General features: G+C 33.6%; 1 protein-coding gene, 1 long non-coding RNA gene and 1 pseudogene across 14 annotated transcripts; 2 read left to right on the top strand and 1 right to left on the bottom strand.

Annotated features, from left to right (window-relative positions):
• The first annotated feature begins 48796 nt into the window (after window positions 1-48796).
• On the top strand, window positions 48797-60727 carry LOC110654745 (pentatricopeptide repeat-containing protein At2g26790, mitochondrial). Of its 13 annotated transcripts, none has more exons than XR_009143692.1 (7): window positions 48797-48951; window positions 51543-51685; window positions 51982-53924; window positions 54040-54107; window positions 54219-54438; window positions 59076-59131; window positions 60374-60727. XR_009143692.1 is itself a non-coding variant. In XM_058135712.1 (7 exons), the coding sequence occupies exon 1, from the start codon at window positions 49030-49032 to the stop codon at window positions 51472-51474; it is 2445 nt and encodes an 814-aa protein (XP_057991695.1). In that variant the 5' UTR covers window positions 48812-49029; the 3' UTR covers window positions 51475-51685; window positions 51982-52057; window positions 53856-53924; window positions 54040-54107; window positions 54219-54438; window positions 59076-59131; window positions 60374-60727. The 13 variants fall into 13 exon arrangements, 12 of the variants coding, with proteins under 12 accessions (XP_057991695.1, XP_057991693.1, XP_057991701.1 ...); XM_058135712.1 differs by having other exon boundaries at window positions 48812-51685; window positions 51982-52057; window positions 53856-53924; XM_058135710.1 differs by having other exon boundaries at window positions 48812-51685; window positions 53856-53924.
• On the bottom strand, window positions 59562-60573 carry LOC131173392 (uncharacterized). Its single transcript, XR_009143693.1, has 2 exons — window positions 60437-60573; window positions 59562-59880 (listed from the first exon to the last, which is right to left on the bottom strand). It is a non-coding gene; the product is annotated as an uncharacterized LOC131173392 (long non-coding RNA).
• A 2966-nt stretch (window positions 60728-63693) lies between the features above and the next one.
• LOC110654741 (dnaJ protein homolog) lies at window positions 63694-64926 on the top strand (annotated as a pseudogene).
• The last annotated feature ends 7163 nt before the right edge of the window (window positions 64927-72089 follow it).

Below are 72089 nucleotides of genomic sequence, written 5' to 3'. Positions count from 1 at the left end.
AAACCCGTCTCAAATCTCTTGCATCTTGCCTTGCTGGTAGTAAGGAGACTCCCTGCATAGTGACTTAAGTGGGAGAACTCCCTCTCATACTCTGCTACTGATCGGTTCCCTTGTTTCAAACTTAAAAATTCTTGCATCTGGGATGTATTTCTGTCTGAACATATGCATCTGGGATGTATTTCTGTCTGAACTCTCTGATGAAGTCATGCCAGGTCAGCACTGGTGGTTCAGCCAAGCTGTGGGGGATGGTCTTCCACCAATCATACGCATCCCCTTGCAGTAGCGACACAGAATACTCAAACTTTAGTTCATCTTGGCAGTGCAGCTTCTTAAATACTCTATCCATTCTTTTAAGCCATTGCTCTGCCTCTAAAGGGTCCACTGTACCCTTAAATTCTGCAGTCCCATACTTCAGTAATTTATCATACTGTCTGGCTAGAGGCAGTGGTTGTGCCACAGGTGTCTAGGGTGGAGTTTGAGCAGGCATACCTCCAGCCATTTGTTGAAACATCGTAGCCATCTGCTGTGCGAACTGTGCAAGAAACTGCGGCATTTGCGGGGCTGGTGCTACAGATCCGCTAACATTCTGCAAAGCTGGGGCTTCCCCTTGTGCCTCAGCTTCATCAGACTGCTCAACTGAACGATCCCTTTTTTCCATCTCAGTCTGAAATTAGGGTATCTCCTGAACAAGTAACACAAGGAGATTTCCCTTCCTTAGTTCATATTCATGATATAATGCACTGTATGTAACAAATATGGACATTGAGCAGTTGTACTTAACAAAGAAAAGACACAAATTCACAAGTTAAAACATACATCAAAAATTTGCTCTGATACCACTAAAACATATCACACCTTATCCCTCTGTAAGGCATAATATGATCCCGTAGAATACCTAATTGTTAGTAGTATACCCTAGAGCATATCATTTAGTATGTATCTTGTACATAATTTTATTAATAAAAGGCATTTCCACTTTTCCGTTTACATAATATATTTATGTGTAATAGAAAAGGTCCATTGATATTTTGTCAGAAATATTATTCTTAAGTTGTTAAGAATATGAGTGACAATATTTCTAGCACAAAGTATCATAAATAGGTTCACAATCGAGGATACTTCATAATAAGGACATGACTTATCCAGAAAGATTGTATTCATGTTTGTTCCCAAGTTATTTATATGAGATACAAATAAGATGGAATGGTGAGTCTCATGCCATATAACAAACATGATAGGCACTTATAAATGATAAGTAGGCCGAACCAGTGACACTTATGACAAGCACATGGAGTTTACTCTTGTCAATGTTTTGTCATAAATCATATCAGTGCATATAATCTTTAGACCTGAGATAGCACAGTTATCTTGTATATAGGTAGTTTGAGTTTGATCTGCTTTCATACTTGTACTATGTATGGGTATATGGGCATGTGTTGGCTCACACTAGTTATATATAGAGGTAGGTGTTGATCAAGATGGAATCTGTTCCTCTAAGTAAATAGAGATAAAATCCTATGTTCATTTAATTGTTCTTGATATTTCAAGTTCACTGCCATGACAGATAGATTTATTGAGAAAGAGTTTACGATGAGAAAAATCTTTTAATCAAGAACTGGAATTAAAAGAGAACATAATATTCATAGCAAATGGAGTTTGACATAAACCATGACTCGGCTTGAGTTGGGATTTTGTAACAGAGAGATTCTAGTGCATGGTAACATATGATTATAGGTTCATTTAAGGTAAACCTTATTACTAATTGGGTGGCCATGGCATGCTATGCTAGGTGTTAACCATGGTCTATGAGGTTCATAAAATGATTTAGAGAAATCATTTATGGTAAGAAATAGTTCTGATGATATTAAGAGTTGATATCATGTCTCATTGCCAATTAGTGATGAGCGTAGTAAGTCACACACATACACAAGTTATCACCTTTTTAAATATGATTTAATTAATTAATTAAAGAGTTTAATTGATTAATTAAGTAGGTTTGGTTTGCAATTAAATTGCAAAGTCCCTAGCATGACTTGAAACCAAATCTAGATTATTGGATGTGTAGTATAAATTAAATTTATATTTAAAGTGTTTAAATATGAATTTAATTGATAAGAAATTAATTAATAGAGATTAATTAATTAATTTATATTTGATATAAATTAATTAGAAGAAGAAAATAATTATTTTGGGTTAAGAACTCAAAATTAAGACACATGGGCATTTTGGTCATTTCACAGTGTGACACGTGGTACCATGAGATGGTGACACATGGGATTACACATAAGCTTGCCAAATGTTTTTTAATCATGTAAGATGATTAAAATCAAGATTAAATATAGGTTTGACACTTGGCACAATGTGATTGGGTCACTTAAACCAAGAGCTAATCAAAAGGTGACATGTGGCTAAGGTTTAATGTGTTAACCTAGCTATTTAAGTGTGGTTATGAAAAGAAAAAATAACCAGCAGCCTCTCCTCTCATTTGTCACGCCACTTTGAGCCTCTCCAGCTATTTCTCTTCATCTCTCATCAATTCAAAGAGATTAGCCATCAATCTCTTGAATTAAGAACACTAGAAATTGTTTCTAGTGTCCTGTTTACATCTCTAATCTCTTAAAAGGCAGAACTTGAATTTCTAATTAATAGAAAAAGCTTTAGAGGCTATTCAAGGGCTGCCATAGGTGTTCTTGGTGTGGACAAGCTAGAGGGACAACATTTGGTGTCCTGAAGACGAATCTCAAAGAGTTTTAATATGTTGTTTATCATTGAAATCAAATAGATAAAAATAAATCTTGCATGGTGCATGTGACCCTAGGTGAAAATTTTTGAATTCAATGGTATAATCTTGTGTTTTTCACGCTTCCGTTCCTTCAATTGGTATCAGAGCCACTATATTTGCCATTTAGATTGTTGATTATATGATTTAATTGTGTGATTTGATCATGAGATGATTGATTCATTACTGGTTGGATCAAGAGGTGTGGCAGCACACGTGGTGAAGCCACCATTGGTGGCGGCAACATTGGTTCCATGGGTGGTTCAAGGTTTGGCTTTTAATTCTGCAATTGTTGTATGATCTAAGGCCTATTCTTTGACTAATTAAAGTGTTTAATTAGTAGTTTTAATCACACAATTAAATTATGATTCAAATCAGAATTTTAAAAATTGTTTGAACGTGATTGAAATCTGAATTTTAAAAGTTGTTTGAATGTGATTCAAATCTGATTTTTTAAAGTTGTTTGAATCATATTTAAATCTGATTTTTTAAAATTGATTCAATAAAATTCAGATCTAATTTTTTAAAAAATATTTGAATGTGATTCAAATATGATTTTTTAAAAAATGTTTGAATGTGATTCAAATCTGAATTTTTGAAGTTGTTTGAATGTGATTCAAATCTGAATTTTTAAATTTATTTGAATGAGATTCAAATCTGAATTTTTAAATTTATTTGAATCATATTCAAATCTGCATTTTTAAGTTGAATATGAGATATTCAATTTAATTTAAGTATGTATGTTTTATTTAATTGTTAAATAGTGATATGCATGATGGATGATCATGGACTATAAAAGACCAATGTGATTGGATTTATTTCTTTTATGTTTCTTTGGGATTGTAAATTAATTAATTTATTTTAATTTATTTTGGGCATGTATTATTAAGTTTGTAATATTTTTGGGTTGTAATTTCATTTATTTAAGTTCTTGTAAATTCGCCTTGGTATGCCAAGGATTACTATGTAATATTGGATTGCAAGAAGTTCAAGGAGGTCAAGAGCATTGGTGGGACCAGTGGGAGGAATTCAATATCAAGTGTTGATTATGTACTCCTTCAGCAACTCTTGTAAAATGAATGAATGAAATGCACCTAGGAATGCCCTGATTCAATTCTTGGTGGCTCGAATTGAATCCCTTAGAAAGTCCATGATCATACCATATTTCTCGCTTATCCATGAATGCATGAGATGTATGGGAATGTATGCAATTATATGATATATGCATGCTAAATGGATAATGTGCAAAGTGAGACCTTAATAGTAATAAGGATGGCTATAAAATCTTCCAAACAAATGATTAAGTTGGAAATGCTATAATTAAAGTAATTATAACATAAGCCCTCCATTGGGGCAATTATTTTAAGAAATTTTAAATAGTTGCATGAGACGCAATTAATTTAAGAGATTTTCTTAAGAATAATTGTTAAGCATGAGATATTGTAAATATGTAAATGGTTTGGTGGCCAATATTGGATGTACCTGAGGACATTAAAATTATTTGCATAATTACTGACTCAATGGGATCAACTTAACTAATGCAAGATAAGTCAATAATGGATGTACACGAGATTTTGAGCATTAGGGGCTAGGTAAAGGATTGAACCTCACATGAGATGTGATGGGCAAGGAGTTGCTCACTTATAGTTTATTGTAATTCCAATAATGGATGTACGAGGATGATCAATAGAATTATAAGAATTCAATCACCCACTAGAAATCCATCCAACTAGGATTTAGTTTTCTACTCTGGAAGTGTAGGATTCGCTAAGTTAGTGGGAGGACCAACTTGATTAAAAGACCATAATCATTTTGGTTAATTACATGATACATTTACTAATTAATCTGGTTATTTTCTGCTTAATTTTACGATAAAAATGAGCACAAAACAACCACCACCATCCAATATCCTTGCAAGCATACTTGATCACAACAGTTGACGGGACCTAATCATGCGATTGGCTAAGAAATTTGAAACTTGTCTGAACCTTGAACATATAGGATATGTTCTAGATTCAAATGTTCTGGTCCCTTACCTCCGGAGGCCACACAAGAGGAACATGAAACTTTGGACAAGTGGAAGGAGCATGATATGAGAGCTAAGTGTTACATGCTTGCTTCCATGAGTAATGAGTTCTGAAGCAACATGAGAACATGCAGTGCGAGTGAGATCCTCCTTCACCTACAAGAGTTGTATGGTGAGCACAAAGAGAATGCTAGGTATGAGATATCTAGACAATTATTCCATATGAGGATGTCTGAGGACAAAATGTTGGGGATCATGTCCACAAGATGATTCGGTGATTGAGCGGTTGGAACATCTTGACTTCAACATGGATTTCCAACTACAAGCGGATTTGATCCTTGATCCTTCACGAGTCTTTTGGGAATTTTGTGACAAATTTCCATATGACTAAACAGAATGCACCTTAGCTAGTTTACTCAACATCTTTGGTTATTGCCCAAAAGAATATGCGGGCAATAAAGGAAAAGAGGTAGCTTTGGTTGCATCTTCTTACTGTGGAAAGTCCAACAAGAAGAAGGGCAATAAGAAAAAGAAACCTCAGTTCTGGTCCTTCAAGAAAATAGCTAAGCAGAAAAGGAAGACTAAAGTGATAAAGGCAAAGGAAAGTGTCTCCACTTAGCGAGAAAGTGTTTCCATTACCAACAGAAAGTGTTTCCATTGCCGAAGAAAGTGTTTCCATTGGCCAGAGTATAGCAATCTAAATGAATGCAATGCCATGGTGAAAACCAACTCAAGTTCAAAATATATTTGGCACTTAAGGTTATGTCATGTTGCAGAAGATAGGATTGCAAAACTGGAGAAAATGGGGATTTTATCCTCATTGGGCTCTGAGCCTACTCCAACTTGTGAATCTTGCCTTCAAGGCAAAATGACTAGATCACCCTTTGTTGGACAAGGGCTAAGAGCTGAAAAATATTTTGGAATTAATACATAGTGATGTATGTGGTCCGTTTAAAGAAATGGCTAGAGGGGGCTTTCATTATTTTATTACCTTTACTGATGATAAATCAAGGTTTGGGTATTTGTATTTGATGAAATACAAACATGAATCTTTTGAAAAGTTCAAAGAATTTAAATCTGAAGTAGAAAATCAAACAGGAAAAAGTATTAAAGCTCTTCGATCAGATCGTGGAGGTGAATATTTGAGTACTGAATTTGATGAATACTTGAGAGAGCATGGCATTGTTTCTCAACTGACTCCTCCAGAACGCATACAACTTAATGGTGTATCTGAAAGGAGAAATCTTACCCTATTGGATATGGTACGTAGTATGATGAGCTATACTGATATGCCAATCTTCTTTTGGGGATTTGCATTAGAATCAGCTTTGTATATTCTGAATAGGATTCCATCAAAATCAGTTTCTTCCACACCTTATGAGATATGGCATGGAAGAAAACCAAGTCTAAAGCATGTTAAGATTTGGGGTTGTCCAGCTTATATCAAAAAGCTGAACACTGATAAATTGGAGACGGATCGAGAAAAGGTCGATTTGTTGGATATCCAAAAGATAGTTTTGGATATTATTTTTATTTGCCTACTTCACAAAAGGTTGTGATAAGTAGAGATGCCACATTTCTTGAACAACAGTTTGTTCAAGAAGGAGGCAAAGGAAGGCAAATAGAGTTAGAATTGGAGAATTCTGACCAACCAACAGATCAGATGGATATAAATCCATCTAGTCAACCTATACCCATTGATGAAACATCTACAGCTGTTCCTCGTAGAACAACCAGGGTATCTCACCCACCAGTGAGATATGGTTTTCTTCATGAAGAAGAACAAGAGTTGTCTACTCATGAAGAAGTAGATCATGGAGATGATCCACTTACCTATGAAGAAGCTATATCAAATATAGACTCTTCAAAATGGATTGATGCTATGAAATCTGAGATTGATTCCATGTATAAGAATCAAGTTTGGGATCTTGTTGACCCACCTGAAGGTATTATACCTATAGGGAACAAATGGGTTTTCAAGAAGAAAATTGGTTCTGATGGAAAGGTAGTGACCTATAAGGCAAGGCTAGTAGCGAAAGGGTTTCGCCAAAGGCAAGGAATCGACTATAAGGAGACTTTCTCACCTTTTGCCATGCTTAAATCAATTAGGATTTTATTAGCAATAGCTGCATACTATGATTATGAGATTTGGCAGATGGATGTCAAAACAGCTTTTCTCAATGGATACATTGAAGAAAACATTTTCATGGAACAACCTAGGGGATTTGAATCCCAAGATGGTTCCAAGGTATGCAAGCTAAAGCGATCCATTTATGGGTTAAAACAAGCTTCGAGGAGTTGGAACATCCGTTTTGATGAAGCCATTAAATCCTTTGGTTTTATCAAAAATGAGGATGAGCCATGTGTATATAAGAAGGTTAGTGACAGAGCTATCACTTTCCTTGTCTTATATGTGGATGACATACTGTTGATAGGTAATGACACATGTATGTTGACAACTATAAAGGTATGATTGTCAAATACATTCTCCATGAAAGACTTAGGGGAGGCAACCTATATTCTTGGGATTCGCATCTATAGAGATAGAGCGAAAAGAATAATAGGTTTATCCCAAAGTCTATACTTGGAAAAGGTGTTAAAGAGGTTTAACATGCTTGATTCCAAGAGAGGATTGTTACCAATAAGACATGGTATCCATCTTTCTAAAGAGATGTCTCCAAAGACACCCGAAGAAAGAGATAAGATGGCCAGGATTCCATATGCTTCGGCTATTGGAAGTTTAATGTATGCAATGTTGTGTACTAGGCCAGATATCACATATGCTGTTAGTTTGACTAGCAGGTATCAATCCAATCCAGGTTTAGAACACTGGATAGCAGTCAAGAATATCCTTAAGTACTTGAGAAGAACTAAGGATTTATTCTTGATTTATGGAGGTGGAGACTTGCAATTAGATGGTTATCGATTCGACTTCCAATCGGATATCGATGATAGAAAGTCTACCTCTGGATATGTGTTCATTTGTAATGGAGGTGCGATCGGTTGGAAGAGTTCCAAAGCGAGCACGATTGCAGATTCCACTCACGAGGTGAGTATATTCTTTGCATCGAATCTTTCAAAGAAGTCGTTTGGATAAAGAAGTTCGTGACAGAACTTACAGTAGTTCCTTCCATTGAGTCAGCAGTTCCACTAAACTGTGACAATAATGGAACAGTCATACAGACTAAGGAACCAAGGTCTCACCAGAAATCCAAACACATAGAAAGGCGCTACCACATTATCGGAGAAATAGTTGGGCGAGGCGATGTAGCCATGCAGAAAATAACATCAGCTGAAAATCCAGTTGATCCATTCACTAAGCCTATGTCACGGACTCGATTAGGACCGACATCTTGAGAAGATAGGTCTAAGATATTGTAATGAATGGCTCTAGTGCTAATGGGAGATTGTTAGTAGTATGCCCTATAGCATATCATTTAGTATGTATCTTGTACATAATTTTATTAATAAAAGGCATTTCCACTTTTCCGTTTACATAATATATTTATGTGTAATAGAAAAGGTCCATTGATATTTTGTTAGAAATATTATTCTTAAGTTGTTAAGAATATGAGTGACAATATTTCTAGCACAAAGTATCATAAATAGGTTCACAATCGAGGATACTTCATAATAAGGACATGACTTATCCAGAAAGATTGTATTCATGTTTGTTCCCAAGTTATTTATATGAGATATAAATAAGATGGAATGGTGAGTCTCATGCCATATAACAAACATGATAGGCACTTATAAATGATAAGTAGTAGAACTGGTGACACTTATGACAAGCACATGGAGTTTACTCTTGTCAATGTTTTGTCATAAATCATATCGATGCATATAATCTTTAGACCTGAGATAGCACAGTTATCTTGTATATAGGTAGTTTGAGTTTGATACTGCTTTCATACTTATACTATGTATGGGTATATGGGCATGTGTTGGCTCCTGCTAGTTATATATGGAGGTAGGTGTTGATCAAGATGGAATCTGTACCTCTAAGTAAATAGAGATAAAATCCTATGTTCATTTAATTGTTCTTGATGTTTCAAGTTCCTGGCTAGGACAGATAGATTTATTCAGAAAAGAGTTTCTGATGAGAAAAATCTTTTTAATCAAGAACTGGAATTAAAAGAGAACATAATATTCATAGCAAATGGAGTTTGACATAAACCATGACTCCAGTTTGAGTTGGGATTTTGTAACAGAGAGATTCTAGTGCATGGTAACATATGATTATAGGTTCATTTAAGGTAAACCTTACTACTAATTAGGTGGCCATGGCATGCTATGCTAGGTGTTAACCATGGTCTATGAGGTTTATAAAATGATTTAGAGAAATCATTTATGGTAAGAAAGAGTTCTGATGATATTAAGAGTTGATATCATGTCTCATTGCCAATTAGTGATGAGCATAGTAAGTCACACACATACACAAGTTATCACCTTTTTAAATATGATTTAATTAATTAATTAAAGAGTTTAATTGATTAATTAAGTAGGTTTGGTTTGCAATTAAAATGCAAAGTCCCTAGCATGACTTGAAACCAAATCTAGATTATTGGATGTGTAGTATAAATTAAATTTATATTTAAAGTGTTTAAATATGAATTTAATTGATGAGAAATTAATTAATAGAGATTAATTAATTAATTTATATTTGATATAAATTAATTAGAAGAAGAAAATAATTATTTTGGGTTAAGAACTCAAAATTAAGACACATGGTCATTTTGGTCATTTCATAGTGTGACACGTGGTACCATGAGATGGTGACACATGTGATTACACATAAGCTTGCCAAATGTTTTTTAATCATGTAAGATGATTAAAATCAAGATTAAATATAGGTTTGACACTTGGCACAATGTGATTGGGTCACTTAAACCTAGAGCTAATCAAAAGGTAACATGTGGCTAGGGTTTAATGTGTTAACCTAGCTATTTAAGTGTGGTTATGAAAAGAAAAAATAACCAGCAGCCTCTCCTCTCATTTGTCACGCCACTTTGAGCCTCTCCAGCTATTTCTCTTCATCTCTCATCAATTCAAAGAGATTAGCCATCAATCTCTTGAATTAAGAACACTAGAAATTGTTTCTAGTGTCCTGTTTACATCTCTAATCTCTTAAAAGTCAGAACTTGAATTTCTAATTAATATAAAAAGATTTAGAGGCTGTTCAATTGCTGCCATAGGTGTTCTTGGTGTGGAAAAGCTAGAGGATAACATTTGGTGTCTGAAGACGAATCTCAAAGGCGCACATGCGCAGATTGCATCAATAGGTTAGTGTAATCGTTCTTGATTTAATCTAGGGTTCTAAAATTAATCTAATTAATTTTAAAATCTTAAATGGCAAATACAGATCCAAAAACATATTAAAAGAGTTTTAATATGTTGTTTATCATTGAAATCAAATAGATAAAAATAAATCTTGCATGGTGCATGTGACCCTAGGTGAAAATTTTTGAATTCAATGGTATAATCTTGTGTTTTCCACGCCTTCCTTCAATTGGTATCAGAGCCACTATATTTGCCATTTAGATTGTTGATTATATGATTTAATTGTGTGATTTGATCATGAGATGATTGATTCATTACTGGTTGGATCAAGAGGTGTGGCAGCACACGTGGTGAAGCCACCATTGGTGGCGGCAACATTGGTTCCATGGGTGGTTCAAGGTTTGGCTTTTAATTCTGCAATTGTTGTATGATCTAAGGCCTATTCTTTGACTAATTAAAGTATTTAATTAGTAGTTTTAATCACACAATTAAATTATGATTCAAATCAGAATTTTAAAAATTGTTTGAATGTGATTGAAATCTGAATTTTAAAAGTTGTTTGAATGTGATTCAAATCTGAATTTTTAAAGTTGTTTGAATCATATTTAAATATGATTTTTTAAAATTGATTCAATAAAATTCAGATCTGATTTTTTAAAAAATATTTGAATGTGATTCAAATCTGATTTTTTAAAAAATGTTTGAATGTGATTCAAATCTGAATTTTTGAAGTTGTTTGAATGTGATTCAAATCTGAATTTTTAAATTTGTTTGAATGAGATTCAAATCTGAATTTTTAAATTTATTTGAATCATATTCAAATCTGCATTTTTAAGTTGAATATGAGATATTCAATTTAATTTAAGTATGTATGTTTTATTTAATTGTTAAATAGTGATATGCATGATGGATGATCATGGACTATAAAAGACCAATGTGATTGGATTTATTTCTTTTATGTTTCTTTGGGATTGTAAATTAATTAATTTATTTTAATTTATTTTGGGCATGTATTATTAAGTTTGTAATATTTTTGGGTTGTAATTTCATTTATTTAAGTTCTTGTAAATTCGCCTTGGTATGCCAAGGATTACTATGTAATATTGGATTGCAAGAAGTTCAAGGAGGTCAAGAGCATTGGTGGGACCAGTGGGAGGAATTCAATATCAAGTGTTGATTATGTACTCCTTCAGCAACTCTTGTAAAATGAATGAATGAAATGCACCTAGGAATGCCCTGATTCAATTCTTGGTGGCTCAGAATTGAATCCCTTAGAAAGTCAATGATCATACCATATTTACTGCTTATCCATGAATGCATGAGATGTATGGGAATGTATGCAATTATATGATATATGCATGCTAAATGGATAATGTGCAAAGTGAGACCTTAATAGTAATAAGGATGGCTATAAAATCTTCCAAACAAATGATTAAGTTGGAAATGCTATAATTAAAGTAATTATAACATAAGCCCTCCATTGGGGCAATTATTTTAAGAAATTTTAAATAGTTGCATGAGACGCAATTAATTTAAGAGATTTTCTTAAGAATAATTGTTAAGCATGAGATATTGTAAATATGTAAATGGTTTGGTGGCCAATATTGGATGTACCTGAGGACATTAAAATTATTTGCATAATTACTGACTCAATGGGATCAACTTAACTAATGCAAGATAAGTCAATAATGGATGTACCTGAGATTTTGAGCATTAGGGGCTAGGTAAAGGATTGAACCTCACATGAGATGTGATGGGCAAGGAGTTGCTCACTTATAGTTTATTGTAATTCCAATAATGGATGTACCTGAGGATGATCAATAGAATTATAAGAATTCAATCACCCACTAGAAATCCATCCAACTAGGATTTCCGTTTTCTACTCTGGAAGTGTAGGATTCGCTAAGTTAGTGGGAGGACCAACTTGATTAAAAGACCATAATCATTTTGGTTAATTACATGATACATTTACTAATTAATCTGGTTATTTTCTGCAGATTAATTTTCGATAAAAATGAGCACAAAACAACCACCACCATCCAATATCCTTGCAAGCATACTTGATCACAACAGTTGTGAGGACCTAATCATGCGATTGGCTAAGAAATTTGAAACGTGTCCTGCACCGTGTACCTAGAGGATATGTTCTAGATGCAACTGTGTCTGGTCCTGTACCTCCCGAGGCCACACTCGAGGACTATGAAACTTTAGACCAGTGGAAGGAGCAAGATATGAGTGCTAAGTGTTACATGCTTGCTTCCATGAGTAATGAGTTCTGAAGCAACATGAGAACATGCAGTGCGAGTGAGATCCTCCTTCACCTACAAGAGTTGTATGGTGAGCACAGCAGGAATGCTCGGTATGAGATATCTAGACAGCTATTCCGTATGAGGATGTCTGAGGAACAAAATGTTAGGGATCATGTCCATAAGATGATTGGTGATTGAGCGGTTGGAACATCTTGACTTCAACATGGATTTCCATCTACAAACGGATTTGATCCTTGATCCCTTCTGAGTCTTTTGGGAATTTTGTGACAAATTTCCATATGACTAAACAGAATGCACCTTAGCCGGTTTACTCAACATCTGGTTATTGCCCAAAAGAATATGCGAGCAATAAAGGAAAAGAGGTAGCTTTGGTTGCATCTTCTTCTGTGGAAAGTCCAACAAGAAGAAGGGCAATAAGAAAAAGAAACCTCAGATTCTGGTCCTTCAAGAAAATAGCTAAACGAAACGGAAGACTAAAGGCGATAAAGGCAAAGGAAAGTGTCTCCACCGCCAACAGAAAGTGTTTCCATTACCAACAGAAAGTGTTTCCATTGCCGAAGAAAGTGTTTCCATTGGCGAGTATAGCAATCTCAAAGAATGCAATGCCATGGTGAAAACCAACTCAAGTTCAAAATATATTTGGCACTTAAGGTTATGTCATGTTGCGAGAAGATAGGATTGCAAAGCGGAGAAAATGGGGATTCTATCCTCATTGGGCTCTGAGCCTACTCCAACTTGTGAATCTTGCCTTCAAGGCAAAATGACTAGATCACCCTTTGTTGGACAAGGGCTAAGAGCTGAAAAATATTTTGGAATTAATACATAGTGATGTATGTGGTCCGTTTAAAGAAATGGCTAGAGGGGGCTTTCATTATTTTATTACCTTTACTGATGATAAATCAAGGTTTGGGTATTTGTATTTGATGAAATACAAACATGAATCTTTTGAAAAGTTCAAAGAATTTAAATCTGAAGTAGAAAATCAAACAGGAAAAAGTATTAAAGCTCTTCGATCAGATCGTGGAGGTGAATATTTGAGTACTGAATTTGATGAATACTTGAGAGAGCATGGCATTGTTTCTCAGCTGACTCCTCCAGGAACGCCACAACTGAATGGTGTATCTGAAAGGAGAAATCGTACCCTATTGGATATGGTACGTAGTATGATGAGCTATACTGATATGCCAATCTTCTTTTGGGGATTTGCATTAGAATCAGCTTTGTATATTCTGAATAGGATTCCATCAAAATCAGTTTCTTCCACACCTTATGAGATATGGCATGGAAGAAAACCAAGTCTAAAGCATGTTAAGATTTGGGGTTGTCCAGTTTATATCAAAAAGCTGAACACTGATAAATTGGAGACCAGATCAGAAAAAGGTCGATTTGTTGGATATCCAAAAGATAGTTTTGGATATTATTTTTATTTGCCTACTTCACAAAAGGTTGTGATAAGTAGAGATGCCACATTTCTTGAACAACAGTTTGTTCAAGAAGGAGGCAAAGGAAGGCAAATAGAGTTAGAATTGGAGAATTCTGACCAACCAACAGATCAGATGGATATAAATCCATCTAGTCAACCTATACCCATTGATGAAACATCTACATCTGTTCCTCGTAGAACAACCAGGGTATCTCACCCACCAGTGAGATATGGTTTTCTTCATGAAGAAGAACAAGAGTTGTCTACTCATGAAGAAGTAGATCATGGAGATGATCCACTTACCTATGAAGAAGCTATATCAAATATAGACTCTTCAAAATGGATTGATGCTATGAAATCTGAGATTGATTCCATGTATAAGAATCAAGTTTGGGATCTTGTTGACCCACCTGAAGGTATTATACCTATAGGGAACAAATGGGTTTTCAAGAAGAAAATTGGTTCTGATGGAAAGGTAGTGACCTATAAGGCAAGGCTAGTAGCGAAAGGGTTTCGCCAAAGGCAAGGAATCGACTATAAGGAGACTTTCTCACCTTTTGCCATGCTTAAATCAATTAGGATTTTATTAGCAATAGCTGCATACTATGATTATGAGATTTGGCAGATGGATGTCAAAACAGCTTTTCTCAATGGATACATTGAAGAAAACATTTTCATGGAATAACCTAGGGGATTTGAATCCCAAGATGGTTCCAAGGTATGCAAGCTAAAGCGATCCATTTATGGGTTAAAACAAGCTTCGAGGAGTTGGAACATCCGTTTTGATGAAGCCATTAAATCTTTTGGTTTTATCAAAAATGAGGATGAGCCATGTGTATATAAGAAGGTTAGTGACAGAGCTATCACTTTCCTTGTCTTATATGTGGATGACATACTGTTGATAGGTAATGACACATGTATGTTGACAACTATAAAGGTATGGTTGTCAAATACATTCTCCATGAAAGACTTAGGGGAGGCAACCTATATTCTTGGGATTCGCATCTATAGAGATAGAGCGAAAAGAATAATAGGTTTATCCCAAAGTCTATACTTGGAAAAGGTGTTAAAGAGGTTTAACATGCTTGATTCCAAGAGAGGATTGTTACCAATAAGACATGGTATCCATCTTTCTAAAGAGATGTCTCCAAAGACACCCGAAGAAAGAGATAAGATGGCCAGGATTCCATATGCTTGGCTATTGGAAGTTTAATGTATGCAATGTTGTGTACTAGGCGGATATCGCATATCTTTGTTAGTTTGACTAGCGGATATCAATCCAATCGGTTTAGAACATGGATAGCGATCAAGAATATCCTTAAGTACTTGAGAAGAACTAAGGATTTATTCTTGATTTATGGAGTGGAGACTTGCAATTAGATGGTTATACCGATTCGACTTCCAATCGGATATCGATGATAGAAAGTCTACCTCTGGATATGTGTTCATTTGTAATGGAGGTGCGATCGGTTGGAAGAGTTCCAAAGCGAGCACGATTGCAGATTCCACTCGAGGTGAGTATATTCTTTGCATCGAATCTTTGCAAAAGAAGTGTTTGGATAAAGAAGTTCGTGATGAACTTACAGTAGTTCCTTCCATTGAGTCAGCGGTTCCACTACACTGTGACAATAATGGAGCGATCATACTGAGCTAAGGAACCAAGGTCTCACGTAAATCAAACACATAGAAAGGCGCTACCACATTATCGGAGAAATAGTTGGGCGGCGATGTAGCCATGCAGAAAATAACATCGGTGAAAATCCGGTGATCCATTCACTAAGCCTATGTCACAGACTCGATTAGACCGACATCTTGAGAAGATAGGTCTAAGATATTGTAATGAATGGCTCTAGTGCTAGTGGGAGATTGTTAGTAGTATGCCCTAGAGCATATCATTTAGTATGTATCTTGTACATAATTTTATTAATAAAAGGCATTTCCACTTTTCCGTTTACATAATATATTTATGTGTAATAGAAAAGGTCCATTGATATTTTGTTAGAAATATTATTCTTAAGTTGTTAAAAATATGAGTGACAATATTTCTAGCACAAAGTATCATAAATAGGTTCACAATCGAGGATACTTCATAATAAGGACATGACTTATCCAGAAAGATTGTATTCATGTTTGTTCCCAAGTTATTTATATGAGATATAAATAAGATGGAATGGTGAGTCTCATGCCATATAACAAACATGATAGGCACTTATAAATGATAAGTAGGCCGAACCAGTGACACTTATGACAAGCACATGGAGTTTACTCTTGTCAATGTTTTGTCATAAATCATATCAGTGCATATAATCTTTAGACCTGAGATAGCACAGTTATCTTGTATATAGGTAGTTTGAGTTTGATACTGCTTTCATACTTATACTATGTATGGGTATATGGGCATGTGTTGGCTCCTGCTAGTTATATATGGAGGTAGGTGTTGATCAAGATGGAATCTGTACCTCTAAGTAAATAGAGATAAAATCCTATGTTCATTTAATTGTTCTTGATGTTTCAAGTTCCTGGCTAGGACAGATAGATTTATTCAGAAAAAAGTTTCTGATGAGAAAAATCTTTTTAATCAAGAACTGGAATTAAAAGAGAACATAATATTCATAGCAAATGGAGTTTGACATAAACCATGACTCCAGCTTGAGTTGGGATTTTGTAACAGAGAGATTCTAGTGCATGGTAACATATGATTATAGGTTCATTTAAGGTAAACCTTATTACTAATTGGGTGGCCATGGCATGCTATGCTAGGTGTTAACCATGGTCTATGAGGTTTATAAAATGATTTAGAGAAATCATTTATGGTAAGAAAGAGTTCTGATGATATTAAGAGTTGATATCATGTCTCATTGCCAATTAGTGATGAGCATAGTAAGTCACACACATACACAAGTTATCACCTTTTTAAATATGATTTAATTAATTAATTAAAGAGTTTAATTGATTAATTAAGTAGGTTTGGTTTGCAATTAAAATGCAAAGTCCCTAGCATGACTTGAAACCAAATCTAGATTATTGGATGTGTAGTATAAATTAAATTTATATTTAAAGTGTTTAAATATGAAATTAATTGATGAGAAATTAATTAATAGAGATTAATTAATTAATTTATATTTGATATAAATTAATTAGAAGAAGAAAATAATTATTTTGGGTTAAGAACTCAAAATTAAGACACATGGTCATTTTGGTCATTTCATAGTGTGACACGTGGTACCATGAGATGGTGACACATGTGATTACACATAAGCTTGCCAAATGTTTTTTAATCATGTAAGATGATTAAAATCAAGATTAAATATAGGTTTGACACTTGGCACAATGTGATTGGGTCACTTAAACCTAGAGCTAATCAAAAGGTAACATGTGGCTAGGGTTTAATGTGTTAACCTAGCTATTTAAGTGTGGTTATGAAAAGAAAAAATAACCAGCAGCCTCTCCTCTCATTTGTCACGCCACTTTGAGCCTCTCCAGCTATTTCTCTTCATCTCTCATCAATTCAAAGAGATTAGCCATCAATCTCTTGAATTAAGAACACTAGAAATTGTTTCTAGTGTCCTGTTTACATCTCTAATCTCTTAAAAGGCAGAACTTGAATTTCTAATTAATAGAAAAAGCTTTAGAGGCTGTTCAAGGGCTGCCATAGGTGTTCTTGGTGTGGACAAGCTAGAGGGATAACATTTGGTGTCCTGAAGACGAATCTCAAAGGCGCAGACATGCTGCAGTGCATCAATAGGTTAGTGTAATCGTTCTTGATTTAATCTAGGGTTCTAAAATTAATCTAATTAATTTTAAAATCTTAAATAGCAAATACAGATCCAAAAACATATTAAAAGAGTTTTAATATGTTGTTTATCATTGAAATCAAATAGATAAAAATAAATCTTGCATGGTGCATGTGACCCTAGGTGAAAATTTTTGAATTCAATGGTATAATCTTGTGTTTTCCACGCTTCCGTTCCTTCAATTGGTATCAGAGCCACTATATTTGCCATTTAGATTGTTGATTATATGATTTAATTGTGTGATTTTATCATGAGATGATTGATTCATTGCTGGTTGGATCAAGAGGTGTGGCAGCACACGTGGTGAAGCCACCATTGGTGGCGGCAACATTGGTTCCATGGGTGGTTCAAGGTTTGGCTTTTAATTCTGCAATTGTTGTATGATCTAAGACCTATTCTTTGACTAATTAAAGTGTTTAATTAGTAGTTTTAATCACACAATTAAATTATGATTCAAATCAGAATTTTAAAAATTGTTTGAATGTGATTGAAATCTGAATTTTAAAAGTTGTTTGAATGTGATTCAAATCTGAATTTTTAAAGTTGTTTGAATCATATTTAAATATGATTTTTTAAAATTGATTCAATAAAATTCAGATCTGATTTTTTAAAAAATATTTGAATGTGATTCAAATCTGATTTTTTTAAAAATGTTTGAATGTGATTCAAATCTGAATTTTTGAAGTTGTTTGAATGTGATTCAAATCTGAATTTTTAAATTTGTTTGAATGAGATTCAAATCTGAATTTTTAAATTTATTTGAATCATATTCAAATCTGCATTTTTAAGTTGAATATGAGATATTCAATTTAATTTAAGTATGTATGTTTTATTTAATTGTTAAATAGTGATATGCATGATGGATGATCATGGACTATAAAAGACCAATGTGATTGGATTTATTTCTTTTATGTTTCTTTGGGATTGTAAATTAATTAATTTATTTTAATTTATTTTGGGCATGTATTATTAAGTTTGTAATATTTTTGGGTTGTAATTTCATTTATTTAAGTTCTTGTAAATTCGCTTGGTATGCCAAGGATTACTATGTAATATTGGATTGCAAGAAGTTCAAGGAGGTCAAGAGCATTGGTGGGACCAGTGGGAGGAATTCAATATCAAGTGTTGATTATGTACTCCTTCAGCAACTCTTGTAAAATGAATGAATGAAATGCACCTAGGAATGCCCTGATTCAATTCTTGGTGGCTCAGAATTGAATCCCTTAGAAAGTCCATGATCATACCATATTTATCGCTTATCCATGAATGCATGAGATGTATGGGAATGTATGCAATTATATGATATATGCATGCTAAATGGATAATGTGCAAAGTGAGACCTTAATAGTAATAAGGATGGCTATAAAATCTTCCAAACAAATGATTAAGTTGGAAATGCTATAATTAAAGTAATTATAACATAAGCCCTCCATTGGGGCAATTATTTTAAGAAATTTTAAATAGTTGCATGAGACGCAATTAATTTAAGAGATTTTCTTAAGAATAATTGTTAAGCATGAGATATTGTAAATATGTAAATGGTTTGGTGGCCAATATTGGATGTACCTGAGGACATTAAAATTATTTGCATAATTACTGACTCAATGGGATCAACTTAACTAATGCAAGATAAGTCAATAATGGATGTACCTGAGATTTTGAGCATTAGGGGCTAGGTAAAGGATTGAACCTCACATGAGATGTGATGGGCAAGGAGTTGCTCACTTATAGTTTATTGTAATTCCAATAATGGATGTACCTGAGGATGATCAATAGAATTATAAGAATTCAATCACCCACTAGAAATCCATCCAACTAGGATTTCCGTTTTCTACTCTGGAAGTGTAGGATTCGCTAAGTTAGTGGGAGGACCAACTTGATTAAAAGACCATAATCATTTTGGTTAATTACATGATACATTTACTAATTAATCTGGTTATTTTCTGCAGTTAATTTTCTGATAAAAATGAGCACAAAACAACCACCACCATCCAATATCCTTGCAAGCATACTTGATCACAACAGGTTGACGGGACCTAATCATGCGATTGGCTAAGAAATTTGAAACTTGTCCTGAACCTTGAACATATAGGATATGTTCTAGATTCAAATGTTCCTGGTCCCTTACCTCCAGAGGCCACACAAAAGGAACATGAAACTTTGGACAAGTGGAAGGAGCATGATATGAGAGCTAAGTGTTACATGCTTGCTTCCATGAGTAATGAGTTACAGAAGCAACATGAGAACATGCAGAGTGCGAGTGAGATCCTCCTTCACCTACAAGAGTTGTATGGTGAGCACAGCAGGAATGCTAGGTATGAGATATCTAGACAGCCTATTCCGTATGAGGATGTCCGAGGACAAAATGTTGGGGATTATGTCCACAAGATGATTCGGCTGATTGAGAAGTTGGAACATCTTGACTTCAACATGGATTTCCAACTACAAACGGATTTAATCCTTCAGTCCCTTCCTGAGTTTTTTGGAATTTTGTGACAAATATCCATATGACTAAACAGAATGCACCTTAGTGGTTTACTCAACATCTTTGGTTATTGCCCAAAAGAATATGCTGTGCAATAAAGGAAAAGAGGTAGCTTTGTTGCATCTTCTTACTGGAAAGTCCAACAAGAAGAAGGGCAATAAGAAAAAGAAACCTCGATTCTGGTCCTTCCAAGAAAATAGCTAAACAGAAAAGGAAGACTAAAGCTGATAAAGGCAAAGGAAAGTGTCTCCACTGCCAACAGGAAAGTGTTTCCATTACCAACAGGAAAGTGTTTCCATTGCCAGTAAGAAAGTGTTTCCATTGGCCAGAGTATAGCAATCTAAATGAATGCAATGCCATGGTGAAAACCAACTCAAGTTCAAAATATATTTGGCACTTAAGGTTATGTCATGTTGCAGAAGATAGGATTGCAAACCGAGAAAATGGGGATTTTATCCTCATTGGGCTCTGAGCCTACTCCAACTTGTGAATCTTGCCTTCAAGGCAAAATGACTAGATCACCCTTTGTTGGACAAGGGCTAAGAGCTGAAAAATATTTTGGAATTAATACATAGTGATGTATGTGGTCCGTTTAAAGAAATGGCTAGAGGGGGCTTTCATTATTTTATTACCTTTACTGATGATAAATCAAGGTTTGGGTATTTGTATTTGATGAAATACAAACATGAATCTTTTGAAAAGTTCAAAGAATTTAAATCTGAAGTAGAAAATCAAACAGGAAAAAGTATTAAAGCTCTTCGATCAGATCGTGGAGGTGAATATTTGAGTACTGAATTTGATGAATACTTGAGAGAGCATGGCATTGTTTCTCAGTTGACTCCTCCAGGAACGCCACAACTGAATGGTGTATCTGAAAGGAGAAATCGTACCCTATTGGATATGGTACGTAGTATGATGAGCTATACCGATATGCCAATCTTCTTTTGGGGATTTGCATTAGAATTAGCTTTGTATATTCTGAATAGGATTCCATCAAAATCAGTTTCTTCCACACCTTATGAGATATGGCATGGAAGAAAACCAAGTCTAAAGCATGTTAAGATTTGGGGTTGTCCAGCTTATATCAAAAGTCAACACCGATAAATTGGAGACCGGATCGAGAAAAAGGTCGATTTGTTGGATATCCAAAAGATAGTTTTGGATATTATTTTTATTTGCCTACTTCACAAAAGGTTGTGATAAGTAGAGATGCCACATTTCTTGAACAACAGTTTGTTCAAGAAGGAGGCAAAGGAAGGCAAATAGAGTTAGAATTGGAGAATTCTGACCAACCAACAGATCAGATGGATATAAATCCATCTAGTCAACCTATACCCATTGATGAAACATCTACAGCTGTTCCTCGTAGAACAACCAGGGTATCTCACCCACCAGTGAGATATGGTTTTCTTCATGAAGAAGAACAAGAGTTGTCTACTCATGAAGAAGTAGATCATGGAGATGATCCACTTACCTATGAAGAAGCTATATCTCAGCTTATTGCTGGTAAAATTTCAGATCAATTGGACCTTTCTACGCTGATTTATGGCCAAATGACCAAACACTGTTCATTTGGTCATTTTGCCCAGGTAGACTGTAGGTCACTCGGATTAGGGCAAGCTTTTGGTCTACTTGGTTTGGTTTTATGGGCATGTTTCTTCACCAAAGTTGTGCCATTATGTGTCTAGTTTCATGTACAATTGGCCTTGCTCCAATTGAACCTCTACAATTCAAGTTATTGCTGCCCAAACCTGCTGGAGTCATGCCCAGCCCTGCAGGTCACCAAGGGCAGCTTGCCTAACCTCAATTTCATTATCCTAAATCACTTCAATTCCTCCTCACATATAGTCAAATGGTCACTAATTGACCATTACAATTTTCATATACCATTATATGAGCAAAACCTAATTTTGTTCAAGTCTCCAATTTTTCTAGTTCCATATATACATTTCACTTGCACTTAAATGTTTAAACACTCATCTCATGTCAAGGCAGCTCACATACCATTTTGTTTCAAGGAAATTCATGAAAACATTAACATCCCTAACCTGCAGAAATTGTATAGATAAATACACATAAATTATATTATGTTTTTATGACAATTTCCACTTGACTTATGCCCTTAAACATGAATTAAGCAAGAAAAGGAGGAGATTGGACACTAACTTTGTGAGCAGAATTTTTCCACTCAAAATTCCTTCACTTTCTTTGGCTTTCTTGGCAGCCAAACACTTGCTCAAGATGTGGAGACAAATTTTATTGAAGTGGACTTAGGGTTTTAAGTGAGATTTGGGTGGGTTATAAAGCTTTGGTAAGCTTTCAATGGTGGAATGGGTATTGAGTTTGAGGGATATGGCTGAATTTTTGTGAAGGTGATGGCTGCTGAGTTTTTCGAGTTTTTGCTGTATTCTTATCCACACTTTATTAGTTAATTTAAGTGTTGATTAAATATGATTGGTGGGTAAGTGTTTAATGACATCATATGATGTCGTAATTGGTATTTTCTTCCATTTTCTTTTCTTCTCTTCTCTACTCATTTTCAATTTAATTTTTAGCATTATTTATTCACATTTTATATCATAATAATTATTTACTTAACTGGACAAGTCGGCCAAAAATCACCTCTGAAGGCGAAATGACCAAAATGCCCTCCATTTGGCTTAACAGACCAAAATTATCTGTACCGATTGAAAAATTTTCCTAAGCATTTTCTTGGCATTCTAATGCCATAAGAACCTCAATGACTCTTCTCTGGAGTCCTAAAAATTATTTTATGAATTTTCCCCTGGGTCTAGGGCTCCTAGTTGCGAGAACCGCAACTTCCCACTGGGTTACCCATCGCTAGGGCACCGGCTCATTCAACTTAGTTGTATTTTATTTCTAAAATTTTTCCTAAATTTTTCTTATTAATATTTGAGTTAATTATGGTTCCTCACTTTAGTTTAAATATTTTTTCGAACGTTCTAGCTGTCCGGACCGACACTGGTCACTGGAACAGTAGAATGTACGGAGTTGCTACAGGGAAGGTGTTACATAATTTATTTCAATTGAAAATTCAAAAGAAATGACTGTTGTGCACAAACCTCTGAAGAGTAACCTCTTGGCCCTGACTCAGTGTTTCCTTCCCCTTCCCTGAGTCTTTACTAACTGAAACACAAAATTTAAAGTGTTTCAGTACTCATTTAAACTGTCTCTAACAATATGGTTTAATAATTAATTTATTTAATACTATTGCTTTCCTTAGTCAACCTATAATGTTGACCTTTAATGCACTCTAGCGGAATAAATTTTAATGTTACCAATATGTCACATTTTATAGTCCTTTAGTGTTGATACATGTTACCAAATTCATTTTTAAGTGTATTGCATTTTATTGCAATTTATCGGATTTTGGTATGCTATTTTGACCTAACCGGATGACCTAGTTCCCTCGATTTTCGATTTCTAGTCTGACTTACAAACTTGTAGGTCTATGTCATAGTGAACTTTTGCCACAAATTTTAGGTCATTTGGAGTTCACTAGACTAAGTTATGGTCATTTTACTATTGCTGGTCAGATTGCACTAAAATGGTAAACTTATGTCATTTTTAGGTCATTTCCGGTTCTGGCAGTTTTTATACACGAATTTGTGCAAGCATTTTGACTTGCTTATGATCATTTCTGGGTTTTGTTGTCTTCATAAGAATTGTAGCTCTATGTTTAAACTATCCATGGCATATATTTCAGGCCAATTGGACCTATTTTGAGTGAGTTATTGCCAAAATACTGACTGCTGTCCAAATGGTCAATTTTCAGGTTTTCAAAGTCACTAATCCGGATTTGGTCAATTCTCAAGTCACTTTCTGGACAGAATTTAGGTAGGCTTTCTTCATGAAAGTTGGCACATTTTGTGCCTAGTTTCACTTCCAATTGGCCTCATACCAATTGGAGTCACACACTTAGGGCTATAGGCTCATTTGCACATTGCCCTCTACATGCCTCTCAAACACCAAATCAAACACATATTTACCAACTACATCTTCACTTCCCAAACCATTCTGCATTTTGCACTAACTATAACCATTCATTACTTTACATTATAAGTTAACTTGGGCAGAATATAATAATTTCATACACCAAATGCAGTCATAATTCACAAAGTCCAAACCCAACAATATATACACATAAACATTCCTAACCATAACATATAATTTCACTAATAAATTACATACATACTTAGCAACTTTAAAATCACATTGCATCAAATAATCTTCATGAATTCAAGCATTCCTCATGACCTTCTCAAGGCTGCCTAAATGCTCCAATTTACCAAAGTTTCCCATACTTTCTTCAACTTCAAGATCAATTGCTCAATCACCACATACACTTAATACACATTGGCTACAACATCTTATAACATTAATCAACATACTTTTCCATCATTTATATGTAAAAACAAGCTAAAAATTTTAACTTTCATGGCTGCCGAAATGGTACACCACTAATAATTCATCAAACCTCAAAACTTCTTCCATAAATCAACTCACCACAACATCAACTCAAAGTTTAACAAGGAAAGGTTGGAGAAATGGCCACTTACCTCTTATGGACTTCCTTAAAACTCCACCAAATTTCTTCTTTCTTGTTCCCTAAGTGTTGCCCAAGGTGTGATGGTTAAGTTTAATGAAGGCACTTGAGGTTTTTATGGTTTAATCATGGTGGATTAAAGCTTGGTGTGTGGACGGCAATGGAGGTTTTCATGTGACATGAGATTCGGCCAAAGTGAAGGTGATGAGGAAGAAGAAGAGAAATGGTTCTACACCTGTCCACTTTAGTTTTTAGGTGTCCCAAATGCAATTTTAGTGGAGCACTAATTAAATTATAATAGTTGTTTATTCAAAGTTTCCAAATTTTGCAAGTTTGCCTCATTATTTCTACTATTTACATTATGTACTATATTTTTATTTTTCATGATATTTTCAAAGTGTAATACTACTTATTTTTAATGGACATGGAGGTCAAAAGTCAACTCGAGGTGTCAATTGACCACAATGCCTCTATTCGGATTGTATTCCCAATTTTTCGGTAACACTGAGTTTTGTCAGTTTCTCGATTTCTCATTTTTCTTTGTACTAATTAATTAATTTTTCTTTGACATTTCCTATATCATTTATACTTTAATAGATGTTTATTTAAGTCTTAAAAATATTTTTTAGGGTTCCCCGCAGTCCAGAGCTAGTCAACGGTCCACGCCGCAACTTCCTGGTGCGGTCACTCATCGCTACGGTTTTCAACTCGTTTAACTTGGTCACATTTCATTGCTATTTTTTTTCCTTTGTTTTTCTTGTACTTTCCTCTATTGCATTTTAATATTTTATATCTTCTCACTAATATTTAAGTATAATTCCAGGTATCCTAGCTGTCCATACAGACACTGGTCACCAAAACAGTAGAACGCACCACCGAATATAGGGGTGTTACAGTGGTGCTCCATAATAAGGGTGTCTACAAACGGCCTCTGTTTTTGTATAGTTATGCTAGAACAAAGTTCTATTTCTAAAAAGGAGTTGGAAACTCCTAGTTAAGGGTCTAAACACCAGAGCTAGAATATTAAAAGGTCTCAGTTAAGCGGTAACTAGAGTTAGTGGCTCGATTACCCTAGCAAGAGCTAGAGTACATCAGGAGTTGTCATAATAGTAAAGGTTTCAATATAGTCATAAAGTAAAGGTAGCACCTACAGAGGAGACTATTTGGTCTCTGATATGGTATTTTGGATAGTTTTGGCATTACAATGGATATTTTGCTTGAAGTTTAGTAAAAATAGTGTCTTCTTAGTATGGCAGCAAGTCACAAAGTAGGACCTTACTCCCCTAAAGGTGACCGAGATGCTAGGAATGATGTTCATAGCCTGTGAAATGATGCTTTAAAGGGTTTGTAGTATGAAAAGAGAGTAAATAGCCTGACATGGTTATGGTAAGGTGGTAGATACAGTACCTCTGTTGTAGTTAGTTGTGATGTAGGGTATGATCTTATAATTTTAGGAGAGACAAAAGGTTACCACAGTTTTTAGGGTAACCTACAGAATAATGTCCCAAATGAGATTGTGGAGTGTGGAAGAGAGTTGTTGGCTCAGGTACCCTAGAGAGGGTGTAACTTCTACTGTAGAAATCATAAGTAATCAAATCATGATGGACATCAAGCCTTTGAATTAAATTATACATTTGGATACCTAACATCTTAAGTTTTGGCTTTTAGGTGGAAGTGAAAAAAAAAAAAAGGAATCCCTATAAATCTCCTCCTTGAGGTAGTGGGGGATAATATACAGTCTAAAGGACAAAAACAGGGATCACATAGTGAATGCGTGGCTACTATTCCCTAAGTTCCTCCTTAGCTTCTTAGTGAACAAGACAAAAGTATACTTTATGTAAAGGAAAGGATAAGGATAAAGGTTAGCATTGATGGATCATAGAATATGTACTTATAGTTAGATCAAATGCAGTAGAAGTGCTAGCTAGAGTGGTCAGGGGACCAATTCTAGGTAACATTGAGGTGTAAATGACTTATTAAAGATAGTGAAAGAGTATAAGTTTTTTACATAACAATTGGGTTAAGAAAGAGAATGAGGCTAAAGAATAAAATAGTCAAAGTTCAGATTTGGGTAAGATAAAAGGAGTTGGCTAAAGAACAAATTAGAAAGCCCAGATTATGATAAGATAAGGAAGAGTAGAGTCAAGACACAAAGGAGGCAAAATGTGGTTCTAAGAAAGGTAAACGAGATAAACCAAAAAGTAAGAATATAGAGCTTAGAAAAGGATGACATTAGGGAGAACGTTGTCATGGTATAGGACCTAGTAGGGTAGAACTTAGAGTAGGTGGTAATTGATACAATGTTAGGAGCCTAAACTTGTAGTAAGATCTGGATTAGACCCTGTATGTCTTTTGTCCCTAAGGTAGAATAAGGGGCAATGGGATAAGAACCCTTTAGACTATTGATAGTATGAGAAAAGTTAGATGAGATTTACAACTAAAGTAGGTAGTAGCTAGAGGGTGTGTAATAGTAACTTAAATTGTCTTATCAGACAAAGAAGCAAAGTCAGTAGATAGTAAGTTGAACAAAAGTCAACCTTATGGATTCAAACATGCATGATGAGAGAAAAGGAATGAGGGATAATGGCATTGAGGTTTATGTTAGAAATTAGAATGGTGAGACCTAGAGTCTATAATTAAAGTTTAAGTAGGTATTTTCAGTGTTACCAATAGGATAATTATGTAACAAAACATGAATAATAGTATAATAATATGTAGCAGAAAGCTGGTAAAGGTCAAGATAGGACAAGATAGGTATAAATGTAATTATAAGTTATTAAGGAGTACATGGATTAAAGGAGTGATTATTGGTTAGATTGGAGTAGATCTAAAAGAATCTATTAGTGCTTTATCTTCCAAAATATAACCAAGTATAAGGAGTATTAGAACAATAATAACAAGTATAGAGGATAAATAGAGAATAAAAAGAGATTGTAAATTCCAAGATGATATGTCAGATGGGGCAATAGTACAACAATGGATAGGTACAACTGATATCTTATAATAAAGCACAATAATTGCAAAGAAATGATGATATTGAAAAGGAAGATGAACAGGTATAAGCCAAACATTGTTTATCGAATAATGATGTACTATAAATTGTAGGAGAAGATTTCTCCTTCTTTCCAAATTAGCTCATGTTTCAGTTATAGGAGATTGTGTTAAGAAAGGAGGTTGTGTTAAGGTAACCCAATTAATTGAGAATTTGATGGGCACTAATACGTACGTAATCTCCCAAGGCAAAAATGATGGTAAGTGCATACGTAATGTCAAGAATAAAAGAGGATAAAGAGATGTGGCTATATTAAGGAGAAGGAATGCGTAAGGTATCTTGTCAGGGATTGTGACAGAATGCATGTTCACCATTGCCCTGTTAATTCAGGTGAAACTTATAGGTTCAAGGATACCTATCTAACTATGAAGAATGATTCCCTACAAAGGATAGTAGGGAATGATAATATTTTGATGGCCAAGTTAGGAAGGAGGTTCAGGAGGGATAATCCATGGTGAATTGCCTGAGTTCCATAAAATGGGTTGTAGGTTAGTGTTGTAGTGTGATACTATATGTTGTATGTGCTAGTGGAAACCAATCGAAAAGTTAGAATTTTGGAAGTAATGGAATTAGCAAATCAAGCTAGAATTAAGAAATAACAAAAAGGTTAAAGTTAACATTAATGGGATTAATATCTTTAAGGAAAAGGCACAAAGTGAAAAAAGAAAAAATGGAATGGTATGAGAGGGACACTAAGAGATGTTTAGGATAAGGTATGATAAATGGCAAGTTAAAGGAGTGGTGGAGCCTTGATCCAAGTACCAATGTGTCACGAAGTACGTCAGATAGTAAGAAATTTCAAGTAAAAGTCAAGGAACTCCTTTTTTAGAAAAAAAGTAGGATAGATAAGTCGTGTTGAGTGGGTGGCTCAAGCATACATAAGTTTTTGTCATGTCAGAGGAGAGACCCAGTTCACTTTCCAATGTCGATAGATAATGTAAGGAACATTTGGCTTTTGGATGGAACTCTATACAGCAGATTACCTATGAGATAAGTAGGAGTTGGTACAAGGACCTTGTTAATGGCATGAAATAAGTAGAAAGTTCACAATATCATGAAAATAAGAAGTATAGGTGCTTTAGCACGGATAAAGTCTTACTAAAGCTTCAATGGCCTACAGAATCCACGATGACCTCAGGTAAGATACGTGTAAAAGTAGTTATTTCAGAAGGGTGCTTCACGAGACTTTGTAAAGAAGACAGTATGAGACATATCCTTGCACCACAGAGATTTGTAATAGAATGGAATGAAGACTAATATTACAAGTTATTACACTAGAGTGCAAAGGAAGTATAGAGGGTACTAAAGATGTTAGAAAAAAGGTCAATGAGAAATAAAGGTAAGAGTTTCACTACGAAAGGATGATGAGAGCTAGGACACTACAACAGAGTCAGAAAGCATTAAAACATGGTCTATAGCATACGAAGAGTTTGAAGAATAAAGTGTTTTAACAATCTCTGCATAGCTGGAGGAGTAAATACTCGCACCTATCCCAATAACCTTTTTTTCTTTATCTCTTAGTTGTTCGAAAATTTGGGGACGAATTTTTCTTAAGGAAGGAAGAATTTAGCAATCTAATTTTTTTATATAAATATATATAGAAAATATTTAAAAAATTAGACTATTAATTTATTAATATTTTATTCATGGTATTAAATTAGTATTTTTATAATAATGATTTTTTTTTATTTTATGAATGTTATTTTTACATGTATTATTACTATTATTTTAAATCATTATTTGTAATATCATCATTATCAAAAATAAATTAAAGTTAATTAAGATTAAATTAAAATAATAATATTAAATTTCTTTAGAGTGTTATTATTTTCATTATTACTAAATTTCTATTAAATTTAAATATAATAAAAGAATTTTGGACCTAATTGTAAATATCTAAAAAGTTTAGGGACCAATAGGGTTATTAAAAGTAAAAAAAAAAAAAAAAAAAAAACATATTCAAAATGCAGCAGGTGCACCCGCACCCCCCCCCCACCCCCTTCTTTTTTCTCTCTTCCCAATCCCACTCTTCCCCTCACTTTCTCCCTCTCGTTCTCCCTCTACCCAACCAGCATCAGCGCTAGCGAGACATCGGTGGGTTTCCCACACGCCAGGATAACCATTAGTAGTAGATAAGGAAGGAAAGGGTTAAAATTGGGGCACTTGGGGAAAGAAGTTTTGTCCTTTTAATAAAGAATAGAAAAATATGGTACTTTCATCTCTTTTAGCTCATGAGGATCCAGTCACCACTATCATTCTTTAACATGTTAGCCTGATCCTTCCTTCTCCTTTTTATGGTAATGGAATGGAAATATTTAGTATTACGATCCTCACAATTTATCCATTTTCTTTCTCCTCTTCATGGTAAAGGAATGGAAATATTTAGTATTATGATCCTCATAATTGATCCATTTGGTTTTAGCTTTTTGAAAATAATGGAGTTCCTCTTCTAACAGAATTTGTTCATAATCCACATGAATTTCTTTTTTTTTTTTATTGCAATAAGAAAATCACTATGCCAATTCTCCAAACTCCATTGATTTCTTCCAATCTAACTAAAACTCTTTTTTTTTTCTTTCATTTTAGCCATACTCCCAACTAAATTCTTATGCCAATTACTAAGAGCCAAAGCTAGATCTTTTAAAGAATTCCTTATTTCAGGGCCAAATTTCCAATGAGACAGAACAACAACATGAAAATCCCTATACCCTTGCAAAGAGGCTAGAAATTTAAAACTTTTAGATAATTAATTGACTCTCCCATCTTTGGCAAGGAAATAAGAATAGGACAATGGTCAGATTTATACAGGGTGAGTGCAAAACTAGGGTCCCATCAAACTTATCCAACCACTCTCATTTCAAATGGCTCTATCAAGTCTCTCTATAAGAAGCCCCCTTTTCCACATAAACTGTGGACCCAAAAACCCCAAATCAATCATGCCTAATTCATCAAACCAATCTCTAAAATGCTTAAAAACACTATTGTGACAGCTTCCCCATTCTTCTCATTACTGTTCAAAATAACATTGAAGTCCCCTGTTAAACACTAAGGCCCAAAAAACCTTTGTTAGACTTCCAACAGCCTACCCCAAAGCATATTCCTAAGACCAAAGATAGGTTGCCATAGATAGCTGTAAACTAAAACCCCTTACCATCACTATCTTTGATATCCATCTAAACATCATTCTCTATAATTCTAATATGCCAATCCATAGATGAAAGGACCCAAATACCACTCGAAAAACCCTTAGCCTCCATTCTATGAGAAAAATCAAATGCAATCTTCGTAATGCTCCTGTCGGCCATCAACCCACTAATTTTAGGCTCAACTAAAATAAGGAAATTAACTCCAAAATTTTGAATCCATTCCTTCACAACCCTATGAAAACTCTTACTTACTACCCCTTAGCTGTTCCACACTATGTTTTTAAATTTGTGGATAACAAAGGAAACTAATCTCTTAAATAGGGATCAAAAGGTTCTTCCTCATAGTCTGACAAATATTCTTCTTTATCAGAGCCATCTTTGTCACCTTCCCCCTACACATTATTCTCTACAGGAGGGGCATCAAACTACTTTGAAATATGTCTTAAAGCTTTTTCCGTTGGAATGGACTCAGCAAGAGAGATCTTAGACGTTTTTACTTTGAACTTACTTTTTTGAATCTGAAGCCTTGTGCCTTTTCTTGGATCTAGTGGTGTTCATGAAGAAAAATCCTTAGAAATAAGAACCCCAATGTCTAAATTATTGCCTCTTTTCATTACTTCAGCTAGAGGATTTTTGCCTCCCTAGGGAGACATTCTAATAATAATAGTAATATAGTTAGTATTAGGACAAGTAAGGACGGTTTCATGAAGAGGATTCATACTTGGGCTTCGAAAGTTGCTATTGGGCACAAAAGCAAGAAAAATATGAGTATGTGAACTTCTTCTAGATGGGCCTCTGTATCTTTATGATGCTTTTTATGGGCCTTTTTCTTTCCCTAAAAGCCCATTAACTGCCTTCTGCTTACCTTTCTTATTCTCCCTATGTAATGTTATTGCCCTATCATCTGTAATCCCCTTATTGGAAAAAGAAATATTATCTCCCTTATTTAGCTCCTGAACTTTCTTATAACATCCCTCACCCGTCTACAGTGTAGTCGAGCAAGGTGTGCTACATTTGGTGCCAGAGCACCCTATCTTGTCTTATCGTGTACAATATTAACTTAATATCTGTTTAATTGTATTATCTTACGTGTAGAAATATTTTCTTTTATCACGTCTTATTTTCATGGAAACCTAGACAGAGTCTTTTTTATTTTATGCAGTGCATGGCGGGCTTCACTGTTATCTGTTAAAAACATTTTATATCTATTTTACATTCTCATACATCATCTCGTTGCTCATATCAATTTCCATACATTATATCATATCATAACTCATATGATTTTCAGGAAAATAAATTTGATTTCATTCATATAAACTTCATACATTCATATAAAATTTGTATACAATAACTTACAATTTATTTACATTCACAAAATGATTTACATCGTTCACTTACATACAATAACCAAAATGTAAAATTTAACTAAGCATGAGCCCTACCAAAATGGACTGCTGAGGTGACAATCTACACTATAGTAGATCTGATCAAAGTCCTGTCTAAACTCTACTACTGCTGTTGCTGGTACTGGTCTTCCGTACCTAGACGTGGTAAGAACCAAAGCGCTAAGCATATTGCTTAGTGGTGCATAAATTGAAATAAAAAGAACTAAATAATTGAAATAATTATTTCACGTATAGCTTTATAAAGAAATATAGATTTCATGAGTTTATAATCTTTTACATGTTTATAGAACTTTAGAAATAATTAAGTTAATCGGGATCCTTTTTGTTCATTTATTCATGTTCAGTCTTATTATTCATATATGTAATCTCTTCTTGTAATTATTTAAATTTAAGACTTATTACTCATATCTGTGCCCAAGTAACCTATAACAAACCATACAGACTGGATACACAGGAGTATACTAGTTAAACATCCGTATGTCTAAGATGTATACATCTGTCATGTCAGGCACAAGGCCAGCGGGCAGGCATAAAGCCAGAAATAAAATTAGGCATAATGGCCAACGGGTAGGCATAAAGCCTGTAGAACAATCATATTAGACATATATTATCTATCAATGATTACTGCAGTGGGCAGTACTACAATCTGTAGTCCCTAATTGGTATACCAATTGATCCATGCTATATAAATAAGTCTAGATATACTTTGGGCAAATTAGTATTATTAATTACTTATGATCTTATCATTTCATGTCATACACTATTAGTGCTTTATAGTAGTTTCATGTCAATTTATAGTGGGAAAATAGGTTCTCCCTTCATTTTCATGTAACGTATACATTTAGCAATTCATATAAGTAATTTACATGTCATGTATCAAATAATATCTTGAACCTTTCTTTAGGTTCAGATTTGGCTTCTTATCTTCTCTTAGCAAATTGGCCAAGATGTGGCCACTATTTGGCTACACTTCATGGAAGTTGTCTCTCTATGTCTTGTCTTTGTTTTCCTTTTTAAATCATGTTATTTGGAGTTTTAGAACTCAAGTTATAGTCAAATAACCAAAATTGGTTCCTTAACTCACTTAAGTTCCAGAACCAGGCAGATTCTGGAGTCAATTTTTTCCTAATTATTTGGACATGTTACAGCCACTTTTAGGCCTAATGTTCTTCATAGAAGTTGTTACCCTATGTCTTATGATTACTAATAATTTTGAATTATAATTTTTTAGGTCTTGTAGAATTAATTATAGCAAATTAACTAGCCTAGACTCAGGTGCCCTATGTCTACAGGATTCCAGGTTCAGGTCAGTAGATTTGACTCTCATTTTAGGATTCTTACACTTAAATTTTGGGAAAAGTTTCTTAATAAAAGTTGAAGCCCTATCTCTTAGGTTTCCAGAAAAGTTTGGCTCATCCCATTTGGGATTTCCTAGTGAAAGTTAAGATATAAATTCTATTCTGGGGTCAGGTGGTAGTTGAGGCAAATTCCAGGATTTGGTGTACTAAATTTTTCTAACAATTTGACTTAATTCCCTTGGGTTTTGGGTTCTAGTCAAAACATCAATATTGTAGATATATGTCTTATAAAACTTTTGGCACTAGTTTCATTACTTTTTCAATTTTTAAAACCAAGTTATGGCATTTTTTCCAAAACTGGTCGGGTGAGCCTAAGTCCAACAAATTCTGGGCAAATTGGTTATGGACAGTTTTGTTGATCTAAATTTTGCTAACAATTTGACTTAGTTAGAGGTAGATCTGAGTTCTGTGTTCCGCATGAAAAATGTGCTCCTATGTCTAAGCTTTCCAATAGTTCAAGAATCAGGTCATTCTGACCTCCCTAGTGTGAGTTATGGCCATTTGAACATTTTCTATTTATTTGGTCATTTTTCTAGGTCCAGATTATGGTTACTCGGATTCAAATCAATTTTAGGCCAGGCTATGGACATTTTTTGGGCATGCTTTCTTCATGAAAAACGTGGCAAATTGTCCTAGGTTTCATCTCCAATTGGTCTCATACCAATTGGAGCAACACAACTCTATTTATGATTCAAAAACCTCACTGCACTCATAGGTCCGAATTTCCTGCAAGAGAAATTGCACTCCCAATTTTAATTCCTCTAACTCCCAAACTTCATTTGACATACATGGCACTTCTAATAGTCAACAAATAGTCTCAACAACACCAATTTCAAGTAATAACACCAAAGCTCCAAAGTTAGGTCAAAACCCTAACTTAAAGTTTCAATCACAAGCATCCTCAAAGCAATTCAACTTCTAATGTATATAAGTTTATCAATCAACATCACTAACTAATTCAAAACCATCAATTAATCATACTTTCTATGGCTGCCAAAATTAGAGTCTCCCCTACTCATGGTATTCATTTTAATTTCATGGAAATTTACTTCAATTTACCATACTAATCATACTTAGAGAAGGAAAGAAATGTGTTTAATACACTAACCTTTTGTGAGAACTTCTTAACCTTGTGAAACTCAAATTTTTCTTCACTTCTTGGTAGCCACAATCTTCCTTATAGTGTAGGGATAATTTTTAGTGAAGGGAGTCTAGGGTTTTATGGTGAGAAAGGGTGGGAAATCAAGCTTGAGAAGAGAAAAAAAATGGAGGAGCTTAGGAGGATAATGGTTTGGCCTTGATGAAAGGAAGAAGAAGATGAGTTGCTTTTTATGTTAATTTTGTCTCATCTCATCTCATCTCTTATAAATATTTGTTAACATTTAATTGGTTACTCTTTTTGATTACATCACCTTTAGGTCATGCTTACCTCATAATTCATTTACTTTTTTCTTTTCTTTTCTTTTCTTTTCTTTTCTTTTCCCTTTTTCCATTACATAATTCATAATTTAATTTATTTTATATATTTTTAATCTCTCTCATTTTAATTAACATTTAGGTCAAAATTCAACTTTGGGATTGAAATGACCAAAATGCCCTTCACTAGGCTCATCGGGTTATTTTTGGTCTATACCGATTAACTAATTTTCCTGAATTTTTCTTTAACATTTTTATTGTCATTTAATCTTCATAAATCCTCTAATTTAATCTCGAAAATTATTTCTTAGGGTTCCTCGCGAGTCTGGAGTCAGTAATTGTCTTCACAATCGTTTCCCAGCATGGTCACCCATCGCCGTGACCCCTGCTCGTTTAACTGAGTTATGTTTCGCTTCTTTTTCTTTTCTTTAATTTTACTTAGTCTTTATTCAGTCAATTTATGTTTCCTCAATCTAGTTTGAGTGTAGTTCAAGACATCCTAGCTGTCCGAATAGACGTTAGTCGTCAGAACAGTAGAATGTACGGACTACCTAAAGTGAAGGCGTTACAATTCTCCCCCTCTAATAAAAATTTCGATCTCGAAATTTACCTGGTGTAAATAGTCAAGGAACTACTATCTCCTTAGTCTGTCTTACTTAATCTAGCTCTACATGCTTATCTTTAACCTTTTCCCTTTGCTCCCTCTGTCCTACGGTTTTTCCATCGTATTTTTAAACTCATTTCAAGTAATAGAACTCTGTTCTAGCATAACTATACCAAAGCAGAGACCATATGAAAATATCCTCATCTCGATGTACTATCGGAAATACATAGCTCTACATAATAGTTCCACGTCAGTACTGTAATCTGCAGCTTACAGCAAAAATATCGAGAACATTGTATAATTACCACAGTATATCCCAATAGATCAGATTTTTCCTATACTTATCCTTTTCGAATCTATGAATTTCTGTGGATCGGGATCCATACCTTAACCTAAAATGACCAGAGAAAACAGATCTGCATTAGTGTCATCTCGACTCCTAAATAAAGGCTCATGCATGTTATGCACGCTATATCTTTCTATCTACCTATGCCTAGGAACACCTAAACCTTTGCTCTGATACCAATAAATATAACATCTCTCACCTGCCTACAGTGTAGTCGAGCAAGGTATACTATATTCGGTGCTGGAGCACCCTATCCTGTCTTATCATGTATAATATTAACTTAATATCTATTTAATTATATTATCTTACGTATAGAAATATTTTTTTTTTATCACGTCTTATTTTCATGGAGATCCAGACAAAGTCTTTTTTATTTTATTCAGCGCATGGCGGGTTTTACTGTTATCTGTTAAAAACTTTTTATATCTATTTTACATTCTCATACATCATCTTGTTGCTCATATCAATTTCCATACATTATATCATATCATAACTCATACGATTTTTAGGAAAATAAATTTGATTTCATTCATGTAAACTTCATACATTCATATAAAATTTGTATACACTAACTTACAATTTATTTACATTCACAAAATGATTTACATCGTTTACTTACATATAATAACCAAAATGCAAAAATTAACTATACATGAGCCCTACCAAAATGGACTGTTGAGGTGACAATCTACACTGTAGCAGATCTTATCAAAGTCCTATCTAAGCTCTACTACTGCTGTTGCTGGTATTGGTTTTCCCTACCTACGTGTGGTAAGAACCAACGCGCTAAGCATATTGCTTAGTAGTGCATAAATTGAAATAAAAAGAACTAAATAATTGAAATAATTATTCCACGCATAGCTTTATAAAGAAATATAGATTTCATGAGTTTATAGTCTTTTACATGTTTATAGAACTTTGGAAATAATTAAGCTAATCGAGATCCTTTTTGTTCATTTATTCATGTTCAGTCTTATTATTCATATCTGTAATCTCTTCTTGTAATTATTTAAATTTAAGACTTATTACTCATATCTGTGCCCAAGTAACCTATAACAAACTATACAGACTGGATACACAGGAGTATGCTAGTTAAATATCCGTATGTCTAACATGTATACATCTGTCATGTCAGGCACAAGGCCAGCGGGCAGGCATAAAGCTAGAAATAAAATTAGGCATAATGGCCAACGGGCAGGCATAAAGCCTGTAGAACAATCATATCAGACATATATTATCTATCAATGATTATTCCAGTGGGCAGTACTGCAATCTGTAGTCTCTAATTGGTATACCAATCGATCCATGCTATATAAATAATTCTAGGTATACTTTGGGCAAATTAGTATTATTAATTACTTATGATCTTATCATTTCATGTCATGCACTATTAGTGCTTTATAGTAGTTTCATATCAATTTATAGTGGGAAAATAGGTTCCCCCTTCATTTTCATGTAACTTATACATTCAGCAACTCATATAGGTAATTTACATGTCATGTATCAAATAATATCTTAAACATTTCTTTAGGTCCAGATTTGGTGTCTTATATTCTCCTAGCAAATTGGCTAAGATGTGGCCACTATTTGGCTGCACTTCCTCATGGAAGTTATCTCTCTATGTCTTGTCTTTGTTTTTCTTTTTAAATAATGTTATTTAGAGTTTTAGAACTTAAGTTATAGTCAAATAACCAAAATTGGTTCCTTAACTCACTTAATTTCCAGAACCAGGCAGATTCTAGAGTCAATATTTTCCTAATTATTTGGACATGTTACAGCCACTTTTAGGCCTAATGTTCTGCATAGAAGTTGTTACCCTATGTCTTATAATTACTCAGAATTTTGAATTACAATTTTTCAGGTCTTGTAGAATTAATTATAGCAAATTAACTGGCCTGGACTCAGGTGCCCTGTGTCTACAAGATTCCAGGTTCAGGTCAGTAGATTTGACTCTTATTTTAGGATTCTTACACTCAAATTTTGGGAAAAGTTTCTAAATCATAGTTGAAGTCCTATCTCTTAGCTTTCCAGAAAAGTTTGGCTCATCCCATTTGGGATTTCCTAGTGAAAGTTATGATATAAATTATGTTCTGGGGTTAAGTGATAGTTGAGGCAAATTCCAGGATTTGGTGTACTAATTTCTTCAAACAATTTGACTTAGTTTCCTTGGGTTCTGGGTTCTGGTCAAAACATCAATATTGTAGATATATGTCATATAAAACTTTTGGCACTAGTTTCATTACTTTTCCAATTTTGTAGACCAAGTTATGGCATTTTTTCCAAAACTGGTCTGGTGAGCCTAAGTCCAACAAATTCTGGGCAGATTGGTTCTGGATAGTTTTATTGATCTAACTTATGCTAATAATTTGACTTAGTTAGAGGTAGATCTGGGTTCTATGTTCCGCATGAAAAATGTGCTCCTATGTCTAAGATTTCCAATAGTTCAAGAATCAGGTCATTCTGAACTCCCTAGTGTGAGTTATGGCCATTTGAATATTTATTATTTATTTGGTCAATTTTCCGGGTCCAGATTAGGGTTACCCGGATTTAAGTCAATTTTAGGCCAGGTTAGGGATAGTTTTTAGGCAAGGTTTCTTCATAAAAAATGTGGCAAATTGTCCTAGATTTCATCTCTAATTAGTCTCATACCAATTGGAGCAAACACAACTCTATTTATGATTTAAAAAACTCACTGCACTCATAGATCTGAATTTCCTGCAAGAGAAATTACACTCCCAATTTCAATTTCTCCAACTCCCAAACTTCTTTTGACATACATGACACTTCTAATAGTCAACAAATAGTCTCAACAACACCAATTTCAAGTAATAACACCAAAGCCCCAAAGTTAGGTCAAAACCCTAACTTAAAGTTTCAATCACAAGCATCCTCAAAGCAATTCAACTTCTAATGTATATAAGTTCATCAATCAACATTACTAACTAATTCAAAACTACCAAAACCATCAATTCATCACACTTTCCATGGCTGCCAAAATTATGGTTTCCCCTACTCATGGTATTCATTTTAATTTCATGGAAATTTACTTCAATTTACCAGACTAATCATACTTAGAGAAGGAAAGAAATGTGTTTAATACACTAACCTTTTGTGAGCACGTCTTGGACTTATGAAACTCAAATTTTTCTTCACTTCTTAGCAGCCACAATCTTCCTTATAGTGTAGGGATGATTTTTAGTGAAGGGAGTCTAGGGTTTTATGGTGAGAAAGGGTGGGAAATCAAGCTTGAGAAGAGAAAAAAAAATGGAGGAGCTTGGGAGGATAATGGTTCAGCCATGATGAAAGGAAGAAGAAGATGAGTTGCTTTTTATGTTAATTTTGTCTCATCTCATCTCTTCTTATCTCTTATAAATATTTGTTAACATTTAATTGGTTACTCTTTTTAATTACATCACCTTTATTTCATGCTTACCTCATAATTCATTTACTTTTTGATTTTCTTTCTTTTCTTTTCTTTTCCCTTTTTCCATTACATAATTCATGATTTAATTTATTTTATATATTTTTAATCTCTCTCATTTTAATTAATATTTATGTCAAAATTCAACTTTGGGGTTGAAATGAGCAAAATGCCCTTCACTAGTCTCATCGGGTTATTTTTGGTCTATATCGATTAACTAATTTTCTTGAATTTTTCTTAAATATTTTTAATGTCATTTAATCTTCATAAATCCTCTAATTTAATCCTGAAAATTATTTCCTAGGGTTTCTCGTGAGTCTGGGATTAGCAACTGTCTTCATAATCGCTTCCCAGCACGGTTACCCATCGCCGTGACCCCGGCTCGTTTAACCGTGTTGTACTTCGCTTTTTTTTTTCTTTTCTTTAATTTTACTTAGTCTTTATTCAGTCAATTTATGTTTCCTCAATCTAATTTGAGTGTAGTTCGAGACATCCTGGCTTTCTGAATAGATGTTAGTCGTCAGAACAGTAGAATGTACGGACTACCTAAAGTGAGGGCGTTATATTTCTCCTCTGATACCCCCTGCATTTCATTAGAAAGAACCCCAAATTTAAAGCCATAACTACTAGATTCCTTAACTGCATACACATATCCAGTCCTCTTCTCACTTTCCTTATTTTGATTTTGTCATCCCTTACATGCTGGAGCTAATCCAATCATCGTAATCCTCTTTCACCATTTTAGCCTCCATATTGTTCTCTCTGTTAATGCTATCCGAAATAACTCTATCACTAGCAGGCTCAAAATTTACTTATTTCTTAGGATAATTATCCTTATTATGGCTAAAACAACCATAGCCGAAAGCATATATTATGCAGTCCTTCATATTTAATAGCCTGAACACTTCTTTTTATGTTGAATTTGGATAGCAATGGCTCTCTAAGATTCACTTCAATAGCAACCTTAACAAACTTCCCCCTCCATAATTCCTCAATATTATAATCAATGCACACAAGTCTTCTAATCAATCCCACAATCAAACATAGCATTCTTTTATGCTATAAGTGCAATGACATATCAAGGAAATGAACCCAAACAACCACTAAGGATAGAGAGTCATTAGAAGTCTACAAGGGGGGTGCCAAGGTTGCATTATTAAATAGTGTCTCGTGATCAACCATGGACCATTAAGAAAGACATGAAAGCAGTTTGATTTGTTTGAAAACTTCATAAGAAAGAATTCATTAGACAAGTTAATCACTCTAAAGTCACTAAATGGCTTCCATAAAGATTGAATCCTTGAGCATAGACCCTTATAACCAATAGATCTCCCCACCAGATGGACAACAATCACATTCTTCCAAGGTTGACTCAAATGATCCCCTGCCCATAGAGACAAGGTGATCGTAGGTACTACTAATGTGGTTTCACCCACAAAGTCACTATCATCCAATTTGGATTTTTGGCTTTCAAACCTACTCTCTTGCTCATCGTCTTGTTCCTTTTTCTGATTCACCCTCTTGATCATCCTCATTATCAGATTTTGATCCCATTACTTCATCTTGATCAATAACTTTTTGTTCCAATTCATCCTCTTGTCCCTCATCTTCTCGTACCCTTCTTCTATATTATCCCCTACCATTATGAGGTCATCATTATGATCCCAAAATTTGACTTTTTTCTTCAACCTGCCATCTAGTAGGGATAGTGGGACATCTTTCTTGAGGTTGGAATTCAGAGAGAGAGAGACATGGAAATTTTCTTATTATAAATATATAAGCCATTATGATTTTTCCTAATTTTTAATTTACTTAAGTGTTTATGTAGATGTCATGACCCAGCAAAGGGTTCATAATCAGTACTAGAGAACGAGTCAGCTTAAGGCTATTGGAACCCCTAATAAGCCTAAAATTGTAGACTTTGACTTCCTAAGGACCCACATAACTATTTTGGAACTCTTTTTAAAGTCTAAGGGAGGTTTTTTCCTCCCTAGGACTCAAACTTAATAGAAAGAGCTTAAAATGTTAAGTGCATTATGCTGAAATTTCCTTTTCTATTTCTATTTCTCTTGACTATTATTTTTGTATTTGGCTTCATTTATACAAAACTAAGCTCTTTTTGTATCCTTTATAAGACTGCTATGAGTCACATAACTTTCTTTTGTTAAATAAAGGATTCCTTAGAATTGTTTCCCCTAGGACGAGCATACTTATAGACCTTTGCTTTCTTCCACTTTTTTTTCAATTATTCAATACATTTAAAACATTAACTTTGGGAAAATTCCCATAAGGAACTTCTTTTACATTATCATATCATTCAACTTTAACTGCATCATGTTAATCACACTCAACTTTATTTTTCTTTTATCATAAGTCTACGATTGGTATTGAAATAACTTAATTACCCCAGTAGACTTCCATTACATTTCTTTTGTTTAGTGTGATTAGTAGGACATAACTTCTCTTTTAAAAATTACATCATTCATGCAACATGCTTCAATTAACTATGGAAAGGGCTTGACTAGTTGATCTTACTCTTTTGACTTTTTTATTTTCTTAATTATATTAATTTACATTTAGGGGATTCCACATTCCCTTCTTATTCTTGTTCAATTACACTTTATGCTTTCAAATTTCATTATGCTATTCCATTTCATTCTAAAAGAACAACTCACTAACATATGTAACTATATTGTTCTACTGGTAAGCACATTCACATTTTATCATACATTAGACATACATGCCCACAACATAAACATAAAAACATATATCCACCAAAACATCACATACATTAACATTACATAACACTAAGACATGACATAAATACATACTCTTATATGCTTAAGACATTTATACTTAACATGAATGAATCTATTACTATTACAAAAGTTATCCTTCTAAAGCGCCAAGGCCTTCCTACGTTCTTGTATATCTACTACTTGCAAAACCTTTTTTTTTTTTTGGGAGGGGGTGGGGGGGGGGGGGGGGTGGGGGCGGAGATGAGTTGGGAGGCTCAGTAAACATAAACTACTTAAAATAATTACGTAACTCTTTTCATTACATACACATGGTTGTCAAACACATGAATGCATCAATTCATCAAACATTGCATACATGGTTTCCAGGTCACTAGTGAATCCCTTATAACTAATGTGCCTAGCTAATATAGAAGCTTCTCAGGACTTCCTCTTACTTTTAACCAATGTGCTCAGCTCATATAGATACTCCTTAAGACTTCCTCTTTAAACATGACATGTGTTGTGTACTAAAGGCCTCATAGGGTCCTCACCTGGCTTTTTGGTCTAAACCATAAATAACATAACAAAACCATGATTTGCCTTACATCATAAACATTTATGCAGCTACAACCAAATATGGTTCTAATGCATTATAACCTAATATCAGCATTTAATGATGCATGATTATGCTTAAAGCAGTAATCATAGTAATTAAAAGCATTTGAAATTAAATTAAGTAGTTTATACTTACCTCTTGTAGAACTGATCAATTATTCTTACCTTTAGTGCTGGCAAGTATATTTTAACTTCTTGTGTGTTTCCTAGGGTGCTTTGACATCAACCTGACTCGGGCTTCGACTCCCTTGAACATTGATCACCAACTCTCTGATCAAATGGTGAACCAATAACACATCAATTCTATGTGAAGGACCCTCTAAAAATATTATAAGGACCTTTAACTTTTAATTCTAGGTCAAACTAGAATATAAAATAGGATTCCAGAGCCTTAAAAACAAATAAGGAAAAATGCTAGTAGAATCAACTTCGGTTACTGAAGTCCTGACTTTAAATGCTTTCGATAGGCAGCACTAACTTTGGCTGTTAAAGTCCATGGCAAAATATGCCCTTTAGAACAATATCTACTTCAATTGCCAAAGTCTAGAATAAAAAAAAAAAACTTGAGAAACATAATTGACTCCAGATGCCGAACTAATGCTTTCGGTAGCTGAACCTAGGAATTTTCAAAATTTTCAATTTGAATTTTGCAGAAACACAAGACCAATACCATACCAATTCATGATCAAAAACCCAAAAACTCAAATTCAACATACAACCATGCAATAAACTGATCAACTAACCTTTTTAAGCATAAAACCCAAGCATGCAACAAGGTTTTGTAAAGAAAAACTCACAATAAATGTTAGATAATCATTCTAAGATAATTCTTCTAACTCTAACAATCTATTCAAACCATCAAAACCAAATATTTTGCCCAAAGGAGCATTAGAAGAACTAAAGCATTTTTCATGTGTAAGATTTAAAACAATAATTAGGGTTTGAACCTAAAATTTCAAAAATCCCAATTTAACCTAAACCCTTAACATGCATCGATCAAAAAACAACACATCTATACAAAAAATTAGTGAGAAAAGACTAAATCATTTAAAAGAAAACAGTAAAATTACTTTTGATGTTGAACATCAACACCCAAGACCTTAGGGGACTCTTAGAGGTCCAAGACTCATGTCTTCTTCAACTTTGTTCAAAGGCATGAATCAAAGGGCACTTCCTATAACACCTCGAACCTCCGAGTTATGAATAGTACCATTTTTTATCCGTGACTAATACTATTCAAAGACACCTTGAGGACAAAAAATAAATAGAAAATTAATTGAGATAGACACAATAAAAATTCTAGTGAACAAAAAAGCTAAGGATTGATCGGGTATTATAAAAAGAAGGATTATGACCCGATGAGGGGCATTTTGGTCAATTCACATCAAGAGTTGACTTTTGACCAAAATGTCAATTAAATTAAATGAAATTAATGAATTGAATTATGGGGTAAAAATTGAAGAAAAATTCAAGTAAAAATATGTAAGGGAAAATTTAAGAAATGAAAACTTAAACTTTTATTTTCATTATGACAAAATTAAAATGAAAGACTTATGGGCTTTTGATAGTTAAATTTAATTATTTAATTAAAAGGAAAAATTAAGTGTAAATGTAAAAAAAAAAAAGGAATAAAAATTTAAGTTTAATTATCCTTATGGCACAATTAAAATTTATAATTTTAATAAGCTAATTTTGGGGATATATATATATATATAAATAAGAAGACAAATGTCTTCTTCATTTCTTTTTTTTCATAACATACCACCACCCTCTCCTCTCTCTTCCTCTCTCTCTCTTTTTGTCTTCTTTTTCCACTTCTTCCCCTCATTGATTTCCCCTCCCAAGTTTTAATTCCCTTAAATTCCCTTCATAAATTCCATAGCCCACTAAAAGAAAACATCAAAGAGATCTTTGATTGAGAGATTAAAAGCAAGGAGAACAAGAATTGGAAGAAAAAGTGAAGTTGGAAAGAAATCAACAAGAGGTAAGTTTCTTTTCATGTTAGATTAGTTGTATAAACTTGTAATGAAGTTAATTTATGATGAAATTTCATAAGAAAATGAAAGAAAATAAGTATGGAACCTAAACTAAGGTTTTGGCCAAATGAGAGAAAAATTAGGGTTTGATGTATTTTTAGTTAAATTGATGATAAATCTAAGTTAAAGTAAAGTAGTATGCATGATTGGAAGTAGTAAGATTACATGGGATTGCATAAATTGAATTATGGAAGATTAGGGTTCATGGGAAAATTGGGTTTTGGTGCTAGAGAGTGAAGTTGGTGTGTGTAGTGTTAAATTATGATCATTTGAGGTTTATTTAGTTTGAATTGACATTGGGTTGATGAATGGAAGTAATGAAATGGTAGGATTAGGGAAAATTACAAACTTTGGTATTTGAAAATTGTGAGGTTTGTGCTAGGAAGTGCCATTGATGTGTCAATGCTAAATTAAAGTCATTTTGGGTGAATTAAATGTGAATTGAGGTTGGTTAATGGAAGTAATTAAGAAATGAAAAATTAAACTTAGGGCAGAATTTTGCACACTGATATCAGTGTGTTTGGAAGCCCATAACTTAAGCTACACAACTCCAATTGTTGTGAAACCAATTGAAAACAAAACTTAAGACATAGGGCTAGAATTTTCATGAATATACCTTGCCCCGAAAATGACCTTAAGCTACCCGAAATGAGCCTTGAAATGGGAGATAAAATTCTGGAACCTGCAAAATTATGCACATGAACAGTAAAGTTTAAACAGCCATAACTCTCTTTAGAAAATACTAATTTAGGTGATTCTTGAACCGATGTAAACCTAAGATATAGTAGAACATTTCATATGAAGAATGTTAGGCCAAATTATGAACTTAACTCAATCAAATTGCAGAATGAATTTGGGTCATCAAATCTGCCAGAATCTGGGCACCTAAAATTGACTAAATGAACAGTAAACTTTGTAAGGCTATAACTCTCTCTAGAAAACTCCGATTTAGACGATTCTTGAACCGATGGAAACCTAAGACATAGTAGAACATTTCATATGAAGAACATTAGACTAAATTATGGACTTAACTTGATTAAATTGCTGAATGAAGTTGGATTGATAAATCTGCCAGAACTAAATCTGCAGCATGAATAGTGATGTGAACAGTAATCGTGTTGTGGGCATAACTTGAGCTACACAGCTCCAAATTAGGCGATTTAAAAAGGAAAATAAAGTTAAGACCTAAATGAACAATTTTCATTAAGAACACCTCACCAAATTATGATTGAAACTAGGTACAAATTGGGTTCAAATATTGGGGCACCAAGCTGTCCCAAAACCAAAATATTCTAAAATTTTCAAAGCTAACTTGGGTTGCATTAGACATGTATGTAATGAGTTCTTGGTAGCAATTGAGATTGATATTGAGGTATTCTATTTGTGTATTTTCAGTAGAAAAAGAAGTTGGAACGGACAAGGATAAGTAGGTAACAAGGAAGGAGAATTATTGAAGGTTTGTGCACAACTAACCTTTTTCTTTGTTTTAGCTTCATAAATTGATTTGAATGAGTTTATTTGAATGAGTTTGTATTTAAAAGCATTGCATTGCTATCACATTTTAAGTTTGTAACTATTTTGTATTTTACTTTAAGACTTATGAAAATGTAAGTTTTGCAATATTTAGTCTATCATTATTTTCAATGAATGTTTACATAGAATTTTAACTATTCTCATACAGTTTTCCGCAAAAGAATTGATAAGATAAAAAGCTATGATTTGTTTTAAAATCCTTTGTAGCATAACTAATGGGTTATCGGTAGGTGGAGTTCGGTGATTCATTAGGTATGCTACGGGAACATGTCATGCCTTACAAGAGATAAGGTGTGACACTTCCAAAAGATTGTCTTATGCATGTTCAAAACAACAACGAAAATTTTGATTAGCAAGTTGGGAGGCTTAGAAAAGAAAGGAAGACTTGAAACTGAAATGGGGGGAGTGAAACTTACCAATTTCTCTCTCTCTTTCTTGACTAGAGGTACCATTTATACTTCACTAAGCAAGAGGACTTTCAGCTGTCGACATTTACCTTTGGCTGTTAAAAGTCAATTTCGATCGCCGAAATTAACCTTTAAATGCCGAAAGTCTCTTCTTTGACTTTTCTTCTTTTCTCCTCCTCTTCTACTCCTAAAAACTTTATCCCACAAGAGTGGGGTGTTGCAATAGAATTCAAATTATTTTTCATTATTTTATTTTTATTATTGTCATAATAATTATTTTAAAGAGCTTAACTATTCAATTATTAAAGCATTAATTATTATTATTATTAAATAGATGATTTTATTTTATGATAAAATGAAACTTAATTTAGAAACTAACATTATATTACGTTATAATTATTATCACTAATTTATCTTATGAAATGAAAAACCTACTAGTAAAAGTTACTAATGATCAAATTACTGTTAGAGTAAAACATTGTCGGTAATTCATCGGTGCGAAGAATTACATATTGATTTTACCTAATTACCATGGAAATTACATCGATAAATTGCTTTTTTTTAAGTGTTTTAAATTGTTTAATTATTATTTTTATTAAAATAATTTAAAGACAATTTTGCCTACAATAAAGTGTAATTTAATGTTATAACTATAATATTGTTATAGTTTTATTCTGTTAGGGTTTCTTATTTTTGGTGTCTTTATTTTTCAATTTTTTTTATACTAAAAAAGATTTTTTTTGATATTTAAATAGTATATCTTAAAATTTTTGAAGTGCAACCTTTTTTTCCTTTTTAATTAGTTAAATCTTCCTAATTATAAGAATTGTTTGAGGCTTTTTTAAATTTTTGTTTAAGTATTTTAGTTTATTAATTAAATTTCCTAGCTAATTTCTATTTATTTATTTTAAATTTTAAAACACTTGAGTGTTTATATGTGAATTCAAACTATTTTTTACCGTTATATTTTTCTGTTATTATCATAATAATTTTTTAATTGTTTAATTATTAAATTTACTTTAATAATTATAATCTTTATTAAACCAAATAATTTATTTTATGATAAAATGAGTATTTTATGAATAATATTATATTAATAAAAAGTACTTATTATTGATCTATTTTAATAATAATTTTTTATACACACTACTTTGAAATAGTAAAATTTTAATTATTATTAATATTATTAATATTATTATTATTATTATTATTATTATTATTATTATTATTATCATTTAGAAGATATTAAAAAATAATATCTATATTTTTTTTATAATATCTATTTAAAGTGGTTAGTTTATTAGATATGTAAATTTGATTGATAAGCAATAAAAATTAAATTTATTTTGCTTTTGCTTTTAAATTTTGATATAATTGCAATATATTAAATTTTTAACAATTAAAATATTTTAAAACCATCTGCATATATATTATTTTTATATACTAAACTATTACCATAAAAATAATGTTAGGTTTTTTTATTTGGATTAATTAATTTATTTTTTTTAAGTTTTACTTTTATCTCTTTTTTTAAGTAAATTCTATAATTAAATATTTTTTATTATTAAAAATATATTTTATTTAATATATTATAATAAGTACATGATAAATATTCAATTATTCAATTATTTTTTGTTATTAGGATTCTTAAAGAAAGCAAGAGCATACTTATAAATATATGAATAAGATATCATATAAAACTTTGAGAAAAAGAGAGAAATTTAATAAGTCATAAGAGTTGATAGAAGTGTTGATGTTATTTTTCATTCTATCTTAAATTGATATAAACTTTCCCTTATACAAAGAGAAGAAAAGTAAACTAACAAATTTAATTAGGAATATTTTCACATGATGTTGATAATCCGCAACATTGTGCAGCACTTTGATGTTTATTCATATAATTTGGTCCCTTTAATTTTAACTCTCTATACTATTTTGTCCCTCTAATACAAATTAAAACAAATTTACTAACTTTTTTTTTTTAGAGAAATCTAACCAAAAAATTAAATGATTTGATTTTATAAAATATGAGAACGTTTTAATTAATGTTAAAATAGAAAGAGGCTAAGTAGTTAGTTCTGACAAAAGATAGGGATATGATAATAATTTACCCTAATAAACATGCCACTTGAATTTTTGCTGGTCCCTTTCTGAAACCCTATCTGAGGGGTTTGAGGGTTTTAGTTTTCAGCAACTCTATAAACTTTGCGAAACTGAATCCTAAGCTTTCGAAGCTAACCTCAACACTGGTAAGGTCTCGTTTATTTTTCTTTTCTTTTCAAAAACGACTTTTGTTGCTGGATTCTTTTCAATGTCTCTTAGTTTCCATGTGGGTATCATCTAATAAGTTACTTTCTAGTAGAAAATATGTCAAACATGTTAGCTTCATAAGATTATATGCCGTCTCAACTCTTGCTCACTTGAATTTTGCGTTGTCAAACCCCATTGAAGAACTGCAAACCATAGATACCCATGAAAAAAATCTTGTGACTAATCATTTCGTTGAAAAAGATAAGGTAAAAGTAGTTGAAACTTTGAAATATTTGAGGAAAGACCCTGTCCTTGCTTTCTCATTCTTTAACCAACTAAAGGAAAATGGATTTTGTCTTGATCCTCATGCATATGCTGCTATTGTTAGAATCTTGTGCTATTGGGGCTGGGATAGGAAATTGGATTCCTTATTATTGGAGCTTATTAGGAAAGAGAGAGACTTGGATTTTAAAATTATGAATTTGTTTGAAGCTCTGGCAGAAGGGTTTGAAAGCGAATGTTCCAATATACTTGTTAGGGTGTCTGATGCTTTAGTTAAGGTTTATGTTACTGTTGGAATGTTTGATGAGGCTATTGATGTGCTTTTCCAAACAAAATGCCGTGGATTTGTTCCACATATATTGTCATGTAATTTTCTCCTGAACCAGTTGATTGAGCGTGGGAAAATCGATGTGGCTGTGAACATTTATCGGCAGATGAAGGCCTTTGGCCTAAGTCCTAATGACTACACCTATACCATCGCTATTAAAGCATTTTGTAGAAAGGGTAGTTTAGATGAAGCTGTTGACGTTTTTCGAGAGATGGAGGAATGCAGGGTGACTCCGAATGCTTTTGCTTACACAACTTATATTGAAGGTCTCTGTTTGCATGGGAGGTCAGATTTGGGTTTTGAAGTCCTTCAAGCATGGATAACTGCAAAGATTCCAATAGATTTGTTTGCTTTTACGGTTGTCATTCATGGCTTTTGCAATGAGATGAAAATGAAGGAGGCTGAAAATATATTGCATGACATGGAAAAGCAAGGATTTGCCCCAGATGTGTATATGTATGGTGCTTTAATATCTAGATTTTGTATGGTTGGGAATTTATTCAAAGCTTTGGCTCTTCACGATGAAATGGTGTCAAAAGGTATCAAAACAAATTGTGTGATTGTAAGCTCAATTCTTCTAGGCTTGTCTCATATGGGCATGGCTTCTGAAGTAGCAAATCAATTTAAGGAATTCAAGGAGATGGGGATTTTCCTTGATAAGGCTTGCTACAATGTAGTGATGGATGCTTTGTGTAAGCTGGGGAAGGTGGAAGAGGCTGTGGCATTGCTTGTTGAGATGAAGGGTAAGCAAATGGTTCCCGATATCATCAACTACACAACTCTGATTGGTGGTTACTGTCTTAAAGGTAAAGTTTTTGATGCCTGGAATTTATTTGAAGAAATGAAGAAGAATGGACATAAGCCTGATGTTATTACTTATAATGTTCTTGCTGGTGGTTTATCGAGAAATGGCCTTGCACAGGAGGCCCTTAATCTTTTAAATGACATGGAGACCCAAGGTGTAAAACCTAACACTGTCACTCATAATATGATCATTGAAGGCTTATGTATAGCAGGTAAAGTGGATGATGCTGAAACTTTTTTTGATAATTTGGAAGAGAAGTGCTTGGAAAGCTACAGTGGCATGGTCAGTGGTTACTGTGAAGCTGATCATACGAAGGAGGCCTTTGACTTGTTTATTAGGCTGGCTAAGCAGGGATTTCTTGTGAAGAAAGCTTCCTACATAAAATTACTTCAAAACCTCTGTATGGAAGGTGATAATGAGAAGGCTCTGTTGTTGCTTGACACAATGTTGGGTATGGATGTCAATCCTACCAAGATCATGTATAGTAAAGTCATAGATGCACTTTGCTGGGCAGGAGAAATGAAGAAGGCTCAACGTGTTTTTGATGTTTTGGTCAATACAAGTGTAACTCCTGATTTAATTACTTACACAATGATGATAAATGGTTATTGCAGGGTGAATCGCATGAGGGAGGCCTGTCATCTTTTGGGTGATATGAAAAGCAGAGGGATTAAACCAGATGTTATTACTTACACAGTTTTGATTGACAATTGTTCAAAAGCAAATTGGAAAATGTCCCATTCCAGGCCAGATGGCATGGAAAGTGAGGGAAATAAAATGGACCCTTTAGTTTTTTGGAGTGAGATGAAAGACATGGATATAAAACCTGATGTTGTTTGTTACACGGTTCTAATTGACAAACATTGTAAAACAAACAACATCCAGGAAGCTATAATGCTTTTTGATGAAATGATTGATAGAGGACTAGAACCCGATACTGTGACGTACACAGCTCTTTTATCTGGACATTGTAATGTGGGAGATGTAGAAAAGGCTGAAGTCCTTATTGATGAAATGATACATAAGGAGATACAGCCAGATGCCCATACCATGTCAGTATTGCAGCGTAGTGTTTTGAAAGCTAGGAAAGTGCATTTTCGGCAGTAACCATTCTGGTTACTCATAGTAGGTAGATCAATCATAAAATCTGTCTAATCAAATCCAGTTGTTTCAAGGTACAATGAAACAAGTCATGCTACTGAACAAGTGCACTTTTCATACCCCGGAAATGGTTCAACAAGACATTTTAGTGTATCGTTATATTGCTGAAGGCCTTAAGAAGGGAGGCTTTGTTACCAGCGGAAAGCATCCTTTGCAGGTAAAGAAATGCTGTAGACTACATACTTTTGGAGTATTTCAATATTTGTTTTCTTCTTTATGATTTTTTATTTTCTATATAAGATTGACACTTCTGAATCGTTCTTTTTTCCTTTATCATTTTCTTATAACTGTTTTATAAGTTTCATTTTATGTAGGGGTTCTTTCAGTTATATACTTTTGGGTTTGGTACCACTTGCTAATATAATCAACCCTGATGCTCCTATTCATAAATATGAAAATAGTCTTCTAGCCCAGGTGCCAAATTTGTATTAATTTGAATTGAAATATTTACAGTACAATACTCTGTCCTCCTTGACTGATACTGGATGGAGAAAGCAAATTGCCCCCTTTTTTTCGGTGGATTGGCTAGGTATTTGTTTATATCTTTAGTTTGTATAAAGTTTATGTTTACCATATGAAACTTAAGGGGATCTATTCGAATTCTAGTATGTAATTTCTGAATGTTGGCTATTGTTATTATGTAGTATAATAAGTAACTATGTATTAATTTGGGATTTGATTTTCCTTCGTCAGTCTTTCCTTTGGAACTTTGTTTGTTGGTCCATATGTTGGTGCTAAAACTACTTCAGTGATTAATGTGTGGAAATGAGCTGGTGCTAGGGGCATGGTTGTCTATTGCATGTTTACCTGAGAATTATTTTTGTCTTCTGTATCTTCACTAAAGTAAGATATTATCTCTTATGCTCCAAAAAAGAGTAGGAGACTTGTATTTTGCAGCTATCTTCCAATTCCTGCAAATTTAGTTTGTCTTGATTTTGATGCCTATATCATGTAAGTTATTATGCTGATCCTCTACAGAATACATCTTATTTGCAAGAATATTTATCCTTAATCCTATAGTTCTGTCTAGTTTTTATAATAAGTTTAAAATGCATTAGCCAGCATTAAGTATCTCGATTTCATAATGTTAATGTTGAAAAGTTACCCACTTAACATGCACACACAAATTAGAATAACAATAAAAGAAAAGTAGAAAAATGCTAGACAAGGAATTTTATATGGTTTGGAAATGTCCCTACATCCATAGACAGCAACCTGCATTTTTCACTATTAAGGATAAAATTACCATCACCTATTTATAGAGTTGCTAGAGTTTTCCTTGTACAAGTAGGAGTAGGAGAAACTCAATTGTACGATCCACAAACTCAAGTCAAAACTAATGCTAAAGTTCAAATTTTAATGTCAGTTAAGCCTAATTTGTTGATCTCATTCTATCCATTATGTTTGAGTTCCCATAGGTGCTTATGTTGAAAGAACTTGCAAACAATAAATAACCATGTCAGCGATTAATATTAGTTTTAGGTCGGGTACTAGTTGATATCTCTCTTCTTTTCATTGTTGTCATCAGTGATATCTCACATAAAGATATTTGCCTATAAAATAATTAGAAAGATATTATTTAGCAAATTGCATCTTGTCACATGGTAATCAAAATTTAAAATTATATAAAGTAAATAAGAACATATAAGAAAAAAGCAGAAAAATTCTGAAAAACTTATCAATGATACAATGACATTTAATTAAATTAAAGTTTGAAAAGGAAAATGAAGATTAATGACAGAAAATTGGAGAAAATAAATAAAATTCAAATCCAATTTTAATGTTTTAAAAATTAGATGTTTATTTATCATTGTTGTAGTTGATTATAGACCACTACATGGACATTATTCATTAAAAATTTCAGTAAAATGGAAGAAAATTCTGAAACATTAAGGAAAACCAGATATATCTCAAATAAATGAAGAAAAAACTTTATTTAACAAAAATAAAGAAGCTCTTGTAACCTATAGATTTTATATTAAATTCTTGAAATATGTAATTTTGACATTTCATATGTTAAATTGAAATAAAAGAAAACGTTATTAATGAATGCTGACAAATAATAGTAGTTTAAAACTTTAGTTGAATGTAAATCTGTTGTGAATTATGATAAAAATATAATGTAATATGTGATCATGAGTCCAAATCTAGAAATGAAAATTCTTGGGAATTTTAAGTATTTCTTAGGAATGGTTTACATTGGCAAAACGTAGGAATCTTATATTCATAGGTAGTAGTAGGCATCATATTAATGCTATTATCTTCTACCAAATGCCACCTTCATTTTCCTTCTCACTTTCTGAATCCTAATGATGTCTGTGCCTCAGAATATGTGCAAAGAGTGTGATTCAAATGAAGTGTTAAGGATGTGCAATTAACTGCATTCATGTGATAAGGTATGAAGTTATTAATAACATTGGATGTTGGAGTTGTTTTTAGTTTGTTCTCTGCCTCAATATTAGTACTTGCATGTATGAGTATCAAATCATTCTTCTTTTTCTTTTCCCCCAGGTATTTGTGATCAGGTGGTGTCCAGACAAGTTTAGTGTGCACCTTAACTATTCCAACAATACTTGCATGTATGAGTTCAAATCATTTTGGCAATTTGTCTGTGAGCTAGAATTTGCCAGTAGACAGCCAAACATTATTTATATGTTCTCCAATTAAATATGTGGCATCTGATTTTGCAGGTCTATTTTACCAAGTTGCTTTAGTACTTTTGAAAGTTTAAAATCATGACTTCTAATCACAAAGGCTGAAATGCATTTCTTAGCCAGTTTTGAAAGTTCCATTTGTCTTTCTTGTGCATCAAATGCAGCCTTGGTGTCATTCCATTTCTGAGCGTCATATGTCAATGCCCATTACCCTTGAGCAAGGTTACTGGTCAAAGTATCAAAAGGCTATTGCAAGGTAATAAACGCTTTAGTCACATTTAGATATTGGTATTTTGTCCATTGAAATATGTTGGAGAAAATACCTTTTTTTAGGATGGATGAGAATTTCATTATCAAATTATGCAATAAATGAGTAGAAAAGCAGTTCAATACAATTTACATGCAAAAGAAAATACATATCAAAACTATACTAACAGTAGCAATCACGCATGTTGGCAAGTCTCATGATATTTTCACAAACAGTGCAAAGTTTCATCATTTGTGGTGCAATCTATTAGTACAAAGTTTATAAGATAAATTACTATTTACCCCCTGAGGTGTCATAATCACTAGTAGGTCCCTCCTGTTCGACAATCGAACTATTTGGTCCTTGACATTTGACTTTATAATAGTTTAGTCACTTTGTCTGAAAAAGCATTATTCTGCTATTAAATTTGCTGAAAAGATGCTTTTTCTCTTTGAAACTTAAAAGTTCTATTGGGAAAATTTCTGAAATTTTTTCCTGGGATTTTCTTAGAAAAAATTTTGTTCTTGGAAACTTTTTTTCTGCTGAGATTTTTTATAGAACATTTTTTTTTCAAAATAAATATTTTTTGGGAATACGAATCCTTTGAAATGTTTTTTTTTTTTTTTTTAATGCATATGTATTTCTAGAATTTCATATGCATTTGAAACCTTTGACTGCTTTTTTAATGCTAGACTAACTGAAAAAGTAGACCAAAGGACTAAATTCTTAACAAAATCAAATGTCAGAAATTTATTAATTCAGTTGTTAAACAAGAGGGACCTACTGGTGATTATGATTTATGACCTAATCTTAGGAGGCAAATAGCGATTTACCCAGGTTTATATATGATATCTTGTATAATATGATGCAATATAGGATTTCTAATTTGATACTTACTCTCAGAATCGTGATCAGCGTAATACGGTCCCCCCAAGATTAGCTTTTTTGTATTTTCAGAAAGTTAAAACATAGTTCCTTGCCAAGTTTCGTTTCTCAATGTACTATTTTGGTTTTATTTTAGTTTTTAGCTATTATTTGTTTTGAACTGATTTGTTTTGAACCACTTAGATTTACAAGATATGTTGTCATTTGAGGCATGAGGTTTGATGTGCCAAATATAGTTTAAATATTTAATGGTTTTACATTTGTTTTTGTATGTGTTTAATAAATAATCATATTATAGCTTAATGATAATAAATTGCAAAGATTGAAAAAATTAAATAAATTATGGGCAATTTAGAATATAAGTAACTTTTTTTTTTAATTTTTTCAATTTGGGAATTCTTTAGATATATCATTTCAAAAATACATTTAATAAAAATTTATTATTTTTATACGTATAGAAATGAAGTATAAATCATGAATCATGCTTAATTTGAGTTAATTTTAACTTGCTACACATTTATTGATTTTTTTTTTTGCATATATTGGAATAATTAATTTTTTTTAATAAATTTAATACAATTACATATATATTTATTTATGGAAATGATGTATAATCCATTGTTCATAGTTGTTGAAGGTGCAAGCGTATTACTAAGGTGCAAAGGGGTCTTGGACCCTAGGTACAAGTGTAAAAATATAAAATTAAGATAAAATATGCATACAAGTTTCAGATATTAGGTCTTTTTTTTTTTAATAACAAAGTAAGGCAAAGCCTAAAACACACGCGTGCGCGCGCGCGAGCACACACACACACACACACACACACACACAAAAGTTATTAGCTCTATTTAACCAAATTGACTAGAGTTAAAAGCATAAGAGCATCAATACAAAATACCATTAATTACTAGGGAAAAGTAAAAAATGCAAAATAAATATAGAGTTCACCAAAAAGGGCTCTTTTTTTTTGGAGATATCATATTGGGAGCTTGTTGTCTAAAACAAAGATGAAAACAACACTTCTTTGAAATGTTTTAGTATTGTTGTAATTAAAAGAGAAAAAGAAAAAAAGGGGTAAACTAGAAATAGAGTAGCCAAGTTGGGAAAGGGAAGAGGGGAAAGAGAATGAGAGAGAACCTAAAACAATGCATGAGGATAATAATTTAAGGTGTCTAGATGCTGGAAATCCAAGTATTGGAAGTTGGCATTTCTAGGAGTGGTGGCCCGGCAAGATTCCAGCAACAGCAATGGCAATTCTGGTGACCTTCTAACTCTTCAACGGTGGAATCTGATAGATCAACAAGTTCCAAGTTAGGTGGCCAGCGATGTATTTTTCAATGAAAGTGCTTATTAGAGGAGGAAATTTGGGAAGTGTGCCTTTGCTTTCCTCATTAGAATTTCTCGCTTAAATAATTTAAATGGTTACCCTATAAATATTAGGGCACAAAAACTTATTGAACTTTGGGCTGTTGAGTATATTATTTGGTGTCTTTTAGCAAGGGCTTAATGGGTGCTTTGAATTTTGTTTATCCCTTTCTTCCCCCATTTACCATTGACATTGTCATAGGCCTCCAAAAAATAGGAAATCTTAGTAAGTAGAAAACATTATTAGGACCCATGAAATGAGGAAGGTTAAACCATATATAGAAGCTAGTTGTGTTAGACTATTAGTAGCCATTATAAACATGAGCAAGTGTTTCTTCACCTCCATATGTTCATTATATTTGTTAGTCTTCGTGCCACCAACTTGTGCTAATAGTGGCCAGTGAGGCCTTAGTCTAGTGCTCAAAGAATTGAGGCTTGGAGAACCATGGAGTCTTAGGTACTATTCTCACTCCTATTGGTTTTATTATTCCAGTTATTTATAGTTGGTTGTTTAGTTACTTTGCCTCAAGTAACTGTACTTTGCCTTTGTTCAATTGTAAATTGATTATGATGTAATTCTTGACTTTGGCAGAAAAGAACTGCAAACTTTTGCTCATAGAGTTGCATACATGGCTACTTGGGTTTAAATTTCACTTACTATTGCTGAATTTATACTATTAAACATTAACGTACTTGAATTTGTCATTTAGAACCCCTCAAACTTCTATTTTAATCTCGCAGAATTCCCTCCCGTTTGCTTTCATCAATTTCTTTGATGGAATGCTGATGTCACCTCCCAATTGGCTTTTTATAATTTCTTATGCCTAACCAATTGAGAACATCTCTTGTTATGTGAGTTTTTTTCCCTTGACACTTTCAACTTTCTCTCTCATCTTGTCTAACAAATTCTCTCTCGTCATCACTTGGCTCTCTCTTTAAAAATTTCATCCATTTTAGCAAAAGCTCTCACTTTCATTCCTTTCATTTTTGTTTATATACACTGTCAACGAACTTGGGGATGAACAACAATTCACTGGTCATGAAAGCCTTCATAAACTCCAATCTCGCTGCACTTTGGCTGTTATTGCATCAGAACCAAATGAGGTCTTGGTAGTGAGATTTGAGCCACGTGTATGGTGTTAAACAAAAGTACCAATATATCTTCAGATTTAACACAATGCAGCATATGTAAAGAGGTCATAGCGGCAAGTTCACTTCCACCAGCAATGGGTATTCACAGGTTAAGATTTGGTTCAAAAGTGAGGCCATGGGAGTGCATCAGTGTTAGGGTGGGGTGATGTGTTATTCCAAGGGGAGGAGGATAGGGTGGGGTGATGTGTTATTCCAAGGAAAGGAGGATAAGTGTAGCAGCTGGTCTTTAAATCATTTAATTGAAACTAAATGAAAGCATGAAATCTGAAAGTTTCCTTTAAAATACAAAATTACAAAAATATTAAAAATTCGTTGTATTAATAGACATAAAGTTAAATAAAAATATAATCGTGAAATTAGCAATTTTAGTCCATGAAATTTATTAATGAACCAACACTTTCCTCCTCGATCATAAAATTATGAATTTTTCTGCTACCCTTATTTTTTAACATTTTAAATTAGCTAAAGTTTAAAATTTTAGTTGCACTTTAGTCGATAAATTATTATCTCTTTTATTTTCACTGACGATATCATAGGGACTAAAAGTGTTAATTTTGAATTAGCATGGGCTTAAGTTTATTTTGAGGGAAAACTCAGTTGTAGTGTAGGTTTCTTCTTTTTCTTTTTTCTTTTTTTTTTATATTTTATTTTTGGTGATTAACCCTTTACAAAAGGTAGTAGTTCTTCTCTCTTCCTTAACATCACCCAATAATTCCACCTATTATTAGATTTGAAAAATTAATTTTTTTTGAGTCCCCATCTTATCCTTCTCGGAGGAGAATGCAATGCTGCATTTGTTTTTTGTTACCCTGTTTGATTTGCCTGTTTCTCTCTCTCTCTCTCTCTCTCTCTCTCTCTCTCTCTCTCTCTCTCTCTCTCTCTCTTCAGGGACATTCTTTCTTTTTACCTTCTTTTAGCCATGTTCTCTTTTTCAAATTGATATTATGTTAGTAAAAATTAAAGCAAAAAGGATAAATGATCCCGAAACTCTTCTGGAGAATTTAACTACCACAATTAACTTTGGGGAATGATGATTTATCTGATTAATTGAATCAGCAATAAAATATTAACCAGGTTGAAAAAAAAAAACACGTTCTCTCCAAATTGTTTGGAGAATTCAGAGACTGCTGTTTGATTTTTAGTTCAGGATGCCATTTCTCCTTGAATTTAACTCCAGCTACTGAAACATACATTTCCTTAGGGGGAAATGTCATTGTCTGATCTTCAACAACTTTGGATGACAGATTATACTTCCCTGGAACGCGTCACTTACTGTAGGCAAAGCAAGATTGTCATACAGGTAATAAACTTTACCTTCCTTTCGTAATATTGTTATGATGGTACTATTGTAGCTGGTCCTTGAAATGAGAAAAAATTGCATAGTTGCAAGAAACGATCATCACTTGGATAAATCTGAAATCTTTAATTGGTGTCATGGTCATTGAATTTATCACTAAATGTTAATATGGTTACCGAATTTCAATTTGTATCAGCAAAATCACTTATCTTTTTTTGATAAATCACTTTTGTTAAACTATTTTGTAGAGGTTTTAGTGATATTTGTTTTCCCTTGTAGCTAAGCATGACAACTCTATTTTATATTAGAAAATGTTACTTTGTTATTATGTGTAAAATATGGTTAAAATTTTATCAAAATCTGGCAATAATGACTTCAATGAATCAAAAACTAAAATGCAGTATTTTGCTGATTCTTATCATGCTAAAATTGATGACAAGTTCAATGATCATGATTGAATTTAATTTAGTTGTTGGTTGATGTGGACTTTGGGTCCAAAATCATCTTTGATTTGTAATAGTCACTCACTACCGTAATTGATATGCATGCAGTTCCTTCTCTTGTAGAACAGAAGTGTTGCAAAGTTCTACATTTTATTAGTTACAAAATCTTACTAGATATTCCATAACTTGTTTGACAAGACTAAGTTGGAGGTGGTGCCTCAGGTGGAATATGACTCTTCTTCTTGTTTGGAACTGGAGGAGGAGGTGGGCTTGGCAAGGGTTTGCTGCCTAGTTTTCTCATCTTCATTTCTGCAAGATGACCAAATCAAATGTGTAATCTTATACATATATGCTAACTTGACAAGATTAAAGTTGAAAATCAATCATAAATATATATATATTTTTGTGCATTAAGTTTTGAGTATTTCACTAGTAGTTTGACTCATTTGCATACCTAATTAGAATTGTAGGCATAAACCAAATTATAGGCGACTAATGAGGGTCTTGAGTCTCTAGTTAATTGATGTTTTTACCCCAATTTCTTTGTGAATTCATTCATAATAAAAAATATCATGATTAATTTTACTATTCTAAATCATATTTTTTAGTAGTATTTTATATATGTTCAGGTAATTCTAAACTATACATTAATAATAATCGAAGTACAATTATGAAATATCAAAGTAAAAACATCTGTGCCCCTTGCTGCTTAATTTTTTTTTTTAAAAGCCACTACTAAATTTACTATTGATCTACAATTATCTTTTTCATGAGGTGATATTTGCTACTGATTACTCTGCAGAAAGGAACATTTTGCAGCTGATCAACTTATGAAAGACATAGCTTTGCAGAATAAAATACAAACCTGCGTTGACCTCAGTCATCTGCACGGACAAGATGGAAGCTATGAATGCAAGAACTACAAGGAATCGGAAGGAGAAAGATAGACCCATTTTGATTATTGGCTATGAAATTTGGCTGTTAGCTCTTGCTTAATATGGCATGAATATATAAGCATCTTTCCTGAGGACTACAAAAGGAGAATTGTTGTAACGCCTCATTTTTTATTGTCCATTATTAGCTTTAGCGGGGCATTGCGTATGTAATAATGACCCCCCTTCTTAAAATTCACACCTAATCCATTGACCCATCTCCTGATTTCGTTATGGACATCAATTTTTTAAGTCTAAAGAAAATGACCACTCTTTCTAAATTGGCATGAAAATTGACATCATGGAGGACCATACAAGTCATGAGTAAGAGACATGCATAGCAATTTCCTGGATATTTCATTTACATTAGTTTAATTCACTATAAAAAGGGAATTTATTTTTTTATTTAATATGTAAAGAATTCAAATTTTTTATGATTTTAATTAGACGATAATAATTGGACTTCATTAACATGAACCATATTCCCAGTTAACCCGATGCAAAAAAGCCAAAGCTCGAACTAAATATTTTAAAAGATTTTGTGATAAAGCTCATATTTATTCTTGTATTTATGGGAAGGTCTAATGTAATTTATTATTAACTTTTTGTCAAAATTAATTCGAAAGTTATGATTTCAGCTCAAATTAGTAGAATCTGTCATTTGAGTTATACATGCCATTTATTGAATATTTAATTATATTTTTATTTTTTTAATTTTTATTTTTATATTTTATAATTAATTGAATTAAAATATACAAAATATTATTTCTATTATTTAATATTATTAATTAAAATGAAAATTTGAAAAAATATTATTTTTATATTTCCATATTATTAATTAATATTTAAAAAGTAAAATAAAAAAATTAATTAATTATAATTATTTAATTAATATTAAAAAATAATTAACTATATTTAAAAATATTTTAAAAAAAAAGCAACTCAACTACTAAAGTGGTTAATGAGTTGAATATTTTAATTGAACTTCTAAATTAAATTGGACAACAAATTAAAGATAAACTAAATTAGATATTCTGAAATCAAGCTTTAATCCAAAAGAGTTTAATTTTTATTTTTTTATAAAAACAAAGAAGACCAAGTTGATTTTATTTAATGCAAAATTCCAAATCAAAAGTGGGATTATTGCTTAATCGGTCATAAAAAGGGGAAAATGGGTGCCAAAAGAAGTTTTCAATGATTTTGGGTGAAAAAAAAATAGGAGAGATTTTTGAGAGCAGCCAAATTCCTGGAATCCAAATAGGGATGATCTGCAAAGCTACTTAGAGCGGCATCAAATTGGAAAAATTATATAATAAAGTGTGATTTCGTGTACACATGTCACATGAAATGGCAATCTGATAAGGTTTAAATACATATACAAATTTACTTAAAGCTCAATTATAATCATGCTTATAGAGAAGTTTAATTTTGTCTATTTTTAATTTTTTTATCTAATTTGGTCTCAAAATTTCAATTTAAACTTAATTTAGCTAAAAACAAAGAATACGAAGAAATTTTATATCTTAATTTTTTTAATTTAAATTAAGAAATCAAGAAATTTAACACATAGATTTTAATTTTTAGAATAAATTTAGTTTAAATTGAAACTTCTAGATTAATTTAGATAAAAAGTTGAAAATAAATTAAATTGAACTTCCCAAACAAGTATAGGATTAAATTAAATATTTTGCCTATACAAATTTATCATTAAATTTTTTAAAAAATAAAAAATGCTTAGTAGGTACTTGGTAGCTATATTTTTATTTATAGGACCCACCTACATATACATGTTTAATCTTTATTAGTTTATCATTCCATGTAGATATATAGTATGAAATGGCAAATCAATAGAGTTTAAACACATATGCAAATTTAATTATTAAATTAAAAAGATAAAAATTGCTCATTAGTTACTTGGTAGTTATATTTTTGTAAAACTCGCTTATATATACATATTTAAAATTTATTGATTTATTATTCCATATAGAATATTTTACATGAAATTACTATTTATAATGACCTTGTTTGTAGATGAAGGCCATTTGCCCATAAATATCAGGAGGGAAAGGAGAAACTAAGGGAGAGATGAGGGGAAGAGATCAGATGATTCTTAAGATTATAATACTAACAGCAGGAAAGCTCTCGGAAGCACAATACGGGATCGCTTCAGATCTGAAAACATCATTGCATACTAGTCTAAAAACAACATTGAAAAGGTAAAAATTGGGAAATGAAGTTGACATCCTAAGCTACAATTTTCCAGTAAAAATCATCTAAAAAGAGTTTTCCTATGTCAAGTTATATCCATCACAAGTTTGGATTAGTGCAATAATGTGCTAGAACAGGGAAAATTTTCAAAAAATCATAACTTTATCTAAAAAATTGATTTTTTAGTGATTTAAAAGCTAAACAAATAAAAATAAAATTAGAATAACCAAACAAAAGCATAAACCTTGAAGACTCACATAAAGTTGATCTAATAATCTTCAAATTCCACCATCAATTATTTGGTTATTTTGGACTTTTTAGGTCAAGATTTAAAGAGCATTGATCCATGGTTTTTATTTATTTTTTATTTTTTTTATTTATATACATTGGTGTCAATATCATAACAATACTGTAGAATGATCTTTCATATTAATTAGAAATAAAATTAAAATAAATGATAAAAATTATTTATATATAAATAAGATTCTGTTTAAATTAAATTATTTAATTAGTAAAAATTTTTTTATTATCAATATATAATTTTATTGTCTTTTCTCCCTCCATTTAAAAATTTAAACTAGTTAGGTGTATATTATCTCAATTAAATATAATTTATTATGAATTAAAACTATATATTTTGAGATTTACATGTGAAATTTATATATTTATATTTTAAATTTATAATAATGTACAAAGTTATTGAATTTTTAGTGCACAATTTTTTTTAAAAAAAATAAAACAATTACTCTCCAGCACAAAAAATAACAACTACTTGCTGTTCCTTTGTGTTACTGAAGCTGTCTGTAAAAAAACCCTAACAATCCGTACATTACATTTGGTTTTCTTTCATAATTTTTTTTATGATCAATTTTTTTTTCTTGTTTTTTTTGTCCATGATTTCTTTGTTTCTTTGTTTTCTTGTTCTTGATTTTTGTATTGGGTTTTTGTTTAGGATCTTTGACTGAGAAGGCAACGAGAGAAGATGTTTGGAAGAGGACCAAAAAAAATGCGATAACACCAAGTACTATGAGATTCTTGGAGTCTCAAAGAATGCTTCACAGGATGATATATAAAGAAGGCTTGCAGAAAAGCAGACATCAAGGTGATCCTGAAAAAAGGTCTACATATACATGTACATTCCTGTAATCTGGTGTTTGTAATTGGATTTTTCTTAAATTAGGGTAAGCTAAGTTGGTGAAAGATAAAATATAAAAATCTTCTCAATCTATTAATTTAATGGGTTAAAAAAGTGAGAGTTTTTCCTTAATCTTACTCTCAAACAAGATTATTATTTTAAAAATTCATACTTTTGGAACTTCCAAAACATAGTAGTATTTCAGTTCAATTTTTAATACATTGATATTTTCAATTTTTAAATTCTAGCTTCCCACATGTTCTCTGTGGAAATGTAATGGGTTCATATTGTAGTTGTCACTGTCATGGTTATGTTTTGATTAACTTGTGTATTTCTGCTAGTCATTCAGTTCAAAGGGTTGGCCCAAGCTTATGAGCTTTTAAGTGACCAAGAGAAACGTGAGATAAATGATTAATATGTAGAGAACGCCCTCAAGGAGGGAATGGGCTGTGGAGTTGGTGCTCATGACCCATTTGACATTTTCCAATTCTTCTTTGGTGGCAACCCATTTGGTGGTAAGGATTACTAAGCATTAAATCTTGTATTTTTGATTTATGGCATCATTGCTAAACATTTTGACTTGAGAATTTTTGTTTCTCATAGGTGGTGGTAGCAGCAGGGGCTGTAGGCAGAGGAGGGGTGAGGATGTCATCCATCCTCTTAAGGTTTCTTTGGAAGATCTCTACAATGACACCTCCAAGAAAGCTGTCTCTTTCCTGTAATGTTATCTGCTCAAAGTGCAAAGAGTTAGAGTTGGAATATGGTTAGTGCGTTGAGTTTTGTATTTTATATGAATAACTTGATTTTGTGGAAAATTGCAGTAAAGGGTCCAAATCAGTTGCATCAAAGAAATGATCGGGTTGCCAAGGTTCTAGAACGAGGGTTTCCATTAGACAACTTGGTTCCTCTATGATCGGGCGAATGCAACATCCTTGCAATGAATCTAAGGGTACTGGTGAGACCAGTAATGACAAGGACCGCTGCCTTCAATGCAGTGTTATCAAGGAAGAAGGTGATACTAAAGTGGCAAGGAACCTTATGGCTTTAGGCGAGAGACGAGGCGAGGCCTTTTCGAAATAAGGCGCAATAGTCTAAATTTTCTAAATTATACACACACACACACACACACACATACTTGTAACATAAAAATTCATACTTTTAACTAGTTTGATATGTAAAAAAAAAAATGCATATTGAAAAGAAAAAAAAAACATATTATTTACATTATGTCTATATGTAAAATAAGAGAAATTCAAAATTATGCGTTCCTGCATCTCCAACTGAAGTAAAAGATAAAAGTGAGGCTATAAAATTAAAACTCATAGCATAAGCAATAATACAAATAATAATAAGAGATATTAATATAAAAGAAAAAGAAATTGTGCATATCTGTATTTTCAACTTAAGTACAAGATAAAGGTTGAGACTATAAAATTGAAATTCATAGCATAAGTAACAGTACTAATAATAATCATAATAAAAGTTACTGAATCATTAAATAGAACATGCAAATTCTAGAAGTTCAAACTTTAATAAATAGAAATAAGTCATAAGTCATAACAATCCAAATGCAACAAGTACATAAAAAAAAATTATAACTAAAACTACTCGTTATCAAGATTTCCAAAATCATCTTCATTTTCAACAGCCTCCATCACAATTTTTTCCTCCTCATCATCATCAACTTGCAAAGAGGATGCACCTCTCATTGAACGAGACCCTCGAAATGATAGAGTTTCAAACTGGTATTGATCTTGCAACTGATCTCGATTCATAACGAGATTTAGAATCTCTAGCCACCCTACCAACATTACCCAAAGTCAACACATCATCCATGAAAACAAAAGTATCATCATCATCATCCCCGTCCCCTTTTTCTAATTCACCAAGCAACCACTCATTACTTTCATCAATATTTGTCAAATCAATTGATGTGGCAATATCCCCAAAGGTGTGTCGGCGTAGCAATGCTCTATTATACTTCACATAAACCAATTTGTCCAAGCATTCTTGAAATAGTCGATTTCTTTTTTTACTATGAAGCTATCATTAATTTTATAGTAACAAATAAGTTAAACTTCAAATTGAAAAAGGTTCAAAATAAAATAACAAAGAATATTATATTTAATATATATATATTTTTTACTTACATACCCAAATACACTCCAATTTCTCTCATACCCACTTGCACTACATGTGAGACTCATAACCTTTATAGCAAAGTTTTATAGGTTTGGAGTTTAAGAACCATATATTTTTCACTAAGTAGCTATTAAAATATAGAATCAATGATTGTCAAACTCAAATTCACAATATAATTTAATAAATGAGTAAGACAAAAAATTAATAAGAATATAAATTAATAACCTGGAGATTTGGTTGTTCTTCTTCTAACAGCGGAAAGATAACTAAAGGTCCTTGTAGCTATCTTGTACTTCTCAATTTCATCAATAATCATGTCAACTTTTGCTAAATCTTGTTCCATTTTATAAATGCACAAAAGCAAGCCTGAATTCACTTCTTCATCGCGCTTAATTCTCATCTTGTTTGGATAAAAAATGTAACACATTGAATTTTTAAATAATTATTTTGTGTAGTCACTTGAGTATTGTTTGGTTTGGCAGGCCTAGGAGGGGCCATATGATATTATTGCTATTGCGAGCCTGATGCCCTGTGTGTTGCGTTTTGTTAAATTTTCATACAAGGGGTTAGGTCTAGTTACAAGAGAAACTCTGTTGAAATTTCGATAATACCTTAAGATTTATTATTGCTTTTATAGATTAAATTAATTGGGTAATTCTATCAGTTAATTGATAAAGGTCAATGTATATGTAGAGGTGGATGGTATCGGCCAATCTTCTTCTATTCAGTCAGACTAGCTGTAGTCAGGTCATCCTCTCTGTGAGAAGATATTAATTTTATTTACATTTTCAATATTATTATATATTCAAAGCATGCTCATGCATCATATATAAATATATGTATGTAGCTAAATACTAGGCATGCTTTATGTTACATTTTCTTATTTGAAAAATGGATATAGATGTCGCCTGAGGGTAATTTGGAGCTGTGTGTATGTGTCGGCGTGCGTGTGGGGTGGTGTGATGGATATGGGTAGGACAAACAAATCGGCTTGAGCTAGTCTCGCTTGGGGTCCGATCCTTTTTGAGAAAGTAGGGACGAGGACGACTTTGAGTTGATCTCGCTGACCCCCGCATTTGGATTATTAAGCGAAAGTCCAGCTCGAGTTGATCTCGCTAGCAGGCCTTGGATTAAGAGAGTTGTATAGGGGATTAGCTCTCATATATATATATATATATTTGATGTGATATATGGGTGTGTGAGTGCTCCAAATCATTCTTTGTATAGATATTATTTGAATTTGGTGAAATTATTGATCTGTGTTGCGTTTCATCCTTAGGGATGCATTAGAGCTAAATAATTATAGAAATTATATTTAAAATCAATAACTTACTCTATGAGTTGAATGCTCATTACTATTCACCCATTTTTTTTCCAGGCTACAGGAGGACTCTTACTTGTATTTAACCTGCTTCCTACCTCGTAGGTCTCTTAGTTGCTATATATATGTTTGTGTTGTAAATTTTGAAAGTTTTAAAACTCCGCATGTGTTAGAAGATATTTTATTTGACTTGGGACTGTAATAGGTTATTATTTGAAATCTATAACTTATTGATTCTGTATATGTGGATTTATGGATTAAATGGGTTATGTGGATGAGAAGGCTAAGCTCCGAGTGATCATATTGAGTTGTTGATGATTGTAAGGGTGAGTTGAGCTCCCCAAATGATTTTATTTTATGATCACAGGTCAGATGAGCCAAAAACTCCCCGTTGGGTAATCCAATTTATAGCCGGACTATGTCCGGTTGATTTCTTAAATATGGGCTTGAATATGGGCTTTGAGGATGGGCTAGAGAATAGTTAGGTTTACTACGGGTTTTGGGGGCCTTATGCCGACCCAAGTCCTAAAACAGGTCCGGTCGGTGAGATCGAGTCATGACAATGTTGGTATCAGAGCTTAGGCTCTAGATTAATAGGAAAGAGTATAGTTAGGAGTGTAAAATGAGTCTTTTTAGGAGGTCACATGCAGAGTATAGTATCCTGTTTCGTCTTTTTTTGTAATTTCTTATTTCTAGATTCTGCATTATTTCTCAGGTAATATAAAAGTGCTTTAGTTAGTGTCGACACCATATTTTGGCCGATCCCCAAAATCAATAAAACTTTGAAACCGATCCCCGGTACTAAGTCTCCTTCGGACAGCTAATCACATTTCCGATCCCTCTTTGATAGGCTGTCACAATTCCAATCTCTCCCCGCAAAGAATTAAATCAAATTGTTAAGTTCTCGCATCAGTCAAAGCTTTACCAGTCTATCGCTCACCGATCTCTCAAACCCATTGTCGAAACTCAGGACCCGTCAAGTATATTCCTAATAAACAAAATGAACTGGCACTAGATCTTTTCTTACCGCTTTATTGCGATCTCCTTTTCGAAAGATTAAGAGCTAAGGTTTTGGTTCGGTTTAATGAGGATTCCGATCTTAAGTGTTCAAGTTAAATTTTCAATTTTAATCAAGTCCCATTCAGCATTTCTTCCCCACCGATCTCATGCTTATTGTGCTTTCCGATCTCTTATACTTAGATTAATAATTGCATTTAGTTCTTGTTTCGCTATGCTCATACAATCAAATACTTAGGCAATTCAGAGATTTTCCAATCACATCCATTCATTGAACAAAGAGACATTCCATTTCATTTCATTTTTGTACAAGCTATTCAGTGGAGGGTCACCCCTGACTGATTTACATTTTGCTCACTCTCTCTCACCCTCGGCTTCCTCCTCCTTTGTCCTCATCGTCGCCTCGGGGCAGTCGGCCATCCAAGAGAAGTCTTCTTAGGTAACGCTCGAGTTCGGCCAAGAGATCCTTGTGAGCATTCACATAGGCTCGGCTATTCCGTCCCCATCTCTTCATCTTTCTCCTTAAGCTCCTCGTCTTTCTCCTTGAGTTCCTCGATGAGTTGAGCGACCTGAGCAGCTTCGTTGGCCTGAAGCGCCTGGACTTCTCCGAGAGCCCGATCCCTTTCAGCCAGAACATGAGACTGTTCGGCCAACTTGTCTTCATAGTACTTCGCCCGTCCCTCAACTTGAGATATATAATCCCGGCGGATGAGAGTTGGGATCGGAGGAAGCCACTTCCGATTTTTCTTCCCGATCTCCTTACCTGCACGAACCTTTTCCCAAACCATGGTCGATTCACGTGCACTCCACGTTCAGGCTCATGGATTGAGTCAAGATATCATCAAGGCTGTTCGAGGATAGCCTGTCCCGATCCTCCCGAAGGAAGATGGAAGACCCCAAGACTTGGGCAAAACCGGGGTTCTCCCGAACAGTCCCGTTATTCTTCAGGGACTCGATTAGCTTTTGAGCGCCACGAGAAGAGGTCCTCCCAGAAGATTGAGAAGGACCCCTTTCCATGCTTGGAACAACTGGAAGAGCCGGAGGCTGCTCTTCCAATCTAGGAGGAGATCGGACAGCTTCAGCGGTCGGCAGATCCGAAGGTTGAGGCGGGTCCCCTTGTACTTCCCCAGATTCATGGCCAGGTGTTCGAAGCATTTCCGAACGTTTTATCTCCTTTATTTTCCGGAAGATCTCTTTGTCCTTCTTCCGCTTCCTAGAACCTTCACCACCCGCCATACCTGCACAAAGAAAAGGTTAGTGAGATCGCTAAGGTCCTGAGAGCTGAGATATAGAAAATACCAATGCCGAGGTCAGAGAGCGAAAGTTCGCGGTCTTGGCCAGTGAGCAGTTGAATAGTCCAATGGTGCAGCTCGGCAGTCACCGCATCCAAACAAGAATACTTTTGAGTGGCGGCCTGACTCTTCAGATCCATCACTATTAAGCTTTCCTCCTGGTTCAGGGTAATATGCTTCGGAAGCAAAGGCCCACAGTACCACCACTGAGGAAGTCCTCAGCGGCTCGGATCTTTGCTCCTCGAATGAAGAAAGCGGTTCTTCTAATTCTTAAGGGATGAGGCGGATCGGAAAAGAGCCCGCAATGAGGCTTCACTGAAAGAACCAGTGTTCGTCATCCTTTCGGCGAGTTAGTCTGTGCAGCTCGGCGAACACCTTAGCCGTAGGTCTGATTCCCTTAGCTCGGCATAGACCTCGGAAGGCTACCAAGATCCGCTACGAGTTAGGGTGAATTTGAGCAATGCACGCTCGGTGAAGTTTTAGGACCTCCTTATAGAAGTCATCTAGAGGGAACCGAAGACCGGCCTTTAACTATTCCTCGTACACCATAACCATGTCATTCTCTTCAAAGGAGTGATCGACACGAAGATCGCCGTGGCACTTGATTAGCTCGTACGAATCAAGCTGAATGTTGTATTCTTGGCTAAACGATTGCAGATCGGATTCTCGAAGAACCGACGGTAGCTCGTCTATAGGGAGAGTCTCCTCCACAAGCAGTGCGCCTTGATGGTATGATCCGCCCCAGCCGAACGGAGACCCTAGGGGTTCGGGTTGCGTGCTTGGCCCGACTACCTCTTCTTCATCGGACGACCATGAGAATCGAATGGAAGGAGGGCTCACGCTCTCGACCTTCGACACCGCTCATTTTCAAAGGAAATAAAGAACTTAAACTAAAAGAAGATCAAAGCCCTTACCGAGTCGATCGTCGGAAGAACTTGGGAAAAATGAGAGAACTGCGAAGTTGTGAGCAAGAGACTGAAAATGGAATGAGAGAGCAAATGGCTAACCCCCCCCATCCCTATTTATACTAGTCCGAGCATTTAATGCTCACGAGGTTCCATGCAGTGCATCGGTTAACGGGATTCGCCAGCTGTTCTGACACGTCTCTCGAACATTCCGAGATCGGTTAACTGGAGATCGACATAATAAGTTGAATATTTTGAATGAAGGATCGCTTAAGAGTCGTTTTGTTAGGAACCGAGATCGGACAAATATATCGAGATCCAAAATAATCAATAAGACAATAATTGGAGAAACAAGATTTTTATTTCCAAAAGTTCGGATTACATCATTTGGGCGATCTCTAGGGATCGGATTACAATAAAGTTCTAACTACATCATTTGGGCGATCTCTAAGGATCGGAATACATTGGAGATCTGATTATATCAAAAGGCTGATCTAAGGATCAGTTTATAACTGATCCCAAGGATATTGCCGACCGGATGCTTCATCCGCTGTCGGAACACCCAATGTGGGAGAATCGTTGTCGGAACACTCAATGTGATGAGAAGTCGAATGAACTCAGTTGAGCGACTCGAGATCGGTACAACCGAGGTCCGCAATACAGATCGGTCAAATCCAGTTCTCTCACCATCGTCAGTTAGGGTTATGCGATCACCGGGATCGTAAATTTTCAGCCGGTGGTTAAAGAAGCTCATCGGAAAGGGATCAAAAACCACAATCATGGCCGGAACTTCCACCGGAGCAGCTAGAACAGGGAAAGTAAGAAAGGAAGAGAGGAAAATCAGATGAAGGAAATGTCTCTGTCAACAGGGGTATATATAGGGGAAAATGAGCATTTATTGCTGAGCAGAAAACGAAGCGAACGCTTCGGGAATCGAGGGGCAATTAATGCTTTGACCAGACCGGACCTAAGGAAGGGAAAGATCGGAATAATAGATCGGAAGATGGGAGACCAGCATGAAAGATCGGAAAGAACATGTGAAAGAGATCAGAAAGAGGAGGGATCGGAAGGCAAAAAGAATAAGACAAATCCCAAATAACCGTCGTCAGAATCAGAGCCGAGGTAGTTAAAGCGTTGCAGATGAGATCTCCACCGCACGCCTAAGAATCACCCGCAATGCTGACAGGTGCCAGGGTATGTCATGACAATCCTGTACATCCCAATCTCCACCGTTGATCCCACTTGTAAGGACAAACCCGGAACCCTTGGATCAAGAGAGAAGACTCTTAGCCCTTAGATCGTTCCGGACAAGAAGATCTGGGACCGTCAGGTTGAAAGAAGAAAAGGACAAACGTTCTGAAGAGGGATCTCAGCCATTCATTTTGATTCTCTTTAATTCCTGGACATCCGATCATGTCCTTCGAAATCTTGACCCTCCATCTCCCTCAAAATAAATCCTGACCCTTCACGGGGAGCGCCCGATTCCTATAAATACCTGCATGAAAAAAAACTGTTCAAGGGACGGACGGACAAAAAAGAGGTCATATTATAGCGGAAGAACTCAAA

This window comes from Hevea brasiliensis, chromosome 14 (genome assembly GCF_030052815.1).
Source record: "Hevea brasiliensis isolate MT/VB/25A 57/8 chromosome 14, ASM3005281v1, whole genome shotgun sequence".
Taxonomy (NCBI): domain Eukaryota; kingdom Viridiplantae; phylum Streptophyta; class Magnoliopsida; order Malpighiales; family Euphorbiaceae; genus Hevea; species Hevea brasiliensis.
This window is presented reverse-complemented; position numbering and strand designations above follow the sequence as displayed.

What these genes read in the sequence shown, in the direction of transcription:
- LOC110654745 (XM_058135720.1), top strand. Translation starts at nt 49,030, where the DNA reads ATGTGGGTATCATCTAATAAGTTACTTTCTAGTAGAAAATATGTCAAA.